This window comes from Cyprinodon tularosa, unplaced genomic scaffold (genome assembly GCF_016077235.1).
Source record: "Cyprinodon tularosa strain WSP-4 unplaced genomic scaffold, ASM1607723v1 ctg5, whole genome shotgun sequence".
Lineage (NCBI taxonomy): Eukaryota > Metazoa > Chordata > Actinopteri > Cyprinodontiformes > Cyprinodontidae > Cyprinodon > Cyprinodon tularosa.
In genome coordinates, this window is record NW_024039229.1 from 1881463 (window position 1) to 1953551 (window position 72089).

The following is a 72089-nucleotide window of genomic DNA, read 5'->3' on the forward strand; positions in this document are numbered from 1 at the left end:
CGGTGAACATCCGAAATGGATAATCTGGGCAGGTCTTGCAGACAGCGGGTATAGAACAGAGCCATTGTTGTTTACGTCGGACCGGAAACCGGCCACCCGCTTCATCAAACACGGAAGTGTCGTCACGACGTTATGTGCAAAGAGCGGATTGTTTTTGAGTTGCTACTACTGCCTCCAGCTCCTGAAGGACTTGCTTTTCCTCGCTCAGGGGAGAAAGATGAAGATGATGACCATGCTCTGAGGGTGGAAACCCCCTGGTTTGAAGAGGCTGACGTGGTTAAAGCAGCAGTGGTGCCATCGACAGGTGGAAAAGGTGTGGAAGTTGGAGGGGGCCGGGAGGAGCCGGCTGGGGATGTTTCGGCATTCAGCAGGGAAACATCCAGTGTGCTCTCCTCATTTTCACCTGCAGAGGACCGTGCTTCCTCTCTAGATGCCGGTGCCAATGCTTTTTGTGACCATGGATAGCTTGCAGCTGCAGCCATGAAGCAGCAGCTACTCTGTGTTGTTCCATCTCTGGCAATCTCGGGTCTGGCAGCTTCTGATAGCTCCTTCGGCGAACAGAGATTTGGGACCCCGTTGTTTGGCTGTTAGGTTTAGTTTAGCAGAGCTCGATTCGCTCTTCTCTGTCTGTGCTTCATTAAGCTTTAGGGAAACCTGCGTTCAACTTGGTTTAAATCACCGGAAGACTAGATGCACTGCATTCAGGCTCCTGAATCACAGGAAGAATAAAAGCACTGGATTCCGCTCCTTCTAAATCACAGGAAAACGGCAGTCTGACTCGGTCCAGTGACCGCAGACTTCTCCGGAGGTGTTTTGGATGCTACTTAGTGAAGCTTTCAGCAGTGTTGGGTAAGTTACTTTAAAAATGTAATCCATTACAGTTACAAGTTACCTTGTTTAAAATGTAATTGTAGTGTAACTTTTTCGATTACTTTTAAAAAGTAATGAAACTAATTACTTTTGATTACTGTTTGATTACTTTAAGGTTTTAATGAGTATTGACCCATGTTCAACATTTAATTTTTGAGAACTGAATGTGAACCTTAAAAAAGCACTAAGCTGAGAGGAAACTGCTGACAGGCAATCACAGGATGTCCACAAGAAGAGATGCCAGCACCAGGCATGTAAGATTTTCTCACACTCCTCTGATCTGGCCATAATCTTTTTTGTTTCTCCCCCAGGCTCTACCATTTACGCAGTTTGCAGACTAACACAAGCAGGCTCAGGTTGATAGCCAGCAAACACTTCTTGCACTGCACGGTTAAGGATGGATCATCAGAGTGGCAAATATGATAGAGACAAGGAGCCGTAGCGGGAAACTGCGTTACAGGGCGCGAAGCAATAAAAATATCATTACATATTTCGCGAAAGTTTTTCTTTATATTTTTTTTAAAATGTAACTAAATTTGTAATTCTTAATATTTTCGGAAGTAACTGTAACTGAATTACATATTTTCTCATTGTAACTGTAATGAATTACAGTTACTCTGTTTTTGTAATTAAATTACGTAACGTCGTTACATGTAATCCGTTACTCCCCAACACTGGCTTTCAGCTGGGAAGCGGTTTAGCATCTAGCTTTTGCAGCTATTTTTTGCTGGCAAATAGGAAGTTGAACAGGAAGGTACCCTCTTTAAAACCTCTGCCAGAGGGGTGTGTCTTCAGAGGGGAGTAGTTCCGGTTACATCAGTTACACTTGATCACAAAAATTTATGTCAGAAGTATTATGGGGTGTTGTTACAAGTCAGTAGTGGCAGGTATGTCCCTTTGTGCAGTGCATTTTTGTTTCATTTAAACAGTTTTAAAAGATGGTACAATGACTACCAGCTGTTGCATTGTAAACTTCCATAAATGTTACATTACTGGAGGTTAAACATTTCGCTAGTAGGGTGCATTTCTTTAATTTTTTTTTCTAGCATGAGATCATGGCAGTGAATCAGACTAAACTTAGCTGTCAAAGAGATGTTTGAAGGCAAGAATGAAAGACAAACAAACTTAACCTTTAGAAATAATTTCCTGTACATTTTAGTTCCCACCGAATTTCCACACAAGAAATGTTGTCCAATCGAATCTAATCCAACTTTAATTATATTGCACAAAAATACAATAAGGCCAAACGCAAACACCATATAAACATCACAAAGTGGACTAAGATTAATAACAATATAAAATAAATGAATATGTTAACAATCTATATAACAATTTAGAAAATAAAAGAATAAACACAAAATCAACCAACACCAACAGCCGTTTAACCATAAAAGACAAGAGAGAAAAGATGAGACTAAAAAAGATATTTAAGCACAGTTAAAGAGGAAGTCTGCCTGATATACATTGGCAAATCATTCCAGAGTTTTGGACCGGCTACAGAGAAGGCCCGGGCCCTTTGAGTTCACACCTCGTTATAGACAGGTACAGACAGGTAACTGATCTGCTGAACTAAACACTACATAAGGATCTGGGAGATCCGCAAATATCGTGGGGCAAGGCCAGTGAACTCAGAACTGGGGAGATATGCTCAAACTTATGTCTCCCATTTAAAGGTCGTGCAGCAGCATTTTGAACTGTCTACAGACATGCAATTCAAGATCTACTAAAACCAAAATAAAGTGCATTACAGTAATACAACTGGTGGGTCAGAAATGCATGGATCGCAGTCTTAGCGTGCTTTGTTCATCAGATTTGTTCAGCATGAATGTGTTTTTGGTCAGCTGCCAGAAGATTTGAAAAAGGTTTTTATGTGGCTGTCAAAGCTAAGATGGCTGTCTATTTTAAGATCTAAACTTATTGCCATCAGCTTCACAAAATGATCTAGATAGCACAGGTGTAAAGGTAGGCAGTCTGAGATACCTCGAAAAACAGTCAATTTTGTCTTCCTCTTATTAAAATTTAAAAAGTTAAAGAAACCATCAATGCTTTTACATAATCTAAACTAAGTGGGTCATAGATCTGACTATCCTACTGATTGTTCCAGTCCTTTATTCACATAGGGTGTAATCTCCTTTTTTTCAAAAAGGAAAAAAAGCATTTTAACGTTTAACAGAATTCATTCCAATTAAATATAACAGAACAATTGATAATAGGCAAATCAAACAGAGAAAAAACTCTTATACCTCAAGCTTGCTTCTCCTCCATCACCAGAAGGAAAGAGACCCCCTAAATTGCTTTTCATCCCTTATAGACTAAAACCACACCTGCTTAAGTTCCATCTGTCTACTCAAAGTCTATCACAGTAAATGTTACAGTGTTAAAGTAACACTCAAGAGTACATTGGTCCCACTCTGAATTATTGTGGGACCAAATGTATACTCAAAGTGTTACTTTAACACTGCAACATAGCATGTCCATAAAAAGAAACATAAACACACAGATCAGCATGCATCTAACACAGCTCACATTCCTTATCTGTCTCTAATAGTATGCATAAAAGGGAAAAGAGATCCCATGCTTCCTAAGGAACTCCAGAAAAAAGAGGAGCAATGGAAGACACAGAATTTCCCAGACTGACTCAAAATGTATCATCAGGTAGGACCTGAATCACTGAAGCGCTGTTCCCCCAGATCCCCACCAAATCCTCTAAATCAGGGGTCTTCAACGTTTTTCAGGACAAGGACCCACAAACTGATGGCGAGATGGAGCGGGGACTCCCGAATGATTTTTATTGTATGAAATTGTTATATCAAAATGGTTCTATAGTCACCCTGTTACATATGGAGTAATGTAACGAAAGTAATTTCACCCTGGGATTATTAAATTATTTCTGATTCAGATTCCTGGTTGATGGAACAGGTGCTTTGGATGAAACGGTACCCTGTGTTAAGGAAGAAAAATATTCTAAAATAGTTAACTTTGGAAAAGGTTGGCTTCTCTCTTCCTTTCCCAGGTTCATCTCGGCGAGCTGCATGTGGCCCCAAGGAAAACCAGCAATGCGTGTTGACATCACAGAATTACAGGGTTTAATTCAATATAAGACAATGCACAAACTTAGAAATAAGACAATGCATAAACTTACACCAGAAACTGCAGAACAAGGGAGACATACATTCAATTACCTGACATAAATGGAGAGAAGGAAAAAAGCAAAGACGTACAAAGACATCTTTGGAGAGTTGCAAGAGCAAATCTGATTTGTTACTTCTATGTAGAAAGCTTTATCCTCTTGTATTTAATTTATTCAAATAAGGCTGGCTTTTGCTCCTCCAACCAGGAGCTATCTTGGACACTCAGAAAAACTTAGAGCTTCCCCTAATTTACGGCAAACATCTGGCTGAAGAAAACATGAGATAAGACCTCACAGAATAGCTGTTGGAATGCGGGGGCCTCTTTCCTACCATAAATTCTCAGGAACAAACTTAAATTCAGTCCTTTGGTTCAAGGAAAGGTTATCTTCACAAGCTTGTTCAAAATTAAGAAATATGTTCAAAATGAGAGTGCTCAACATACCTTTTACACATGCCATAAGATTAACTGTATTAAAAACTAAAAATAATAATTTTTCTTCAACAGTCCCTCTTATGAGGTCTGAGACACACAGACCTCACAAATAAATTAAGCCTTCTAATAGAGGAACCAAAAAACTATTTAGCATACTAAAAAACTAAAACATTAGCCCAATTATATAACAGTCCCTGTTTTAACAGAACCTCCTAGCTCCACTGCCAGGTCAAGTGTCTGAAGCTGAACTCCATTATCTGAACTTATCAAACATGAAAAATCATACAACTCAGTTATGTCAATAGAAGAAAAAACACAATAGAAATATCAGCCTAAGTATAAAATTAGAAAACCAGAGAAAGATATCTTGAAATTACTAAAAAATGCCCAAGAAACTTAAAAGACAATACTCGCCACAAAAATTACAATTTGTCAATACAAAACAATAACATCAAAAAAAGAAAATACATCATAAACACATAAAAATTACAAAACCCCCCCTTTTTTTTTTTTTTTTCACAATTCAATAGTAAGAACTTAGAGTTCGTCTCTATGCTCCTTCGATAGTCCTCCAAAAATGAATATGAATTCTTTGTCAGGAAACGATCCAAAAATACGCGCAAAAAGAAACGAATGTTCTTTAAGAGCTCGCAAAAAACGAAAACACGCAATAAAGAGAAGATAAGTTAATGATGATCTTGTAGCCTGATTCTTCACGTGTTCCTCCTCAGTTGTAAACCTCAGGTTTCCACCTGAGTGTCCGTTGCTCACTGAAAATTGGAGTATTGTGCCATAATAACAGTGAGTTTAAGGAGAGGTTGCAATCTCCTTTTCTCAATGGAAGGACACCGGAACAGGATTATTGTGCCTGTCCGGGCCTTTTAAGCCTTGTAATTCAGGAAAATGAAGTGGTCTTGGCAGGAATCCGTGCTACACTTCTGCTGGAACTGCAGATCCTCCTCCGCGCTGGGATGTGCCTGCAGATGGGCCTGCAGGTTGAGACTGCAGATTCTCCTGTATGCCTTGTAGCGTGCGTTGTGGCTCCTCAGCTGCTATGCACTGACTCCAATGGAACCCGGTGTCTCCTTTTCCTTTGCAGACGGACAGCATGAGATGTCCTCTCCACGACTCGGTATGGTCCGGTGAAGCGAGGTTCAGACCATTTTCTTTTGATGACCTTCAGGCGCACCCAGTCGATTCCCGGAACTGCTCCCGAGCCTGGACGTTCCTGTGTCGTCTGGTATTTTGTAAATTCCGCTGCCAGGACCTGTAACTCATTGAAGAAATCTTTATGAGATAAATGTGCAAGCTCACCTTTCCATCCTGGAATGCGGGTAGCAGGTCCTGGAAACATCCATCCTGTCTGGAGCTCATATGGAGAGAACCCTGTTGATTGGTTAATGATTGATCCTACACTTTATGACAGCTTTGCTGTCTTCCTTTTGTATTATAAATCTGCTTCTTTCGAGCTGTATTTTATCAATCCTTTGACCCTCTTTTTATATAAGGCCTACATGAGAAATAAATGTTTCCTATCATGTTGAACCCAAAACTTAACTGTATTTTAGAAGCAGTTCCATAATTGTTAATTTGTAAATCTCCAATTTAGACCAATTTAATTTCAATCATCATATTTTCTATTTTTTTAAAACCTTAAAGAATGATCAGCCTGTTTTACATGAGTATAGATAATCTTGTCACTAAATATCAAAAATGACCTACTTTATTCCAATCATAGTTTTAAATCCCAAAAATTTCCACCATTTTTACCTTTGATCCATTTATTCTTTTGAAAACCTATTTATACAATATTTAATTGAATAATGTATTACCCTTTTTATATTGTTTATCAATTATCAATGCCTTTTCAGTTTTGGAGAGAGATTCGATACAGCTAAATTTATTAAATGATGTAAATCTTTAGTTTAGACCTTCCTGGATGTCTTAGTTAAACAACTTATTTTAAATCATCTAAATAGAGATGCAACAATCCAACAATTACCTTCCTTAGTTTAAGAAACACTGTTTTATGTAAATTTTTGATAGGCAATATTTAGTTTAGTATATTCAATTTATAAATTTTACTTATTTCATATCCAAATAGTTAGCTCATATTTAATGCTTCTAATACACCGTAAAAGATTTAATGTATTTTGATTTAACTTCAATAACCTCTTTTTCCGAAAAGTAAAGAGAGATCCAAACTAAAAATTTGCTTATTAGATCAATTCCATTTATGTCCCCCTGTTTCTATAACAGAACAAATGTTCTGTCATAGAATACAATAAAAATCCTATACAAGTCATTGAGATGAAATCCGCTATCACCACTAACTTTAGCCTCATGTAACACAGTTGGATGCAATTCAAACATGGCGTCCCAGATCCTGTTACAATCTGCACACCTCAAAGAATTTAATGTTTGATTAAATTTATGAAATCAACACAGAACTTTGTGTCATTAGCTCAGTAAGCTGCATAGACACCCATCAATTCACTTTAACACCTTAATGTTAAATTCCATTTAAATTTAAATTTAATTTTACTGAATAGTAGCCTCTGTACTATGTAAATAAAATTTCGATCATCTTCCTTAGTAGATGAAGCATAACACACAATGCAATTCAGCTATGGTTAAGAAAAAATATGTAATTGCAATAGTTACTCCCTGCCCATTCTTTTCAGGCAGGAAGGGAAAAAAGACACATTAGCAGTTTGTGAGACAAACAGAGTGAATCATGGAGGAAGTTAATGCATTTCCGAGGAATGCAGTGTCGTAACAGTTGGTGCACACCAACCCTCAAACTGCATTGTAAAACCTCTGACCCCAGGAGATGGGGTGTCCTCAAAACTTAGAATTACACTCCAGGAGTTCAGAACGTGAAGACAACAGGGCGCATCAGTGCTATAACTAAAGTAAGAAGAGAACACTGGCATCACACACTACAAAAATTTTAAAAGAACTTATTCACCACTACCAAGTTTTGTTGGCACCCATTTCGTCTCCAACCTGCAGACTGAAGGGAACCCCAGGAGTGGGCTTTGGCACCCAGGTCACATGATCAGAGGTGAGAATCCAGGATCAAACATGAGAACACACAACAGGACCACCGCTGAGCGACTTGCCATGCCGCATTCTTTATCTGCTGAATCAGAAGGTGTCCAGAGTAGCAGTCATTCCCGCAGTGCAGAAACATCTGGATACAGTCCCGCTTTGATGAACTTTAGTCAGCCTTTCATGGTTGACAGAGCAGGACGTAGAAACCAGCAGATCAGTCATCCACTGAAACCCCCGTCCGGGTTTGGACAAAAGGCTATGATCTTTGTGGTCCCGACTCACTGCTGATTCCCAGCCGTAGAAGACTCCCACAGATAACGCCTGAGTCCCTTTTGTTTTCAGCCAGGCATGAAAAGCAACACTCAAAGGAGACATCTGTTGCCAGGTCCTGTGAGCAGCACTCTGCCCTCACGTGACAGCAGGAGAACAGTTCGTCTTCGCTGACCTTCGTAATCGTTCAACAGCTTTTGGCTTACATACAGCAGTCCAGCAGAAGATGGGCACAGTTCAGCATCTTTGTTCAGCAACAACAGCGGCCTGATGCGGTAATCAAGAAGATCCCTTCAAATACATCGTCCCATGATCTCTGAGCTTAAAAGACCCTTTCCCCAAGATTGCCATCAAGTCAGAAGGAAGGAGAACTGCCAGAGAAAAAAATAATACAAAGTAATTAAAATCAAAACTTATATTTGCCACATTTTGTTACTTTCACTATTATAAATCAAATTTATCTTGTGATGCATCCTCCCGTGTGGCTCTAGATTCGTTGTTGTTATAGCACTAACGGCCAACCGCCCCAAATCCTGAACTGCAAAAAGAATAAACATAGAAATGTGTTAAAATAGTCCACGATCAGATGTGCCAGAATTAAGAAAATACTGACACTTACTGTTCAAAATCAATAAACGTCAATACCTCGATGACATTCACTCTGCTTGTGCCAAATATCAACTACAAATTTTAAAATCACAACCTCACAAACTCATTAAAGGATTAGAGCAAACTCTAGAATGTCCTGGTACTGACACTAATAAAGGTTGTGATGGAATTGCACTTTGTCAAATAATTATAAATCTCATATTGTTCTACTAAATACCAAACATCCTTATCATTGTCCCACGCTTCAAGACAAAGTCTTATTTTAAAATTTCAGAAATTATTTACATTTTATTTGAATTTCAAAGCAGTTTTAACCAAAATTTTCCTCAAAATTAACAATTTACACCCAACTGTATATAATCAAAGTCAGCAGTGATGCAGAAATCTAGTAACAATTTTAAATGTAAATAAACATGGCATAGATGTTATTTGAAACAGTTCAATTTTAGATGATCAAATCTAATTTAGTAGAAGCTTCTATATCACATACACCATATTTTAGTCAAACAGGAAGGCCATATGACTCTACATTAAAGAAATCCATAATTCACTATTGTTGAATCGAAAAAAATCAAAATTATTGATTAACTAATTTACAATTAACCATATCCAAAAATTTACCAGGAATTAGGGTCTACTTCTCCTTCTCCCCCTGTTGATATAATAACATTATCATTTTGAAAACAATTTGGAATCTATGTCACTGTTATATAATAATTAGCTGAAAAACCAAAATATTATAAGATGTTCCACCATTTCTCCAATCTTCCATCTAGTTTTCAAACTAGATGATGTAAATTTCAAAGTTCCATCTGCAATATCTTATCTTTATAACATCCCCCTGTGTTTTTCTATTTCCAAAAGAAAAATAATTTAGATGTGGAAAACAAAACTAGAAGAACTTTCCCCCATTATGCTAAAATTTCAGCATGTCCTATCAGTTACTCATATGAAATATAAACCAAGTTAATTTAGTTAGAATTTAGGTTAGTTTGTTAGTGTTGTTAGTCAAAGTGGATAACACAGTGTCCTAATAACTACATCTATCTGCTTTAAACCAAGGCTGAATTCTCGTTTCATATTAATTCCACTGCACAAGCAGATGATTCAGCTTTAACCAGATTGTGACACCAAAATATGTAATCGTCTTTACCTTAAAATTGTCCATATAGCAGTAATAAAAGTATATTTATGAAACAAAACCTTTACTGTCCCTAAATAGTTTAAAATAAGAAAAATATCACACCGCTACACACTAAAGTGACGTCATATTGACATAGAGCTTCCTAAAACCCATCAAAGGCCATCTGCCTACACATTCACTCTCATTCACACTCATCAACACCCCATTGTAAGAAAGATGCAGGATGTTACCCCAGATTTCAAACCAAAATTCGTCCTGTGAAAGTCTTAAACACAATTATTATAACACCATGGTTGAAAAAATAATTATCCAATAGTTCTAATATTGTTCAGTTTTGAGTCAACCTGTTTTAAAAACTCCATATTATACACACAACCGTATTTCATGATAGCCCACTGTTATTAAATGACTACCTAGACCCCCTGTAGGAAAACCCAAAAACCGTTCATGTGGTCATGTAATATGCAAAATGGGCTGCACACGAAGATCGTCCTACAAGAAACAAAGTCATTCATTAGTGTTTCAACATGTCCTACATTAACAGTGTAGAAAACACTGTCAAGCAGAAAAACATCCATATGTTCTCGTTTTTGTTCTCTTGTTCCACTCAGTGAGGGTGTTCCCTCCTGTGTCAGGAAACCTAGAAATTGAAGTGATTGTCAATGTCACAATATCATAAAAAAAACAATTGGATCATTCCAGTGCTCCAGCCTGGAACTGATGCCACACATTTCTCCCGCTGAGAAAGTAAAAACATCTGTAAATCTGTTATTTTGTACTTTTCATTTCAACACAAAACACATTCTAAAAGAAATTCACATCAAAATCCAAGAATCCTGAAAGAGTGAGCTGGAAATATCAGTGCTAACAGAACTGAAGCACTCCCAAAATGCAAATGGGGGGGGTCAATCAATCCCCCTGCTGTGAAACAAAACTTTTAACCAAAATGAAGAAACCTCTGTCCCACAAATGCACATTTTAACAGAAAGTTAGTAATACAACATCCAGCAAAAACATTTGACAATATTTCATAACACAATCTTGAAACACAAATCACTTCTGCACAATCTCAGCACAATTCAGAAACAGACAGACAAATAGACAGCAGCGCGTGGTGGAACATATAACGGGGGAAGACAGACACACAGCCATAGATCAACCCACAGCCAAGCACGCACACAAACACAAATAAACGTACAAAACACAGAAACACAGACAATGTCGTAGTTCAGTCAAGAAAAGACAGAAAAGAAAAGAAAATGTCAGGCGCCGGCTAAAAGAATGTATGACGCATCTTTTAATTTTCCAACTTCACTTTTACAAATCCCTTTTATTCTCATTTCAACTTCTCAGTCCGTTAAGGTGATTCAACCTGCTATCAGTCCTTTAAGGTGATTCATCCTGCTAAATTAATTATTCTCGGTCCTTCATACTACTAGCAACTCGATTCAGAATGCCAGAGAAAGGTGATCCGACCTATTAGTCCTTTTTCCATGAGTGATACAACTCGGTCCAATTAACCCAAACAATTAATTATAAGTCCACTGGAGATGAGCCATAATCTCCGGGCTGATACAAGCCCCTGCTAATCAATACACAGACACCCGAAATTCTTTTATTGAGGCACAGGCATGAATCCTCAGGGTAAAGAATATAATAAAAAACCCAGCTTAAAATCAGAGTTAACGTAAAGGCTCTGTTTGAACTAGCCAAAGTTCCCTGTAATGTGTATTTATTCAAATCCTAAAACAACCGACTCTTTTAGGAGGGATTCTATCTACCTCTGCAGCTTCTAAATTCTGTGAGGCCGCACACAGCAAGAGCAATCAGTCACGGTCCAACGAAACAGCGCTTCAGACAACTAAAAAATAAAAAATAATCAAATATTGTCTTACCACACCGAAGCGTCGGGCCGAAACGGATCAATCAGTGCCAAACAGCCGCCCACCGAGATTCCAGAACCGGCACGAGCCCCCAATTGTTAAGGAAGAAAAATATTCTAAAATAGTTAACTTTGGAAAAGGTTGGCTTCTCTCTTCCTTTCCCAGGTTCATCTCGGCGAGCTGCATGTGGCCCCAAGGAAAACCAGCAATGCGTGTTGACATCACAGAATTACAGGGTTTAATTCAATATAAGACAATGCACAAACTTAGAAATAAGACAATGCATAAACTTACACCAGAAACTGCAGAACAAGGGAGACATACATTCAATTACCTGACATAAATGGAGAGAAGGAAAAAAGCAAAGACGTACAAAGACATCTTTGGAGAGTTGCAAGAGCAAATCTGATTTGTTACTTCTATGTAGAAAGCTTTATCCTCTTGTATTTAATTTATTCAAATAAGGCTGGCTTTTGCTCCTCCAACCAGGAGCTATCTTGGACACTCAGAAAAACTTAGGGCTTCCCCTAATTTACGGCAAACATCTGGCTGAAGAAAACATGAGATAAGACCTCACAGAATAGCTGTTGGAATGCGGGGGCCTCTTTCCTACCATAAATTCTCAGGAACAAACTTAAATTCAGTCCTTTGGTTCAAGGAAAGGTTATCTTCACAAGCTTGTTCAAAATTAAGAAATATGTTCAAAATGAGAGTGCTCAACATACCTTTTACACATGCCATAAGATTAACTGTATTAAAAACTAAAAATAATAATTTTTCTTCAACACCTGCTTGAAAGAGCTCCTGTTTGTCACTGAATGTGTGCATTGATGACTGAAAGACATCTTCTGCCTCAATTTATCTATTTACTACAGTGTGTTGAATTCAATTAAATTCAATTAGTAGAAAAAATTGCAGGGGGTAATATATAAAAAAAGTCTAATCAACCAAAACTTTTGCGACCCCTATGCAGTATCTCCATTGAGCCCTAGGGGTCGCGGACCCCCTGTTGAAGACCTCCGCTCTAAATGATATTATCCATTGTATCAAAGGCTGCAGTTAAGCCTAATAGCAAGAGATCAACATGTCATGGTTTTGGTACTTTTTAAGTTTTCTTTTTGAGTTTTCATTTGTTTAATTTCAATTTTGATGTTGCTTTCTGATTGTATTTGAGTTTTGTGTCAGCCTCCTTCCCCTAGCTCTCTTCTAGATTCTTCAATCCGCACTTTCTCCTCGTCTGCTGATTAGCCCGGTATTTGTTCAGTCTCCCATTTATACCCCTATTGTGCACTTTTCCATTGCTGGTTTCATGTTGTTCTTTGCTCCTCATGTGTGTTTTACCCGACGTCTTCTGTTTTTTTGGGGGGGGTGTTTTCTGTATTTAGTTATTTTGGGATTTTTGCCTCAGGTGCCACCTTTTGGATTATTAGATCTACTAAAGACTGTTTCATCTAGGCCAGGTTTCTTGAGAAGACGTTGAGTTTTTTTAAAAACATCCTAGGACAATTGCTGAAGACAGACCCAACTGTTAGTATCAACTCTACAAAGAGTCTAGCAGGAATACAATCATGGGGAGAACCTAAAGGCTTCCTAAGTCTCCTGTAAAAAGAACGGTGATAAAGGCTTAAGGATGTGAAAAACAGCATGGCATAAAAAAGAAACTGAAGGATTGTGATCAGGGAACATGACAAGTGCCCGAGTGGATATTAGCTTCTCCACAAAGAAATGTGGCAAAGAAATAGCAGGTGTAGACTAAAAACATGAAAACTGTGGTTTTAACAAAAAAATCAATAGTTTAAAAAAGAACCTGACATTTGTTAGAGTTCGTTTCAATAGTGTTTGAAAAGGGCTTTCTCTTGGGTTGGTGCCAAAGCTCAGAACAAGAGACTTCGGCGTCAGGACCCGATAGGGTCCATTACGCTGAAGTCCTGGAGGTAGGTGAACAGGCAGGAAGTCAGAACCAAGCAGACAAAGGAAAACAGGATAATCCAGAGGGCAAAGCCAAAGCCGGTGTTGAGGATGTGCTCAGAATTAGAGCCAGGAGATCAATTCACTTTATTTATATAGCTCTAATTATCAACACATGTAATCTCAAGGGACTTTACAGTTTACCAGGCAATCTGACAGTTTAAAGTCAAATTGGACCAGGAGTTCAGAGACCAGGAGTGCAGAGATCCGAAGAGGTACCAAAGGGGAATGGTGTCAGGAATCAGTTCCTTGTTTGGTACACAGGCAAAAATCCACCAGGAGTCAGGCAAAACAGATCAGAATGGGGACAGGCAGGCTCAAAGGTCCAGAGGCAGAACAGGTCAGGATCAGGCAATCAGAAACATTCAGATACACTACAAAACGATCAACAAAGGCTTGAATAATCTGGCACTGATGGCTTGTAGAAGGCTGGTTAAAAAGAGGCTGCAGCAGGTGGATCAGATGAATGGTAATGAGAAACTGGGCGGATCTAAGCAGGGGAATGAAATGAGTAATCAGGCCAGTCATCAGCCCCAAGATCATGGCAGAAACCCGCCTAAACTAGAAGTTACAACGGGTTTGAACCGAGACACATGAAAATTAGGGTAAATTTTCATAGATGGAGGGAGCTGAAGGTGGACGGACAAAGGATTTAAGCACATTGGCAATAGGGAACGAGGTGCCAGCTTCCTGGTTTCCACCCTCAAGGGCAGGTCCTTGGTGGAGAGCCAAACCCTCGGACCCTCCCGGTATTCAAGTGCCAGAACTCTCCGGCGGAGAGAAGCACTGCTAATAGCTCTCCTAGCCTTGCTCCAGGCTCGCTGGCACCTCAAAGCAGTTAACCATGCCGACAGAACTCTACACTCAAAAAAAAAAACTTGTTCGTAATAAAACTTAATAAAACTGTTACTTAATTACCAGGTGTCAGTCCAACTAGATTAGTATAGGTAAATGTAACTCACTAAAGTAATTTTCTTAAGCCATTTAAACTTGTATGATAGGAATATTAGGTACATAATTTAATAGGGTAGTTACAACTACTTTTCAAAATAGTACAGTACATGAATTTATTGTGCTGAGCCAACAAAACAAAGTTAGGTAAGAGATTAACTTTATCATATGAAAATGAACATAAGTAATTATTCAGAAAAGAAATAATTTTTAACATATACATATTCAGCTATTTAAAATGTAAATGTCAGCCTATATACCCCCAGCTGGTGTCAAGTTTGGAAAAGAAAAACATGAACTAAATTGGATTTGTTGAAATCACTTTACTTTAAAACTGACTACGTTGTGAAAATACAACAAACAATACAGCCTGAAACAGTGTCCAACATCATGTCTGTAATAAAACAACAACAGATAGACAAACAAAAGTTGTAACTCCTGAGTTAGGAAATTGGAGCCCCCTGTCATTAGGTGTCTATATTTAGAGCTCCCAGCAAAGCCCTTTACAAAGTTATACGCAGAAAGTGGTCCTGTCAAATGAGTACAAAGAACAATATTTGAGAACAACCAAAATACAGCATTATGCATCCATATCAAAATAGTTTCTTTAGAAAATAACAATTTGTTTTAAAACCTTACCTTTGCTTAAAGAAATATTTCAAAACATTCTATTTTGTAAACCCAAAATAGCAACAGGATGTATTAAAACACAAACACAGCTTCCTTTTCAGTAAATACTCAAATGGCTTCAAATACCTTCCCATTACAGTAACTCCAAACCTGTAGTTTACTCTATTGAGGGTGTCTAACGAGTTTTCAGTGTTTGTTTTTTTTGAGAGTCTGTTTCCATCAAGCTCCATGATGATCTTCTGCAAAGCTTCAAAGGTGTATCTGAGCTCTTGCGGGTAGCTGAGGTTAAGCGCATATACATGCGCAAACAACATGACCACAGCAAGTGGCACGTTTCCCAGCCCATCCAGAACTTGTACACCCTCCAGAACTATACCTACATCTTCCGGTCCATCACCTGGCTCTGCACCTTCCTTGAGAATGACAAATATTCCAAATGTCGTCTCCATCATTACAGCTTCACTGCTCCCTCCATCTGTGTTCTTCACAGAAAAAAGGGGGAAATAGAGGATATACATGTAAAGATATGTTATACTGGTCCCGTTTTTTAAACACACACACACACTAAATTACATACCATGTATTCTTTCACAAGGTTCTCGGGCTCTTCATTCAGGTACACACACTGGGCTTTGATGATTCGCTCTCTTTTGACATCAATGGCATCAGTCTGAGTATGTAGGACAATAAATAAAAGATAACAAAACATTTTAATCAACTGGTAGAAGATTTCACAAACAAAACGTTGAAATATACATTCTTCGAAATGTAAAAATCATTGACAATTTTTATGATATATGAACTTACAATATCCATGGGTGCATTGGTTTTATGTCCCAGCAAGACATTTTATCATAGAAATATTTCAAATGTAAGCATGTGCTCCCAGGAAACAGTACCTACCATTGTAACATCAGCGGACATTGTCACATCTGCCCAAGGTTAATATTTTATCAGATCCGTCTTCATAAAAGTACATTACACCCCTCTCCATCTAGTTTTATTTCTCTCCATCCCTCTGAAACTTCCGCTTTAAATTTCAAGCATTAAGTTTAGAATATTGAAGCGGTACAGGTTTGACTATTTCTATTTTATTCTATTATCATACCTTGGTGATGGGTATGATGATGCTCCTTATCTTTCTTCCTTGAACGTCGCCTTTCTTGCCAAACACCCTCATCAAGTTTGAAGAATGAGCATCCAGCTGGGAGAAGAACTTTGACAGCAAACTGACGGTTGTAATCCTCTTAAATTCAGCAGTTAGCTTAAACAGAAAGGGTACACAAAAGTAAATTGAATTAATAATTCAAAGCATTGGTCATCTATCACCAAATCCTGAATCAGCTTACAAGTTATTTCCAAGGCTAGCCCACTTTTTGTTGGCTGATATAAATCACACTGTACATATTTGAATCAAGTGAATGAGTGCTGTGCATTTATTCAAGATGCAAATAGGATGATTGATTACTAATTTAATTTATGAGGCAAACAATGCAACCACATTCTTAAAATGAAAAAGCATTTCTGAAAATACTTTTTCATTTTCAAAATTTACATTTCAAATTTATTTTTGGTACTGTATGTATTTTCTGGGGTACATTTTCAAAAAATAAATCTCAAATGTATTTTTATTTTTTATTTTAATTAAGTAAAATGATGAGAAGCGTTAAAGAAGAAATTTAAAATGCAAACAGGATGATTGATTACTAATTTCATATATGAGTCAAACAGTGCAGCCACATTTTTAAAATGAAAAAGCATTTCTGAAAATGCTTTTTCATTTGAAATATGGTAACGATTTGCTTCCATAGCTGGGCTACAGCGCAACAGTACATTTATGGTAGTACACATTTGTTCCCCCGTCAACAAAGTGAATAAAATCTGACTGTGGAAAGCTCCATAGCGCGAAGAACTACTGTGTTGACATTACTAGCTGGATAAGCTAATGCTACGTGGAGTTGACAGAGAAACCCCGCCAAGGTGCCGGGATGCCGTGGTAGTTTCCAAACAAAGAGCTAATGACTGTTAAGTGCCGAGCTTTCTGCGGACTCCACGCGAAGCCAAGATGCGGATTGGGGGAATATTCATCACCACTATTATTCATGTAGCCTATGTGACTGGAGCCTTTTAGCTGCAGCTACATTCACCAAACGCAGCCATGCCTGCATTAGTTCTTAGCTCATTTTGTAAATGAATCCATGTGCGTTGTCAACCATGCTGTCGACCTCAGGATGCTAGCTTGTAAGCTTAGTTAGCTATGAGCATGGCGACAGTCTGATATATTAATGCACTCTAATAAAACGCCCAGTAACAAAAAAAGAATCCAAAATGCAAAAGAGGACAATAACTAACTGTCTACAACATGTCTGCTGCCGTATTGTTTTCTGTTCGATGGATGGTAAAAGATTAAACTTACCTTCTTCCACACATGACATTTCTTTTTAAAATGTCGACTCCTCATTGCCAGCCAGAGTCGGGGACTCACTCACCTTTGACCGTGGCCTTCAAGAGAGGGGGATGTGCTCATTACTGCCACCTACTGCTTTGGAGTGTTATTGATTTGCAATCTTAACCCATTAGAATTAGGTTGTTTTAACATAAATTATTCAAGTAAATTTTAAATTGTTGCATTTTATGCTTAATCTACATGATTTAGAACTGTTCAACCACAAAACATGATTTTATATAGTAGAAGCTACATGTTAGACTTAAGATAAGGTAACAGACACCCAGTTTGCTTTTTTTGAGTGTAGAATCCTTCTCCTGGATGGTGAACATAGGTGGCTGAAACCCAAAAGCAATATTAAGTGGAGAGAGCCTAGAGATGATAGAACGAGCAGAAATTAAAGCATGTTTGATCCAGGGAAGATGTCTGGATCACTGAGTGTGATATGACTCACACAAAATCATAGCTTAGTCTCTGTTTTGAGAGTTTACCAGAAGATTATGAATATATTAAATAACCAGAACTGGAAGTTATAGTTTATTAATAGGTCATTCAAATCAAGGATAAAACTAGTTAATTATTATCAGTTGAATGATTTTAACTGTAATTTGCTTACTGACCAGGGTTTTAGTCTCTTACATAAAAGGTTGTAATCCTGAATCCGGTTGTTAAAAATACAGTTGTCCTTCACCAATTCACCAGTGGGGCAACTGCTAGGAGAAGGTTGGTGAATGAGAGCTTGCCTGACCTCTTTCTCAATGTCAACCATAGTAATGGAGCATCTTACAGACTCTGGCAGCACAAACTCCTCAGCACCACCAGAACTCTCCTCATCCACCTCAAACACCCTGGACAGAGCATCAGGTTTAATGTTCTTGCTCCCGGGCCTGTAAGATAGAGAAAAGTTAAACCGGCCAAAAAAAAGTGCCCACCTCGCTGTCTAGGATTGAGTCTCTTAGCCGATTTAAGATACTCCAAGTTCTTATGGTCAGTCCAAACCAGAAAAGGAATCTTTGAACCCTCCAACCAGTGTCTCCATTCCTCTAAAGCCAGCTTCACTGCAAGCAGCTCTCTGTCCCCGACATCATAGTTCTGTTCTGCAGCAGAAAGCTTCTTTGAGAAAAAGGCACAGGGATGAATCTCTCCGTCCTTAGCCTCCTGGCTAAGAACCGCCCCTACCCCTGTACTGGAAGCATCCACCTCCACAATAAATTGTCTCTCCGGGTCAGGAGAAACCAGAATAGGTGCAGAGGTGAACAAAGACTTAAGCCTATGAAAAGACCGATCAGCCTGATCAGACCAACTGAACCTAACCTTGGAGGAGGTGAGAGCATGAAGGGGCGCAGCCACCTGACTGTAGTTCCTGATAAACCTGCGGTAAAAATTGGCGAACCCCAGGAATCTCTGAAGCTGCTTTCTATCCCCAGGAACCGGCCAGTCGGTAACCGCACGCACCTTCATGGGGTCCATGGAGATCTGATCAGGGGAAACAACAAAGCCCAGAAATGACATAGTGTTAACATGAAACTCACACTTTTCTGCTTTGACAAACAGTTGGTTCTGAAGCAGACGTAGCAGGACAGATCTGACATGTTTTCTATGGGACTCTAGATCCCGAGAATAAATAATAATGTCATCAAGGTAGACAAAAACAAAATGTCCAACCATGTCCCTGAGCACCTCGTTAACCAGATTTTGAAACACAGCCGGAGCGTTAGTGAGCCCAAAAGGCATCACCAAATACTCATAATGGCCATTGGGGGTATTGAAAGCGGTCTTCCATTCGTCGCCCTCCCGAATGCGGACCAGGTGGTAAGCGTTACGGAGATCAAGCTTGGAAAAAATCTTACCCCCCTGAATCTGGTCGAAAGCCGAGTTGATAAGAGGGATGGGGTAGCGATTTTTGATTGTGATGTCATTAAGACCCCTGTAGTCTATGCACGGCCTGAGGGAACTATCCTTCTTCCCCACAAAAAGAAGCCTGCACCAGCAGGAGAAGAAGAAGGACGGATAATGCCAGCTCTAAGTGACTCGGAGACATACTTCTCCATGGCGAAAGTCTCGGGAGCAGATAAATAAGAATAACCTACCCCTAGGGGGTGTGGTCCCTGGCAGCAAATCTATCCCACAATCATAAGGCCTATGTGGAGGTAGAGCAGTGGCCCTGCTTTTATTGAAAACCTCCCTGAGATCGTGATACTCCACAGGCACCTTAGAGAGGTCAGGGTAATAGTCATCCTCCTCACTCTTAATGGAGGCTTCTGACTTGGCTGAGCGTAGACAGGAACCAAGACAGGAAGTAGCCCAACCTAATACCTCCAACTTCTTCCAGTCGATATGTGGGTTGTGCTTGGTTAGCCAGGTTAAACCCAAAATGACTGGAACCTGAGGAGAATCAATGGTTAAAAACGAAATAGTCTCAGCATGATTTCCACCCACCACTAGCTCTACCGGCTCCTTCATTAGAGATGACCGGTTGAGTTCATGGCCATCTAAGGCTAGTACCTTGTGGGTGTCCTTAGAGGGAAGGAGCTTAATGCCGAGTTGTCTGGCCAGGTCCCCATCCATAAACTCGGTGTCAGCTCCAGAGTACACAAATGCAGAGAGACTATGACTGAGAGCACCGACAGAAACAGTTACAGGGAGCAGGAGTTCTGGGGAGGCAGATAGTCTAGCATGGCTCAGCAGGATCCTCCCTGCTCCTAGCTGAGCCGGTCCTTTTACTGGACAAAATCTCACCCAATGTCCCTCACCACCACAGTAGAAACAGAGGCCCAGCTTGAAGCGGCGATCCCTCTCCTCCTTGGAAAGACGCGTTCGTCCCAGCAGCACTGGCTCTGAACCAGAGGAACAAGGAGGTTCTGAAGTCGTCATGTGAGCCACCGGAGCAGAAGAGGAAGTGAAGCGATGATCAGCAGGTCCCCGCTCTCTGCGCCGCTCCTGCAGGCGAAGGTCGATCCGGGCCGCCAACTCCTCCAGCTGCTTCAGGGAACGAGGGTAATCCCGGGTGGGGAGCTCGTCCTTGATCCTCTCGCTGAGGCCAGTGAGGAACACATCCATGAGAGCATGCTCATTCCAGGGGCTTTCAGCAGCCAGCAGGTGGAAATCGATTATATAATCCGACACAGTCCGATCCCCCTGTCTCAAAGCCAGGAGGCCTCTGGATGCTTCTCTGCTGGGGAGAACTGGGCTGAAAACTCGGGTTAATTCCTTGGAAAATTTTTGATAAGAACTGCACAGGACTGAATTATTCCCCATAACTTGGCTTTGCCTGCTAACAGCGAGATAAGAAAAGCCACCTTGGCGCGATCGGAAGGAAAAGCAGAGGGCTGCAGTTGAAAGTGGATTTCACATTGGGTCAGAAAGGCTCGACATTGTTCGGGATCGCCCCTAAATAACTCTGGGGGAAGCAGGTGCGGCTCTTGGCCGGCCGATCTTGCCAGGGCAGGTGTCTGATCGGGGTCTGCAGTGAGAGAGGAATCAGAGGCAGGCAGAGCTCGATCGCGCAGCTGGGTGAAAATGTCCCGCACACCTGACTCTAATTGAATCATGCTGCGCTCAACGTCCTGCCGCCACTGTCTGTCTGCTGATGGGTCCATATTTGGCCAGATTATTCTGTCAGAAGCTCAGAGGTTTCGACCCAGAATTCAGACAAGACAGACAGTGAAGCTTTAAATGAGTTTATTAAACAAACTGCGCGCGGCTGCTCATCAGCTGACGCGGGTTCACTGGATTCGCTGCGGGGATATGGACTCAGAAAAATATCTCAGAAGCTCAATCGGGGAATTATAATGAGCTTAAAGTCACCAACCTGGCAAAGTTCAGTCTGAGCTCAGAAGGAGGATTAAGGTCTGGAGGAGCTGAGCTCCGCAGCGTGTAACTGAGCCTGAACCAGAGATCCAGAAGGAAAGAGGAGCAGCGACCAGCAGCAGCCAGAGCACACAGAGAAAACGAGGGATCCAGGAGGGATAATCCAAGCCGTGGTCAGAAGACGGGTCCAAGGTCGGCAACAGGTAGAATCCAGAGAAACAGAACAGGCAAACAGAGCAGAGCAGGGGCGGCCAAAACTCAGAAGTCCGTGGGCAGAAACAGGTCAATATCAGGCAGAACACACAGAGAAACGCTAGAACTAGACTTGCTGAAAGCTTGAATAATCTGGCACCATGGGCTGGGAACTGGTGGCATAAATAGGAGAAGAAACAGGTGGATCTGATAAGAGATAATTAGGCCGGTGAGGAGCAAAATAGGTAAGAGGAAAACCCAGCCTATGGTGCCAAGATCATGACACTTTCGTTGTTTTCACGCTGGTTCCGCCATGATAACTGCACAAAGATCGCCTCTGTGCTAGCAACGAGCATGCTTTTAACTGGGGGCGTGTAGCAGTTCTCGCCGTAAAACAAGACCGACTCTCGCGAGACTTCTGAGCCTGTGGATGCGGGCCGAGGGCTCCTGCAATTGCAAGTGTGGTATTTCCCCCACAGACCACCAGGGCGGCCGAGAATACTTTTGTTCAACCTGAAATGACTCATTTAATCATCCAAAACGTTATGGAACACATTAATTAACTGAAAAATGTTGCATAGTGTGCCTTTAAAGGGGGATTATTTGGTCACACTGAAAGCTCCTGATGTAGAGGGCTGCAAAGGCTTTCCTTCGGATTTACATATAGATATCACAGTTTTAAATTTCCTGCAACATACTGTTCTGTTTCTCTCACCATGGTAACTGAAAGATGTTCGGAGGGAAGAGTTTTTTGAGTAAATGAAAATGGCTCAGCTCCTATAGAGTTTGACACAAAATAGTTTCTTTAAAGAATTTCGTGTTCTGTCATGGAAATATTAAAATGTGAATTGATTTGCCAAGAGCTTCAAGTGACACCTGTGTTAATGCTTTATTTTCCGTTTTTGGTGCGACCCAGAATTGTTGAAAGACTTTAAACTGGTGTAAGAAAGTGACTCGAAATGCTATTTGAAATCCATTGAATTAAAGCTGATCTCCATAGTTTAGAGCACCTTTCCCACCAGAGTGGAGTTTTCTGCCAGATCTGAAGGCCAAACAAAGGCTTCACAAGCTAAATTCCTCCTGCAATTTCCACAGGCACAGAATCCCAAGTCTCAGTTTCTACAATAAATTGCAAACGGTTGTGGCATTTATTCAGTATTTTTTTCTTTCAGTAATTTATTACAAACTGCTCTGGAAAACTGTTTAAATAGAAATCATTATCTATTTTGCGAAAACTAGTTGGGATGTGCATACCCAGGTGAAGTAAATCAATAACAGGAGGCAAATTATTACAACAAATATAAAATTTAATAATCAAAAGAAAAAGATAGTCAAAATATATAGCAGAGATATTCATAGGACAGGACATTGTTCTTCATTTAGGTTACATATTAAGTCACTACATGATCAGGCATAGCAGCTTATTTTGAGGAAATCTTAAACTTAAAGTTATCAACAGAACTTAAAAATGATTCATTTTTTCTTATTATATGGATACTTTTATTTTGGTTAATACAGATGTTTAGACAAAATATTCAACCAACTCTTAATATTTTACATGATCTTTCCTATCTGATTAATTTCTCGCTAAAGGAGATGCCATTCTATTGTCAGGAGCATGGACACCCAAGCAGTCATACAGGGTTAGTTAAAGCAGTGTCTGTAAATCCAGGGCTGAAAACTTTTCTTTTGTTCTCCAGAACAAAATTTGGTCTCAAACTTAATGGAATTCAATGTTATCTTGAAAATTTTCTATAGTGCCTGTGAAGAAAGAAGAAACATTTAAGTGTAAATTAGTTCATGACATCCTCGAGCTTTGCTGTTTAGGATTTTAAAATCCATGGTCCAGAACTTTTATGATGTATCATTAAAAACATGAAATTAGTACAGTAGAACTCTGGAGTAGTTAAAAAAATGCTATGTGAATCTTTTACACAACAGCAGTTTTGTAATGGGCTATGTGTTTTCTCTGGTGATAAATCACTAAATCTGAAAGGATTTAGCAACAAAAAATATAAACCAATACAATCCATGTTTCTATAAATTAAAAAACAGGTCTATTAATTCATAAACATTTGCATCTCTGACTGCTGTTACTGTCAAAAACTACAGAAACATTCTTAGTAATATGTATGTACTTATGCATGTATTAAAGTGCTTACTTGGATAGCTAGGGTATGAAGGTTTGTCAGGAAAATATGAAGCTGGAAAGAAAAAAAGTTACTTTTATACGTATGCTACAATACTTTGGTTTGTAGGAAAATAGCTTAATACTTTGTGATCAGGTTCTACATTAAATTAATAATTGGAAGTATCTTAGGTGTCAAAATCTTGAAATACTAATAGGATTTCAAAATATAAATTATTGATATGTTTTTTCATTAATGTGTTTATTTCTAATTTTTGTAGGTAAAAAATATTGTAGGTAAATAAAAGTTTTAAGTCCATACCATTTTTAAAATTTTTCCACATAAAGATTCCACTGATACAGAAGCATAACAGAACCAATCCAACAACAAGTCCAATGGCCAAATCAACGGGAAACTTGTAGGGAGGCTCTGGAACTATAACAGAGGGTTCAGGCATTCTCTCTACACAAAGCTTTAAAGAATAAATATTTCATTTGTATCAATTGTGACGAGAGGCAGCTTACCCCAGTTGGTACGGATTGCTGCCTTTTCCAGTCTGGTTACTACAGTTTTTTTATTGTACTGAAACACACAGTCATATCTTCTCCAGTCTTCAGATGCAATTGATGAAACATTCAGGTAAACGCTCATCTGGTAAGTGTCATCATGGTTTAATAGGGTCTCACCTGGACCCACATTATTGGAAACTTGCTCACCATCTCTTCGCCAGAACATCACAGCTGTGTTTGGGTAAAAACCTGTGGCAAAACAACTGACTGAAGAGGAAGGAGTCTTTTGGAGAAGAGAGATAGAGGTAAGGTCTGTAGGGAGAAGTTGTGGCAAGAGAAAGGCAGAGGGTGAAGACAAGGAAAAAGAAAATATAAAGAGAATACAGGGAGAAATCAGAGGGACCATTATTTTGGGGTAGAAAATGGAAATAGAAAGAAAATACATGAATCTCCATATTTCCATTAAATACAACCCCCCAAATGAGCACAGTAAGTGCAAGTCAAGACTGGATTCTGATTAAGTGTTTATATATATATATATATATATATATATATATATATATATATATATATATATATATATATATATATATATATATATATATATATATATATATATATATATATATATATATATATATATATATATATATATATACTGGACCACAGTCCTTCTATGAAAAGCTTCTCTTGAGTGTTTTATAAAATTTAGGATGCATAAGAAAAGAGATGAAATCTTATCAGAATTTCCTACTTATTGTCCTTAATGAAATCGTAAAATTAAGTTGATTATTCATTGTATTTTATTTCTTCTCCAAGCAAGCAAATATTATTTACAACTTGGAATCAATGTTATATCATACCTTCTCCTTGCAGAGCACTAAGAGTCACATACTGACTCAGCATTTGAGGGCAAATCAGTGACAAAAAAAGCTTTGTAGAGTTTGATCCTTGCTGGTCAGAATCCCATTCTGGTTTAAAGCTTTCTGCTAAAGAATTTTGTGCAATCCAAGTCAAATTTTCAAAGTCCAGCTTTATAAAATCATCCCCATTGTAACCACATTGATGAAATGTGACAACTTCAAGTACATTTTGATCCACTTCACAGCCGCTCCTGCACTGTAGAACATGAACATCTGAGACAGAACAGATAATTAGACATGTTTATTATGAAACATTGTCTGATTAAGATTTACATTTATTAAGAACATGCACAGTACCTTCATCTGAGTTAAGGCTCTCCAGCCTGTTTAAGTATACTTTCAAAATTAACTCAAGAAAGAAAAGATGATCTTCAGTGAATGGGTTGGATGTATAGGAATCTGATATATTCTTCCAGAGAACTGAACTTTGCTTTCTTTGCCCATTGCTGTCAAAGTAATCAACTTGGATTTCATCAATTTGTGCTGTAAAGATGTTTGGAAGAGTTCTGATTCCAGATGATATAATTGCAGAAAAAGACAATGAGCCTTTCACTGTGGAAAGAAGATGTTAGACTATTCATGTATATGTGGAAATATCAGCCTATACAGCCCAGTTCATACATAATAGGTTAAAGCTAATATAGTAAACAGTTTAACTTTATTAGTCACATTAAAACTGTGTACATTACCTGATGATGAAGACTGACAAAGAAATAGCAGTATTGTTATGTTTTTATAAAAACTCATCTCTTCAGTAAATGTTGCTGCTTGGCCTTAAAAAAAAAAAAAAAAACTATCTTCCAAAATAAGGAGAGCACAAACCATGGATCAACGCAAAGTGACTGCAAATACTTGAAACAACAGAAGTCATCTCCTACATTAATTGCCCCACCCACTGTTTGAGGTGTGTGTTTTTAGATTTTATTTAGTTGTTTTGTTATCTGTATACTTTGGTCAAATTTATTATGCCATCAAGTCAATAGTTTTAATCAATAAACTAAATATGTACTAAACTCTGCTATCTGTTTCTGAATGAGTAACAGATACAATTTTAAATTGAAATTGCAAAGATAAAAGTGAATACAATCAGGACAACTGAAAAAGTAGTGTCTGTCTTCAAATATTGATTCATAAACAGATTTGTGCCTATTTATGTTTCACAGCAGGTTTTTTAAAGAGTCCATCAACAAAGCTTTTCAATAATATAATATATTCAGGTTCATATCTACCCAATTGGTAATCTATTGAAAATTAAGCTTTTTGGTTGAATAAGACACATACTGAATATATATCTCTATATAGATACATGTATCTATATATATATATATATATATAGATAGATAGAGATATATGCATATATACTTCACTTGTAAAAGTTGAACATATTTTAGTGCATATTAATATATAACATTTTAAGTTTTCAAGTGATTCACAGTGCAAGTGAGTTTTAGATTCAAAGTGGAAATTAATTCCATGTATAACAAAAACTGGATATTTTTATCAATTGAAGATGCTAAAAGTAATATAAAGAAGAACAACTTTTATTATAATAAAACATTTTATTAGTCATTTGGCGTTAGGTTTACTTAGTTACTTCTTGTTGTGTGCTGTTGATTAATTTGGACTTGTTCCTGTACCTTTCCCGTTAATCTTTCTGGTATCTTATAGATTTGATCTTGTCAAACAGGATTTGATGCCAAAAAAAGCCAGATGCCTGCTGTCTTTTCTTTATTGTTTCCTTTTGTCTTGGCTCACTCAACATTTTTTTATCTTATTAAATGAAAACAAAAGCTGTTCAACTAGGTTGTAATTTCATTTTATTTTTAGATGATTTGGACATTTTCTAAAAAGGAAATTGTGTTTTTCACATGTTGAATTGAATCATGAGTTTGATATATTGTAGTATGTTAAGTCATTTGGTGTTAAGTTTTTTTAAGATGTTTCTTACAGCTACTTCTTGTTGTGTGATGTTGGTGACTTGGACTTGTTCCTGGAACTTTCCAGTTAATCTCTCTCATTTTTTTAACATTTGATCTTGTCAGACAGAATTTGATGCCAAAAAAGGGTGTTTTTTTTTTTTCATTGCTTCCTTCTTTCTTGGCTTAGTCTAAATTTTCATCTAATCTAGTGAAAACAAAAACCTGTTCAATTAGAATGTGATTTTGGTTCCTGTTCTATTTTTAGATGGCTAGAACATTTTCTCAGAAGTATATCATCTTTTTAACACGCTGAATCGTAATCATGAGTTTGATATATTATTTGCATAAAAAGGCAAATAATTTAAGAAGTGCAGTAACTCATGACCCAAGTATCAGCCTAGTTTGATTTATTTTATGATTTTTCAGATCAAGGTACAGTTTGCACTGCAAAAAAATAAATCAATCTAAATAAGTCATTTTTTCTTAAAATATAAAATTTTTCTTGAATTGAGGAGGGAATCTGCTTTGACCTAAATGTGCAAGGGGTGGTTTACGGCAAAGTATGAAGTGGCTGAGAGGAGGGTGTTGTCCACGCTTTTACCCAGCATGGAAAACACCTCTCACTTCCTGCACCAGAACTCAATGAGATGGGAACCAACAGTTTACAGTTATAGTTAAACAACCAGAGATTAATATCTACAAAATACAGGACTTTCCAGTGCTGTGATTTTTTTGTACTACTATCACATTCTTCAATCTTCCCTGTCAGCAGTCATGCAATATGTAAATATCATGCCATCAAACTTTGTTTAGTTAGCAGGCCAAGGCTTACCTTGTGTAACGTAGGTGTAAACTTTAACTTACATCCCCTCATTCTCCAGCTTTTTATTCCCTGTCTCCTTCAGCTCTCAAAATTTTGCCATAGGTTTTCTTGCCAGACTGCTACACAGCTAATCGCTTTTCAGTATCAGGGTCACATGTACCACTGCAGCCTATCTGATAGGTATTTTAGTTGCAGTGGGGAAGTATGAAAGATTAGGACACGTTGAGAGAAGCAGAGCTGCAGCCAACTACTGTGAGCTGAGATGAGATGAAAATTCAGTTTGAATTAGATATAAACTGCAGAGTAGTCCAGGTTTTGATGGCGGGCTGAAGATCCAGGCCTAGAGCCTAAGAAAGATGCCACCTGTGATGTATGACGGCTTCTGATTTTCCTGCCAGACTGGTAGGAGGCTCCTTGCAGCCAACGAACAATTTACTCTCCATTTGATCTAATGTTTTGTCATCCCATGAACTGCACTGCACCAAGCACTTTATAAGTAACTTCATGTTCTTGTTCTCGGGGCCAATGGTGAGAGAGGTTTTTAGTAGTGTTCCTGATTTCTTGATCCTAATCTTCCTTTTATCCAATGAGTGTGCCGGTTCCTTTCTTGGATCAGTGAAGAGACCATTTTTTACCATTCTGTAGTGTTTCTGATTTCCTGATCCTGATCGCTCTCTCAACCACTGAGCTTGCTTGTTCCTATCTGAACGTTCTGCCTGAACTATCTGAGGACTCCTGGAACCCTGAACAAGCCTGTTCTGGTCTGTTTCCCTAACCTGGCAAGGACTCTTGCTTGCCCTCCGGGACTGCAGCATCGGAGGACACTCTGGCAGCCCTCAGTCTGCATCCTACCACGTTCTATGGAGATGGATTGAACTGATAAACCAGGTAAGTGACTCATATTGATAATCATCCTCCGTCAGATTATCATGGTGACTTTATGAAGGGAAGAAGAGCCCTGATTATTTTTTCTGCTGTTCTCCTGACTCTTCTCACCTTCTTCCAGTCTGTGGCACTCTAGTTTCCACAAAACACAGTGATACCGCTGGTCAGAACGCTCTCTTTGGTGCTCCTGTAGAATGTCGTGAGGATGGGTGGGGCCAGGTGGGCTGTCCACATCCTCCACAGGCAGTACGTCTCTTTCATGTCCTTTTGACCAGTGACATGGTGTTTACTGTCCAGGTGGGATTGGTCTGTTATGTGCAACCCCAGGAATTTGGTGCTGCAGGCCACCTCTACTGCTGAGCTGATGATGAGCAGTGGAACGTGGTTTGGCCAGTTCTTCCTGAAGTCAACGATTAACTCCTTCATTTGCTGCACGTTCAGGATCAGGTTGTTGTCTCTGCACCAGTCCACCAGCTGCCCCACCTCCTCTCTGTAGTTCTTGTCGTTGTCGTCACTGATGAGGCCCACCACCGTGGTGTCATCTGCAAACTTTGACGATGTGATTGGTGGTGAACCTTGGAACGCGGTCATGTGTCATCAGGGAGAACAGCAGGGGGCTCAGGATGCAGCCCCGAGGGGAGCCTGTGCTTAGGGTGATGACATCAGAGGTGTTCTGTCCAACTGACTGACTGAGGTCTGTTTGTGAGGAAGTCTAACAGCCAATTGCAGAGGGGTGTATTGAAGCCCAGCTGTTCCAGTTTCCTATCAGATGCTTTGGGATGATGGTGTTGAAAGCAGTTCTTCTACTCCCGGTGTGCTAGGCTCAGCTGAAGAGCAGAGGAGATGCCATCTTCAATGGAGCAGTTTCGTCGGAAGCCGAACTGGAACAGGTCGAATGTTGGATGGAAACTGGAGATGATGTGTTCTTTAATCAGCCTTACTCTGAAGAAAATTAAGCACTTCTGTTCCTTTCGAACGTCCTGCTCACTGACAGATGTTACAGACTTTCATTTTATTTTATTTATTTATCTTATTGGGACAGCGCATGTTTATGGACACACATGAAAAACACATGAATGTAAACATGCCACATTGTAGCCAAAGACTAATTTCCATCCATTGTCCCATGAACAGGGGTTAGAGGGGGTACACAGTTATGAAACAATAAGATTGATGAACCTTTATTTAATAAAAAAGAGGTCACTTATAGAATACATTCACACCACAACAAACTTTACTCTTTTCAGAGCAGTCATAATAAAACACAAGAAAAAATCTTAACATATATTTTCCAATCAATCAGCCAAAAAAAATGTTATTTTTATGCTATACTTTGTTAGTACAGCACCCAGACTTTTTAATTAACACTACACCTAAGATTTTAACACTGGCACTTTTTTCTGTGTATATAATAACACACTGTTAGGAACTGAGGGAATGCATATGCTATCTTGGTAATACAAAGGGTTTGTTGCACATTTGCAACAGTGGTTGTCAGGAAGTTAATATTACCACTTTCACATTTTAGTGAAAGAAACCAATAGAATTCAAATATAAAATGTAACAAGTGCAGGTATCACCTAGAGGAAGATAAGTGTGAGGGTGAGTTTAGAGATCAATTAAGCAAGAAGAATGTTTGTTAGTTCAATCTCTGAGTTTATGCTCTCTAAGCTTAACTTCATCTGGTCTGCTTCTATTTGGCTGTGAAACTATCCTGGAGAGAAATATCACCTCTACTGCGGCCATCAACACCTTTACTTATAGATGTTGGAGCTTGGCTTGTTTAACTGTGTAGTTCTGTTTCTCTTACTGCAATAAACTGTATGTGCTCTCTTTCATCCTCTAACATCGGAGCTGGCTCAGAACTCGTCTTTCCTTTGCCTTTGTCTTTCCTGGGCGGAGCCACCTGTGGAGCTGATTAACAGTTACCTCTGGTATTGCTGCTTATTTCTGTATGCCTGCTTCTGTCTCTTCAAACCCCAGTTGACGTCAGGAGATGGCCGCTCATACTGAGCCAGATTCTGCTGGAGGATTCTAAATGGTAAAAGGGAGTTTTTCTCTCCACTATTGCTACAGAAATGCTTGGTGTGAGGGATTGCTGTCGAGTCAATGAGCTGATGCAACCAGCTGGTTTTCCTTAGACATATGCTAAAGATAAAAATAAAGATAAAGATAGGCTTTGTGTATGCACCTTGATGCTCTATCTCTCCGGTTCTTTTCCCTGATAAGAGATCATTCAGGACAAACTCTTTAAATAACATTTCATAACTTATATGGATTAAACAACCAGGACACATGACAACATATTCTGATAGAAATTGTAATCTTACTCAGATCAGAGAAATTGCTTAGAATATACAGCAGGCAGCTACTCACCTCTGGGTTCACCATTAAGGAAGTGGCCCTGATTAACAGTTAAAAAGGCATTTTATACATCTCCACACTTTCACATAGTCATATTTTACATCATACACGTTAGCAGATGAGTAGACATCCGTGGCTCCAGCCTTATCAACATATTACACTTCGTTCTTAGCTGAAGGAAACTGCACTCATTTTATTTTCAAATCTTTGCCGCGTACAAAATTAAGATTATAACTGTATATCCAGACAGAGAAACTGTCCTAATTAGATTAAAACGTCAGTTCTGATGCGCAACAGGCAGCCCAAACCATAAACTCACACATCTTCAATGATAATTATCCTGATAGATAGAAAACTTTTAAAGCAATCGGACTGTAAGGTCTGGTTGATTTATTGCTGTAAAGTGTCTTGAGTTGCTATGTGTTGTGAATTGGCGGTATATAATTAAACTGAATCGCATTACCCGCATTACAGCAACAGTAACACTAAACCATCTATTTATCTCCAACTCCATTCTCCACTCAGGAACTCAGGAACAGGAACCCATGATACAGAAACTGCTCCACTAGAGGAAATAACTCTTCTCCAACCTCAGGGGGCAAGCCACCTTTTTCCAGGCAAGAACCATGGCCTAAGACTCAGAGGAGCTTGTAGTCTCACAATAGGCTGTAAACCATCTCAGTTCATGCTTTAGGTCTTGGATGGAGGGAGCCAGCAGAACCAAATCATCTGCAAAAAGCAGGGAACAGATCCCTGGTCCCTGAACCTGACTCCTTTGGTTCTTGGCTGTTCTTAGAAATCCTGTCCATAAAGGTAATAAGCAGGACTGGTGACAGAGGAAAGTCCTGTCAGAGTCCAACACGCACAGGGAACAGGTCTTTCTTAATGCCAACATGCGTATCAAACTGCTGCTCCACTTGTACATTGACCAGATGACAAAGGGCCCCTGACTCCATAATCCTGGTGCGCCCCCTTACCACCCAGTTGGGGATTGCTGCCATGACTGGGACCTTATGGCCACAGTTACAGATTGCTGCATTGACAAAGGAGGCAGAGAACATGGTTTACTCAGTCTCCATGTCCCCAGTCTCCCCCTTGAATCTGGAAGCTGCTCTCCTGGGGTTGTGTGTTCATTGAATACTTAAAGGGGACATAGAATTATTCTATACTGTAGGGTATTTGGTGCTGGTCCTTAAGGTCTCTGAATGGGGTGCATGGGCGTAGGTTTGCATAGGGACCTAAATTTTGAACCAACCTAATTGTCCCTACCAATAATTTGATGTGAACAACATGTTTATAATTTACTATACAGCTTTGCTGCAGCAGTGGCTTCTTTTCCTCTAGCAGCTTCGCTGACTGCGCGCTCAAACTGAAGGCACAAATATCTCTCCGTACAGCTGCAGCTCCGTCTGAGTGCCTGCCTGTCTCTACTGTCCCTTTAACGTAGCAGCGCACGTGACTGTGGTTCTGAGCAGCTACTGGTTGTTCTGCCTTAAGTTCCGCCTTCTCTCTTCCTGATTGGCTGTTTTCCAGTCCGCGTGCATGTGTGTGTGCTTGGAGCACAAAACTGAACATTTATTTCATTCTAGAATACAGCGGTTACTACAATTAATATTAGGCTATGAAACTAGTCCCAATTAAAAAACTGAATATCATGTACGCTAAAAAAAACAAACAACTTTTTTTCCTTGTATAAAACTAAGCCAGGAATTCTGAAGACTGCTGGAAAAATGGACAAATAAAGGCTGTAAACTATCAACATTTCTGATTCTTAGTCACAGCCAACTAAAAAGAAGAATGTGAGGGTTTCCTTTTTCTGATCTGCTGATATTAAGTTGCTGTTACTGTTTTCATTTTTTGATGACTCTTTGAGGGAGTTCAGGTATAATTATTAGCAGGTTTTTTAGTATAACAATAAGAGATGGCACCTAAACATCTGCTATTTTTTGTTTAAAAAGCATAATTAGGGTTCCACGTAATAATAGTTCTATTTTATTGACTATTTCTACTTCTAGAAAAAGGATAAAGACAAGGACAAAAAGAGGGACATTATTAACATTGATTTTATCTTGCATAGATTTCCACACAGTCTATAAGTAAATTAGTGCAAACATTAATGTCTGGTAAATAATGCTTAAATCTGGCTGTTTATTTTGGATATTATTACATTGCAGATAAGATAGTGTTATATTGTCTTTTATAATCATTAAATGTGATGTTATATTTGAATAAATTTTGGCAATTCTTAGTGTTGAGTTTGTAGATGATGCCACTAAAAAAGAAAATAGACATAAGGATCTATTTTAACAGTCAGTCAGTAAGTAACATACGATGATATAAAAGGTTGTTTCATTTAATCCTTTTATATTAAAAACACACTTTTATACATTATATGGTTATATAGTAAACACAGATATCCAGTTATAAGGATGCAGGGCAGCTTGAAGGTGAAGCAGCTGCCCTTCAGTGCTTCAGGTGATGTCTAAATGATTTTAATTACAAAATAAGGAGCAACTTTTTTATTTATATACAATATAAATATCAATTTGTATTTGATATGGCTGGATTTAGGGAACTTAAACAATGAGCAGTAATGTTTCAGCACAGCTTGAGAGAGAAGTGTTGGAACCTTCAGGGCTTCAGGTAAGGGTTTTTTTGGTTTTGTTTTCAGTAGGAGTAATTGGATTCTGTGATCGCTTTTGGAGCTCACAAATGTTGCCACATGGATTTTAATATAGTTTGGCTGATTAACATGTTTATTTCGTTGAATGTTATCTCCACTTCACATGTATTTAGTAAGAAATGTTATGTTAAATGCAATGTTACGATAAAATTAGGACAGCAACTAACAATTATTTAGCAAATCGATTAGTCTGTCGTTAATTCTTTCGATTAATTGGATAGCCAAAGGTTCTTTAAAGAAGATTATTAATGACATTAAACCAGGTGAAACTAAAATATTTCCTCTTGAAGAGTTCTGGATGGAAAGTATTGACAGACAAAAACATTTTATAATCTTATTTGCAAAATGTTTATAAATTTCTTTTACAGTTTTGGTATGATTACTGATCTAAGTGGGTTACTCTGTCGGGGAAAGACAGATTTTACATTTCTATTATGTTTTAGAGTCTCTATACTCCATTTAATGATGAATCACTCACTAAATTAGTTGACGAATATTCAAATAATCAATTAATATGATTCATTTTTTCAGCCCCAGATAAAATACATGAAATGGTCTACACAGAGTAACTACAGCCCAGATGTTCAACTTTTATAGTGAAGTTATTATTTTAATGAATGTATTATTTTGCTTGATACAGAGAGAGCATAGTAGGTAAAAATATAAGAGTGGGGTTTAACTCTGTGTTGGGATCTGGAGCTGTACCATCTTCCTCCAGCAGAGTGCGCCGTGGGTCCTCCTGAGCTGAGCCTCCAACACACCTGTGGCACATCTCATCATCAGAGGACCCACTCCTATATAAGCTGACTTCAGACCTTGCCTCAACGCCGCAGTGTTGATCTAGTTTGGAATCCTGTCTCTTCGTGAAGCTCTGGATGAGCTTAACCTGCCGAGCCTGCCCTCGTGAGCCAAACCTGAAGACTCTTCTCTGGATTCCCTTGCAGCTCTTGGCTAAGAGCTGGAAACCCAAATCAAAGTCTGCCCTCTAAGTCAGAAGTAAGACGCTGAAGCAGTTATTGGACTCTGCTGAACAAACAGTCTCTGGACCCAACAGTTTCCTCTCTCAAAGAGAAACCCGGACTCCTTCAAGGTATTCATCAGCAAACTCAAAGACTAATAACCCTTCAGTCCATGTGCTAACTGAACTGTCATCCCTGCAGACTCCAGTGAACCTACCCCAGGCCCGAACCAGTTCCTGTGCAATATTCATGTGCTTGTGTTGACAATAAACCTTGTTAAACTTTTCATCAGCCTCCGTGTGTGTTCTGCATATTGGGTTTACTCTGTAACCAATCATGACACTCTGCACAATTCTATATCTTCAAAAGAAAATACTGTATTTACCTTCTGTCTTACTTGTTCAAATGAAACCATTTACAAAGTGGAAAACAGTCCTAATTCCACATTCATCAGAGCCGGTGATACTTCAACATTGAAATACTGTGCATAACTTTTCGTACGATTTCATACGAACTGATAATGAGAATACGTTGGAGGTGTTGATGGGGTTTGAACTTCTTTGTACGTCCATTTCACCCACTGAACAATTGTTATTAATCTATGACAATGTAAACTCTTTTATGCATTCTATGACCCCTTTAACGAGTATTGATACACATCATGTGCACACAAGAAACACCAAATGAGGATCTTTTTTGCGCTGTATTTTTTATTTCAAAAATCATTGTGAATGTAAAAAAAAAAAAAGCAGGCTGCTGGTAACATATATATCTCACAGTATCCATACTTATCCAAATGGATGAAACCAGAGTGTGAATATAAAAAAAAGCACAGCACTTGAAAGCGTTAATGTAAGATAAATTGCTCCAATATCTACAAAAAAATAGACTTAATGACTAATTATTGTTTATGCTTTTTCCTCATGAGAAACAATAAATATACATGTAGAAAATAATTAGGTGAACAAAACACAATAAATACAGATATTAGTTGCTGAGTTTCTTATGGCTTTTATTGAATTAAATGACAGTTTTATTATTGTCATTGTATAAGATATATTATTCAATGGTTGAGTCTTGATTACAAGAACATGGAGGCAAACTTACTAAACATTATTAAACACACTGCAAAGAGCGTTCAGTGAACTGAAGACCTGCCCTGAACGCATTAAACACGCCCGACATAAAAAAGCAGGAAGCATTTTCAAACAAGTTAAACAACTCAAACTTTACCTCAAATCTCCATTTACAATTCACCTCTCCTGGCAAGATGAAGATAGTTGTGATCATTTTTATGTTCTTCCGTGTTACATCGTCAGGTAGGAAAAAGTGGGACATTGTTAACTGGTTTCAAATATATTTTTAATTTATTTAACAGGCCTGTCTATAATTGTGTATTTAAATATGCAATTGTGGTCTCATTTGATTGTTACATTTTTTTATTTTCTTAGCACCATTTACTTCCGATGCTCTACTTTCTTAAAAAAAAAAGAAAAACTCCCACAACATTGCAAAAGTGATAAAAGCCTGAGTTCTCTTAAGTCAGTTAAAATCCCATTCTTTTGGGACTGCCTTTGACTTTTAAAGTTAAACTGTTAACTGAAGTATCAGTTTAAGTTTGGTTATCCAACTCTTTAATTTTTTTTTACTACCTGCTTTTATCTTGTTTTTATCTTTACCTTTATACTTGCAAGTTACTATCCAACTTTAAGTAAAGTCTGGGATCTAAGGGTGTTTACTTTAAGGTGTTTAAAGGTACAATGTGTAATTTTTAACAAAATCGAATGGTCAGACTACAGCAACATGACCTGCTTCCTCCAGCTCTTCTCCCCTTAAATAAAATTGATTAAAAAATGGCTTCCGCAACGGCCGCTTTATCTATCTTGTCAAGTGAGGAAGAGGTGTACATTAGATCACAGTATCAAATCCTGAGTTACGTATGTAACTATGCCATTGCTTCAAGCACTTGCTGACCAGTCTTGTGCTTGTAAAGGTTGGGAATTAGTCATCTGCACTGATGGTTATCCGGGATTCATAGAACAGTTGCCTGGCTTCTCACACCTACTGTTGTGCCCCTCAGCTCCCCATCAATCTCTACAGTCACTAGTTTGTCAGCTCTGAGCTGCTGTTGTGCCAATATGTCTCTTCCACAAATGGGAGAACCACGTCCATTATAACATATGCAGCAATTTTTAATGCAGCACAAGATTGAAACTTTCAGTTTGTAGATAATAATAAACAACATACTTGAATAATATATATTTTATTTCTGTTAGTACGGGTTCCTGTAATTATTACACACTGTACCTTTAAGTAACTAAACAAGAAAGCCTTAAAACAAACATCAGCATATATTAAGGGGAAAAAAAGATTGATAATAGTGATTTTCTTTCTGCTTTAAATTTATTTTCACCCTTGTTTTTTATTTTCCATAATTCACCTGTCTGTGCATGCATTGGGAGTTTGAATGTTTCTTTGAAGTATCTTAGCAAAACTCTGGACCAGAGTATCAGAGGTTGTTCTCACAATCTGCTGCATTCACTCCACGGTATGTAGGGATAGGCCATAACAACTACAAATTTCTTCTTTAAGAACTTGGTATTTCTCAAGTTTCTCTTGTTACTTCTTATCAATGCTGATATTGCTTATGATCATTACTCCTTTCATTAGTACTCTTATTTTTACTTTATCCACGAGAATGTCTTGTTCATTAGCCATTAGATTTTTAAGAGGCTGGAATGAAGGAGGTTGGAGCTACATAGCAGTTTATGGGGGAAAGTAAGTGTCCACCCTGGACAGGCGCCAGTCCATCAAATGGCCAATTTGAGTAGATGTTTAAGATAATTTCATAATTTAAATTAAAAAAATAATTCATATGGTAGACTGTTGTTATTAATTGCCACATTTAGTTATTTTGTCACCTTTATGTCATCTCTAAGGAATCATTAAAAAGTGTTATAGATATTATTGATTATCATTAGCTTTATATAAAAATTCATACTTTCCTGTTTAATAGATATTTTAAATTAATGCCTTATTTGTTCCTAAGAAGTCCTATTCTATAGTTTATGTTTTTCATTAAAAAAAAACTGTATTTGTCTTAATGGCATACACTTTTAGCATGAAGCAATAATTTCTTTCTTTTACTTTTGCATTTGTCTTTATGGCACACACAATTAGCATTAAGCAATAATGTGCTTTTACTTTTTCACAATGTTAACATCTTGTATTTATCTATTTTTGGTTAAGAACTTGGGCGTTTTTTTTATAATATTGTAGTTGACTTTTCACACAGAGGGGTTAATGCACCTATTAGTGGTAATGCTTCTATGTAAACATAATACATTTTCTTCATGGTTCTAAAATCATCTAAAGGTAATCTCAAACTATATGTAAAAATGCACACACAATTGAGTTCATGTCACAATTTCTCAAATGAACACAAAGTTAAATTGCAGATAGCTTTCCTTTAATCAAGAATGCATGGGTAAATATATTTACACAATGAATGCAGTAAGAGAACAAGAAAAAATATTTTTTATTTATTCTCCCAACCAACTTTTATTTTCCATATAGCAAACCACATGCTGAAGATTTATATGACTGGATCCTCTGGACTCACAGAGATTCCTGCATACGAAGCAGTTGTAGAAGTTAATGACATCCAGGCAATGTACTGCAATGCAAAAGTAGTCGAAGAAAAACAGGACTGGGTGCAGCAAATATTTAATGAAGATCCAAATCTATTTGAGCTGTCTAAAAGTTCTTGTTATTTGGAGAGTCCTGTCTTCTTCAGAAACACCATTAATACACTTATGGGTCACTTCAATCAAAGTGAAGGTAAGTATTTAAATTATGTTTTTTTGCAGTTAACACAACTGCATGTAAATCTTAAGCTAGCTAAGCTAACAATAAGTAAATAACTCTTTACATTTATGCTTATCTTAAAATTGTTTCTAACTTTATGGTCATAAATGGAAAAATATTGTCCAATTATTTCCATTCTAAAGTGCTCGATTTATATACGTTTATTTTAAACTTGTTTATAGCATCTGCATGTTTGTTTTGGCAATGTTAAGGAAATGAGGAATAATTTCTGTCCCAGGTATCCATATTATCCAGTGTACAGGTGGCTGTGAACTAAACAAGGAGACTGGAGAGCTAACTGGTTTTGTGAAGTTCGGTTATGATGGAGAAGACCTTCTTGAATTTGATTTAAAAGGACAAAAATGGATTGCTCTGAGAGAAGATGCTCTCTTTCTAAAAGAGCTTTGGGATACAGATAAAGCAGAGATTATTTTTATCACTGAACTTACCACAAATGCATGCTATCAGTGGCTCAATGAATCCTTGATTTCTGGAAATAACACTCTTTTAAGAACAGGTACAGTCGTTTGACCAAAGCACTTTCAGTCTATCAATATTCAGTTAATAAGAGTTGGGTTTAAGTGGGTTCTTAAATTATTTTGAAAACAGTTCATTAAAAGATGTTTGCTAATTATTCTTAACTTGTTTGTATTGTAACAGATATTTGAAAAAAATGTTGACCAAGGTTTACTCTGAATACATCTTCAACCTTTTACCCCTTTGTCACTTTCCTTTTCTTTTCCAATCTCATGTTTAGATTACCCATCTGTGGCTCTCCTTCAAAAGACTGCGTCCTCTCCAGTTAGGTGCCATGCCACAGGTTTCTATCCAAAGACATTCTTAATGTTCTGGGCGAAAGACGAAGAGGAAATTCATGAGGGTGTTGAACATGGGGATGTCCTTCCCAATGATGATAATACGTTCAAGTATCATGTAGATCTTGATATCTTATCAATCCCACCTGAAGACTGGAAGAGGTACGAATGTGTATTTCAGTTTACTGGTGCTGAGGACAGAATCCTGACCAAGCTGGATGAAGCAGTGATTGAGACCAACAGAGGTAAGGATAAACACTTATATTTTGGCATTACAAATATCAGGTTTTTACACGACTAGATGTGTGTATCACGTGTCATCTAATCAAAGCAAAAATCTGGGAAATTATCAAATATACTCTACAAAGAAAGGATAATTACGAGTTTTAATAAACATTTTTGAAAAGAACCTGTTTGAATCTCTATTTGTGAAAATCCAACAAGCTCGCCTCCTCCCAATAAAAAAAAAAGAAAGAAGAAACAAAATAAGATTAAGGTGTTTTAATCCTTCCATATTTAAAAAAATATGGGGCCCATAAGTTGCTGACATACATGTGTTGAGAGACTGAACTTTCTAATCCATGATCCATTCAATTAAAATTATTCACCAGAACATCTAGTAAAAGATGACAATTCAGAAAACATATGTGGTTTCAACAATTTAACTATTGTTTATCTATTTATTTAATATGGACATTACATATACATTGGACAAACCAGATGCATTGCATAAGTGTGTAAGCACGTGCTAATTTTCAACACCAATCCATACGAGGCTTTTTAAAAAGTAAATAAATCAATTAATATTTGACAATACAGTAAAACTAGATTACATACAGTAGCAGACAATTTAAAATATGAACAAGTGTACAAATAATTATATTCATTAAATTCATTCTCTGTCCTAACTTCATGTATTAAAATTGGTCTGTAGGTTTAGGTCAGTTGGGAGAGAGTTCCACAGTTTTGGTTGTTTAGAAGAGTAACTTGACTGCCCAATATGTATTCTAAGCATTAGGACTGTACAGTCCCCACTGTCTGAGGCTCTAGTAGGTGGTCTAAGAGGGCCTTGACATCTGACCATAAGAGCAGAAATGAGTGGTGATACAAGATTGTTAACATATTTAAATCTAAATTCAGTGTACTAAACTTTACAACAGAGCCGCCAAGTTTTCCCTTACTAATAAAGCTGAAAACATATTCATAAATTGGTGCTGTTTAAATTAATGTATAGTTCTTCCTAATTAGTTGAGTAGTTGATCTTTATTCTTAATTACATATGATACTCTACCCCAAAAAACATGCATGAATTCTGTAGTGTCATCTTTAATTCTAGTATATTGTTGTAATTAATTAACCGCTATGTTTTTGTCTTTTTTTGGTTAATGTACTAACTTTAAATTTTCTTAAATTTGGACATTCTACATGACACGGTTGTCTCATATGAAATAACAGCATTTTCATTCTACAGCCTCATTCCCACCCCTTCTGCTTTTCCAGTTTTATTGTTTATTTGCACTGCTGCTCTCTGCTTTCTGCTTTTTTTTTGGCTGGGTGGCAAACAACTAATGATGCATTTATGCGGACAATTGGTATGGAGTATGGAACTAAATGTCAGAATTATATGTATTTTTCTTTACTCTTTTCTGTAAAAGTCTCTATAAGCTCTTTCTTCTTCCAGCTATCCTATGTCTCTCTGCTGCTTTGACAAATGGCAAAAAAAAAAAAACAAGGGGTTTGGGAGTGAGGGGACTCAAATCTCTTGTAGCTGGATGACATAAAATATGTAAATTAGGCGATCTAGCATCATTTAGGGCCTTTTGGGGTTGGGGCAGCCCATAGCGAGTTTTCTTGCTGAGCAGTCAGCTTTTGCTTTAGCTTTAGAGATGTAAAAAAAATTATTGCATCCATATTCAACAGAACCGAATGAAAGCAATTCAATTTATGTTTAACCTTTTTTTTATGTTATTAACTTGACTTTGAAAATTTAAATTTTATCAATAATGATATCAGAGTATTTATTTCACTTATTTCTGTGTCTTTAACATATACCTGATAGTTAACACCCTGACAATAGTTCTACAGGTCATTTATGTCCATTGTAAGTAATAGATATCTCAGGGCTGATCCTTGTGGCACTCCCATGTCATTAAACAGAGATTAGATTTAAATCTACCAACCTTAACATATTGCTGCCTTCCCTCCAAGTAAAACATAAGCCCCAACAGGGCCGTTTTCTGAATTGCTCTGTTGATTTTGTTTGTGTCTGTGCAGATTCTGAAGATTCACCTCAGATAAGGATCATCATCATTGTTGTAATTTCTGTTCTGATTGTCATCATCATCATTGCATTAGGATTTACTGCTTGCAAGAGGGAAAATGGTGAGTAAATCTGAGAGATGTGTTTGTCATTTATCTGAAAATTTTTTAAAAAGATTTATAGCATCCTGGAAGTTTCTTGTACACCAATGAAAAAAGTGTCAACTTTTCCTTTAAGAAAATCATTACTTCAATTTAAATTGCACAAATTGGTAAGGACACGTAAGCAAAACCATTAGCGGTCAGTATAATAAGTGCTTGCGATCCAGAAGGAGGTAGAAAGAGGAAGAGGGATGCATCTTACCAATAATTCATTCAGCATAGGGACCTTTCACAACAACATTTTCGCATTCTTGTCTTAAATTTCTCTTCTTTCTACTTTGGGTTCCTATGAGTACATCATAACTGGTTCAACAAATGTTCTTAACTTCAGGTAATGTCAGGCTCAGAACAAAACGACCCAGTATTAGAGGTAGAAAGAGAGTAAGATTCAACGACACGTTTATTTATCACTGAACTGCAGAGATCAGCGTTGGTGTCTAAGGCGGGAACCTCGGCAGGACAGAACACATATTTGTGACCAAGTCTATCTGTCGGAGGATGAGAATAAACGTGTAATTCACTAACCTGGTCGTATAATTCAGTCCGTGCCCAGAGTATGAGGTTGGAACCAGCCATTCAGCTGCCAATAAGACTTGGGTCTTGCGAGTCCAGGGAGCTGATGTTCTGGAGGTCGGACAACAAGCAGGAGATTAGAACCGAGTTAACGAAGGAAGGCAGGATAATCCAGAAGGTGAAGCTAAGGCAGGTGTCGAAGACGTGCTCGGGATTAGAGCCAGGAGATAAATCCAATTCAGTTTATTTATATAGTTCCAATTCAAAACACGTCATCTCAAGTCACTTTACAATTCAACCAGATCATACAGTGAAATTGATTCAAAGTTTTCTTTTAAAGGGAAATTAGGTGATTGCATCGACCCATTGACTCGATGGCAATCCCTCACACTAAGCATGCTTGTGGCAACAGTGGAGAGGAAAAACTCACTTTTAACAGGTAGAAACTTCCAGCAGAACCAGGCTCAGTGTGAGCGGCCATCTGCCGAGGCCGACTGGGGTTCAAGGAGACAAAAGCAGAGACACAAAAGGCAACTATAGAAGGTGGCCCCGTCCAGGAAACACACAGCCAGGCAGAAGAGCTCTGAGCCAGCTCTCATGTCAGAGGATTAAGTGAGCATATCCAGCCAGTCACAAGCAGAGAAACAGGACAACACTGAAAAACAAGCCGATGTCGAACATCTATAAAAAAAGGCGTTGATGGCAGTAGCACAGCTGATATTTCTCTCCAGAATGGTGTCACAGCCAAACAGGAAGAGATGAGGCACAGCTACTATGAAAAAAAGCAGAGAGAGCATATTGTTAGAGACTGAACTAACAGATTCTGCAGAATAGGAGAATAGAGATTGAATGAAAAAGAATGATGAAAAAGTGGTCTATGTCCTCCAGAAGTCTAAGCCTATAGCAGCATAACTATAGAGATAGCTCAGGATAACCTGAGCCACTCTAACTATAAGCTTTATCCAAAAGGAAAGTTTTAAGCCTAGCCTTAAAAGTAGACAGGGTGTCTGCCTCACGGACTAAAACTGGTAGTTGGTTCCACAGGAGAGGAGCCTGATAACTAAAAGATCTGCCTCCCATTCTACTCTTTCTTCAATTTCTCTTTTTTAGATATTTGAATACTAAATCCTAAATTATGTTTCACTTTCAGAGAGACCTCTCACCCCCGGTAAGTAGGCTTTGCACCTATCTGTTTCTCTTTTGTAGAGATTGATTTAACTGGTGTTGAACTGGTGAACTGTATAGTGATTTTAAGATTGGTTGATTAACATCATGTTTTTGATTCTTCAGATTCTGAAAATATCTTTCTGTGAGAATCATACTTCAGATCAAGAAATGCAGCATTCTGCCCTGGATTCACATCCATGCTCCCTATAACAACCAGCTAATGACCAAAAAAGTTTGTTCATTGACATACTGTATATATATATATATATATATATATATATATATATATATATATATATATATATATATATATATATATATATATATATATATATATATATATATATATATACACAGTTTGGAATTATTTTGTAGTTAAGCTTTCAAATAATTGGCACGCTTAAAATGAGAGTACATTTATGTAAAGTAGCAACATCCTTTTAATATTTTAACAAACTAAGTGTATACAATTTGACTGATGTCAGAAAAATGTATATTGATCTTATCTATATAATTAAATCAAAATCAGTTTATTTATATTGCTCAATTCACAACAGCTGTTATCTAAAGGCATTTTATAAAGACAATTCAGCCAGTCAGATTGGTTCAAAGTTTTCTATCTAATTGTGAAATCCCACATCATCCGTTACCGCCCCGCTGCACTTCAGACCACCTGCGCAAAGCCTATAGCCGCCGCGGTTCCTCCTGTCTTGCCCTGTTCCGACTTCCTCAGAGCTCGGGGAGAGCATGCGCTATATTATTATTAAATTCATAGGAGCAAAACATGCGGAAATTAACGCTTAATTTAACACGACCTATTAAAAAAATCCCCATCAGCATCTGGCATATGTGCAGTTTCTTCCCAAATATTTTCTGTTTGTTCTCTACTCTATGCTCTGACTATATTTCCCTAATGATCCATTGTGTCGATAGATCAGTCCCTTTTGATGGTCTGCAGGTCAAAGAGGAGGCTAATAGAAGAGGCCAGGTCACTGACTCCAAACCTGAAAAACTAAGTAAAAATGAATCTTTTTAAAAAACTAAATATTTAAGGAAGGTTCTATAAACACCACAAATTGACTCAAAATACTCAGTGTTCGATGAAGCAACTTGACCACAGATTTGTGGATGTTGTGTGAGGGCACATTGCTCTGTTTCCAGTTTATTTCGGTGTTGATCATAATGTATGAATAGCAGTTTGGCTGAAGCATTTTACCTCGTTAAGTTGTGAATATCCAGCATTTAAATTATTGCTCTGAAACTTTCTCTCTCGATCATCTACAGTAGGACCTTGTCATTCCGGGCATAGGTAGATAGTTATAAACAGGTAGTTTGATTTGATAATTTTGGAATTGTTTGTGTTGTATTTATTGAGTTTTTTTTTCAAGTCTTTATTAATAAACTCAAATAGTTATTGTATTGTACATTTAATTTGTTGTCTGTTTCCTGTCACTTTTCCATTAAATCTCTCAAAATCCATTTACAAAGTCTATCAATAAAGAAAGGTACTATCACCTTAAAAATATTGTAAAATGAATGTATTTCTGTTATTTCTTTTCTATCTTTTTATCTGCCAATTTTTGGTCATTTATACAATGTGTTATGTAATTTTATGATTCTATACTTTTTGAGGTATGAAGTAGCTTTTGGTTTTATATATATATTTATATATATACATTTCATTATATATTTTTTCACTTACATCTCCCAGCATACAGTGAGACCAAAGTTTCTGCTGTGACTCAAGCACTTTTTGAGAGAAACCAGTAGATCAAATCTGCGTTTAGTCTTAGGCATTTTTATCCATTTATTTTAATATAGCAGTTTGCATTTCACTGTGAAATAGGACCATGGTTTAGTTGGAAACACATTCTAACTCTCAAAGTGAAACAGATGATTCCTTCATCAACTGATTGTGAAATGAAGTACTTGGCAGACTATTTTAAATAGTGAAGTATTATAAGACTGGTTAATGTTTTTCTCATTTTTGTGAACATGTTTAATCATTGCTTTTATTTATCAGTGCCTTAGTGTATTGTGTATCAAATTTTTTTTGTCTTTAGAACCAGACAAAATATGCAGGAAAACATATTCAGACCTTTTTGATTAACAAACAAAATGTATTCGGTTCTTCAGTATTGCCCAATAAAGTTTATCTTGTGACATTGCTTGTTTCTTTTATTTCAGTTAACAGTTAAATAATGTTCAAAGTTCTGCAGGAAATAAAAGCAAAAGTGGTTAAAGTTTAACCACGAGTTAAAACAGTGCTACTGTATGTGGATCAAGATTTTGTGATTTTTTTTTGAAGGAGGAGTCAAAAATCTTTATTTTATGTGTTTGTAAATGATTACTGTGAGAAAGTCACAACCAGCCTTTGACGTCATTTGACCTCATGTTTTTCTTTGTTTACACAGCAATGGTTTTAAAAGGATATTATAAAGCTTAAACTAGGAGTCCTGCTGTATGGAAAATGAAGCACATTATGTTCTGTAGAATCATGGGGCCTATGCATAGTGCAGCACTATCAGAGTTAGGTCAGCTGTAATCGACTAAAACAGTATTTCTCAAGTATCCACATAGATGAAGGAGTCTGTGTGAATGAGGGCTCATTATGGCCTGCCTGTGTGCATCTTAGCACACTAATGTTGCAAACAGAAGGTGGGCTTAGAGTCCAAATAACGCATCCCAACAGTGTGCTTCCACAGTCAGATCTTCATGAAACCAGCTGCACTGTTGCAGTGCAGACCAACAAGCTTTAAAATCTCATAAAATTATGTAGAGGGAATTCTGAAAATTTAGACAAATTTAGACTGCTGCTGATTTAGACTAAATGCCAGCCACATGAAATACATGCCTAAATTATTCAAACAAATCCAAGAAACAACTTCAGTCAATAACCAATAAATCACTTATCTTAGTTAATCAGGTTAAACATACTGTAGCTTTAAGTAACCTAGCACAGGAAATTTTCCCTGCTGTTTGCCCCAATTGGCCAACTCTCTCTCATTTTCAATTCGCGAAGACGACCCGGTGAACCTGCTCACTCAATAAATGTCGTTAAATAGGAGCATATATTTGCTGGCCAGTTCTTCCAAGCTGTTCAACTGACCCTGGTGGACCCTGATTTTACCAAACAGTTCATGATACAGAAAGTTCAACACAACAGTCACCCCTTGGTCATTCAAAACATCATATTAAAAGCTCTAATGGTCCTGCAATGCTTTTGAGACATAAACCATAATATCAATTTTGGGCAACAAAAACCAATGTCCATGCTGATATTAATCTCAAACACTGATTTAGGTAGATGCAACAAAGCCATTAAGCCACCATCCATCCGTCCATCGCCCCCTCACTTATTCCATCAGGTTTGGGTGAGGCCAGGGCCTTTCTCTGGCAGTCTATGGGCAAGAGGCTGGGTACATACTAGACATGCCGTCAGTCTGTTGCAGGGCAACACAGAGACAACCATGCACACTAACACCTAGAGACAACACTAACACCTAGAGACAATTTAGAGATGCCAATTAACAGTCATGCTTTTAGACTCTGGAAGCCATAGAGAACCCACTCATGCGCAGGAAGTATCGAACAGGGAGAACATGCAAAAAGACCCAGAGCCAGGAATCAAGCCCGGAACCTTCTTGCTGCAAAATGGAGCACCATGCAGCCCTTCATTTTCTTCCTTTGCTAGTAATTTCTTCAGTTGTACACCAGGGGGAAGCCTAGGACAGACAGGATAGCTGATGTCACATGTTTGCAACTAACATGTAAATTTTATTATTATTTTTCTAGACATGTCCCCGGATTAAAGACTATACTCAACATATGAAGATACTTTGTCAAAAATAAATAAAACACCTGTGTAGATTCCACCTCAGGGAACTGAGTTTGTTTTTAAAATTTTTGATAAAAAAAACTACTACTGTAAGCTGATAATTTTAACAAAAAAAACACATCAGTCTTTTGTAAATCAGATATAAATACATTTCATAAGTCTTTTTGTTGCAAAATTCAGGATATTGAAGCAAAATTTCCAAGCATATTTTTGTGACTTGGTTGTTAAGTCTGCACCTTCTCTTTAGTCTTTATTAATAATTAAACACAGGTTGATATCTCAGCTTATGTAACAAGAATGAAGCAATATTTTTGTCCTTCTGATGCTCAACGTTTCAGAGGTGAAACAGTTTGATTCCATTGGTCTCTGGGCTACCATACCAGTATGTTTCATTCTCCTCTGATGTATCTCAAAACCTTTTTAAACATGATTTTTTCAAACCTCTTAAATAAAATAATCGAGACTGATCTTAAAAACAGACCCATACAGTATAAAACTTACATTCCTGTCCAGAGTTTCAAAGAAGGTTGTCCCTGAACAATTAACATCCTTTTTAGAGAACTGTTGATTTTTTAAAATATGTTTTAGTCTGGTTTCTGCAAGCATAACTTTACAGAAACTACAGTTTCTAGTGACATTTTATTATAGACATTCTAGTGTCTGTGAACTGACAGCATCAAACTCTATTTCAGCATATAATCATGGAAAAATAGATGTGTATTTAACAAATTGATACACAGCATTCTAAATTAGGCCTACATAAAAAGCCAGTTGAAAGATATATACATTTCTTGTTCCTACAACGAAAAGTGAAAGCACTCCGTCTGATCATTACTCCAAATATATTTCTTAAAACTGTGGTTAACAATTTAAAATTGATACCTACATTAACCTACAGTGTTAAAACTTTCTGGTTGAAACATTGCATTTTATATTCTGACCCTTAAAACTTTTAGCACATACCTCATTAATTTCTAGAGGCTCATTTTTCTTGTTAAGCATGTCCTTCAGATCAGAAAATGTTTTGTGCAAATCCAACCACAATGCTTACAATCACAGCCCTGCTAAAAACATTTAGTGGCTTCTGGCTGATGTTTCTTTAAAAATGGGTCTGTGAACCACTTGAGATAGGCTTGGCTTCCCTCCTAACAATAAGCCTACTGCAAGGAGCAGTAGCAGAGGTAGACTTACTGTTAGGAGGGATGCCAAGCCTATCTCAAGTGGTTCACAGACTGAGAACAAATTTATTTCTCACACAATCATTTGCAGGTAGAGTGTATATATATAGCACAAATGATATATGTATCAAAGTAAGTTAAAATTGATAAATAGTGAAAAAAATTTAATGGAAAAAATGCAGGTCAAAGAGGAGGCTAATAGAAGAGGCCATGTCACTGAAAAAAAAAGAATCTTTTTAAAAAACTAAATATTTAAGGAAGGTTCTATAAACACCACAAATTGACTCAAAATACTCAGTGTTCGATGAAGCAACTTGACCACAGATTTGTGGATGTTGTGTGATGGCACATTGCTCTGTTTCCAGTTTATTTCGGTGTTGATCATAATGTATGAATAGCAGTTTGGCTGAAGCATTTTACCTCGTTAAGTTGTGAATATCCAGCATTTAAATTATTGCTCTGAAACTTTCTCTCTCGATCATCTACAGTAGGACCTTGTCATTCCTTGCATAGGTAGATAGTTATAAACAGGTAGTTTGATTTGATAATTTTGGAATTGTTTGTGTTGTATTTATTGAGTTTTTTTTTTCAGTTGTTTTTTCAAGTCTTTATTAATAAACTCAAATAGTTATTGTATTGTACATTTAATTTGTTGTCTGTTTCCTGTCACTTTTCCATTAAATCTCTCAAAATCCATTTACAAAGTCTATCAATAAAGAAAGGTACTATCACCTTAAAAATATTGTAAAATGAATGTATTTCTGTTATTTCTTTTCTATCTTTTTATCTGCCAATTTTTGGTCATTTATACAATGTGTTATGTAATTTTATGATTCTATACTTTTTGAGGTATGAAGTAGCTTTTGGTTTTATATATATACATATATATCTATATATATCTATATATATATATATATATATATATATATATATATATAGATATATATAGATATATATACATTTCATTATATATTTTTTCACTTACATCTCCCAGCATACAGTGAGACCAAAGTTTCTGCTGTGACTCAAGCACTTCTTGAGAGAAACCAGTAGATCAAATCTGCGTTTAGTCTTAGACATTTTTATCCATTTATTTTAATATAGCAGTTTGCATTTCACTGTGAAATAGGACCATGGTTTAGTTGGAAACACATTCTAACTCTCAAAGTGAAACAGATGATTCCTTCATCAACTGATTTTGAAATGAAGTACTTGGCAGACTATTTTAAATAGTGAAGTATTATAAGACTGGTTAACGTTTTTCACATTTTTGTGAACATGTTTAATCATTGCTTTTATTTATCAGGTCCTTAGTGTATTGTGTATCAAATTATTTTTGTCTTTAGAACCAGACAAAATATGCAGGAAAACATATTCAGACCTTTTTGATGAACAAACAAAATGTATTCGGTTCTTCAGTATTGCCCAATAAAGTTTATCTTGTGACATTGCTTGTTTCTTTTATTTCAGTTAACAGTTAAATAATGTTCAAAGTTCTGCAGGAAATAAAAGCAAAAGTGGTTAAAGTTTAACCACAAGTTCAAACAGTGCTACTGTATGTGGATCAAGATTTTGTGATTTTTTTTGAAGGAGGAGTCAAAAATCTTTATTTTATGTGTTTGTAAATGATTACTGTGAGAAAGTTACAGCCAGCCTTTGACGTCATTTGACCTCATGTTTTTCTTTGTTTACACAGCAATGGTTTTAAAAGGATATTATAAAGCTTAAACTAGGAGTCCTGCTGTATGAAAATGAAGCACATTATGTTCTGTAGAATCATGGGGCCTATGCATAGTGCAGCACTATCAGAGTTAGGTCAGCTGTAATTGACTAAAACAGTATTTCTCAAGTATCCACATAGATGAAGGAGTCTGTGTGAATGAGGGCTCATTATGGCCTGCCTGTGTGCATCTTAGCACACTAATGTTGCAAACAGAAGGTGGGCTTAGAGTCCAAATAACGCATCCCAACAGTGTGCTTCCACAGTCAGATCTTCAGGAAACCAGCTGCACTGTTGCAGTGCAGACCAACAAGTATTAAAATCTCACATAATTATGTAGAGGGAATTCTGAAAATTTAGACAAATTTAGACTGCTGCTGATTTAGACTAAATGCCAGCCACATGAAATACATGCCTAAATTATTCAAACAAATCCAAGAAACAACTTCAGTCAATAACCAATAAATCACTTATCTTAGTTAATCAGGTTAAACATACTGTAGCTTTAAGCAACCTAGCACCAGAAATTTTCCCTGCTGTTTGCCCCAATTGGCCAACTCTCTCTCATTTTCAATTCGCAAAGACGACCCGGTGAACCTGCTCACTCAATAAATGTCGTTAAATAGGAGCATATATTTGCTGGCCAGTTCTTCCAAGCTGTTCAACTGACCCTGGTGGACCCTGATTTTACCAAACAGTTCATGATACAGAAAGTTAAACACAACAGTCACCCCTTGGTCATTCAAAACATCATATTAAAAGCTCTAATGGTCCTGCAATGCTTTGAGACATAAACCATAATATCAGTTTTGGGCAACAAAAACCAATGTCCATGCTGATATTAATCTCAAACACTGATTTAGGTAGATGCAACAAAGCCATTAAGCCACCATCCATCCGTCCATCGCCCCCTCACTTATTCCATCAGGTTTGGGTGAGGCCAGGGCCTTTCTCTGGCAGTCTATGGGCAAGAGGCTGGGTACATACTAGACATGCCGTCAGTCTGTTGCAGGGCAACACAGAGACAACCATGCACACTAACACCTAGAGACAACACTAACACCTAGAGACAATTTAGAGATGCCAATTAACAGTCATGCTTTTAGACTCTGGAAGCCATAGAGAACCCACTCATGCGCAGGAAGTACAATCGAACAGGGAGAACATGTAAAAAGACCCAGAGCCAGGAATCAAGCCCGGAACCTTTTTGCTGCAAAATGCAGCACCATGCAGCCCTTCATTTTCTTCCTTTGTTAGTAATTTCTTCAGTTGTACACCAGGGGGAAGCCTAGGACAGACAGGATAGCTGATGTCACATGTTTGCAACTAACATGGAAATTTTATTATTATTTTTCTAGACATGTCCCCGGATTAAAGACTATACTCAACATATGAAGATACTTTGTCAAAAATAAATAAAACACCTGTGTAGATTCCACCTCAGGGAACTGAGTTTGTTTTTAAAATTTTTGATAAAAAAAAACTCACTTTTAACAGGTAGAAACTTCCAGCAGAACCAGGCTCAGTGTGAGCGGCCATCTGCCGAGGCCGACTGGGGTTCAAGGAGACAAAAGCAGAGACACAAAAGGCAACTATAGAAGGTGGCCCCGTCCAGGAAACACACAGCCAGGCAGAAGAGCTCTGAGCCAGCTCTCATGTCAGAGGATTAAGTGAGCATATCCAGCCAGTCACAAGCAGAGAAACAGGACAACACTGAAAAACAAGCCGATGTCGAACATCTATAAAAAAAAGGCGTTGATGGCAGTAGCACAGCTGATATTTCTCTCCAGAATGGTGTCACAGCCAAACAGGAAGAGATGAGGCAAAGCTACTATGAAAAAAAGCAGAGAGAGCATAATGTTAGACTGAACTAACAGATTCTGCAGAATAGGAGAATAGAGATTGAATGAAAAAGAATGATGAAAAAGTGGTCTATGTCCTCCAGAAGTCTAAGCCTATAGCAGCATAACTATAGAGATAGCTCAGGATAACCTGAGCCACTCTAACTATAAGCTTTATCCAAAAGGAAAGTTTTAAGCCTAGCCTTAAAAGTAGACAGGGTGTCTGCCTCACGGACTAAAACTGGTAGTTGGTTCCACAGGAGAGGAGCCTGATAACTAAAAGATCTGCCTCCCATTCTATTTTTTCTTCAATTTCTCTTTTTTAGATATTTGAATACTAAATCCTAAATTATGTTTCACTTTCAGAGAGACCTCTCACCCCCGGTAAGTAGGCTTTGCACCTATCTGTTTCTCTTTTGTAGAGATTGATTTAACTGGTGTTGAACTGGTGAACTGTATAGTGATTTTAAGATTGGTTGATTAACATCATGTTTTTGATTCTTCAGATTCTGAAAACATCTCTCTGTGAGAATCATACTTCAGATCAAGAAATGCAGCATTCTGCCCTGGATTCACATCCATGCTCCCTATAACAACCAGCTAATGACCAAAAAAGTTTGTTCATTGACATATATATATATATATATATATATATATATATATATATATATATATATATATATATATATATATATATATATATATATATTTATATATAGGTAGTGATAAGAAAAGATTTAGAATGAATTAACACAGTTTGGAATTATTTTGTAGTTAAGCTTTCAAATAATTGGCAGGCTTAAGATGAGAGTACATTTATGTAAAGTAGCAACATCCTTTTAATATTTTAACAAACTAAGTGTATACAATTTGACTGATGTCAGAAAAATGTATATTGATCTTATCTATATAATTAAATCAAAATCAGTTTATTTATATTGCTCAATTCACAACAGCTGTTATCTAAAGGCATTTTATAAAGACAATTCAGCCAGTCAGATTGGTTCAAAGTTTTCTATCTAATTGTGAAATCCCACATCATCCGTTACCGCCCCGCTGCACTTCAGACCACCTGCGCAAAGCCTATAGCCGCCGCGGTTCCTCCTGTCTTGCCCTGTTCCGACTTCCTCAGAGCTCGGGGAGAGCATGCGCTATATTATTATTAAATTCATAGGAGCAAAACATGCGGAAATTAACGCTTAATTTAACACGACCTATTAAAAAAATCCCCATCAGCATCTGGCATATGTGCAGTTTCTTCCCAAATATTTTCTGTTTGTTCTCTACTTCCAAAATCAGCATCTCTTAATTCCATGCCTGCAATAAGAAGTTTGTTTTGAAGTCATGACAGGTGCTCTTGAAAGTTGTTCTGACTGGATTTGATGAAACTTTTAAGTGTCTCGGTTTTAAATTAATTTTTAGATTGAGATGGAAAATCTGCTTTCTGGTATGTTGAAGTACCAATAGTTTGTAACCAATTATTTAATTAAACGGTCTTAGTTATTGGGAATATATAGGAATTATGCTCAAAATTTGTAGTTACCGAGCTGTATATTTTAATTTGACAAAATATCTTCTCGCCGTTTTTTCTCCTGTTTGGTGCAATTGCAATTGCGGATCTTGACCTGGCTGGACCAGAAGCAGAGCAAAAAATAGCTCGGCTCTATATTTTGATGGTTACGTATGGAGAAGACGTACATGGATGGTGAAGAGCAGAGGTGTAGTGGTGGATGTGGAAAAGCTCCCATTGATAAACATGACAGACAAATAATCCACAAGGCGTACGTGAGCAGGGCAGAACAGATCGCTGACTGAGTATTTCTAATCTGGGGGGAAGGAAAACCAGCTGAATGCATCAACTCATTGACTTGAAAGCAATCCCACACACCGAATATGTTTGGAGCGACAGTGGAGAGCAAAGCTCAATTCTAACAGGAAGAAAATTTCAGCAGAACCAGACCTAATGCTGAGGCCGACTGGGGTTCAAGTAGACACACACAGACATACAAAAAGAAGCTGAGATACAAAAGGTAACTGTCAACCAGCCCCACAGGTGGCCCGATGGAGGAAAGACACAGCCAGGCAGACAAGGTCCAAGCCAGCTCCCATGTCAGAGGATGAATGTGAGCACATAGAGCCAGTCACAGTAAGAGAAACATGACTACACTGAAAAAAACAGGCCAAACTCCAAAATCTATAAACAAGGGTGTTGATGGCAGCAGCAAAGTTGATATTTCTCCCCAGGATGGTGTCCCAGCCAAACAGGAGAAGACCAGATGATCCTACTATGAGAAAAAGTAAAGAGATTAACTAAAAGATAAAAAAAATAAATAAATGAAAGAGATAGGTCAATAATATTAGAGATTGGACTAACAAATACTGCAGAGTTGGAGAATAGACATAGAATGAAGCAGAATGATGAAAATGGGTCTCTATGTCCTCCAGCAGTCTAAGCCTATAGCAGCTTAATTATAGAGGTAGCTCAGGAGAACCCAAGTCACTCTATTACCTTTATCACAAAGGAAAATTTTAGGTCTAGCCTTAAAAGAAGACAAGTGTCTGCTTCAAAGGCTAAAACTGGTAGTTGGCTTAATTGGAAAATAACCTGATAAGTATAATAATGTGGTTGATTACTAGCTGATTTTCCTTTTTTTGTATATTCGTGTGGGAAGGTGTACCTTTTTTAAAACTTAAAGCTGAAGTCTGTAAGTTTTTAAAAATCACTTTTTTGTCATATTGGCTAAAACTGTCCCTATGCCCAGACAGCAGTACATGTGATATGTAACCTGTGAAAAAAACTGCTTTAATTGGTCCCGCATACTGCCTGTATTTCAATCTGGAAAGAATAATTCGGGACGAGTCAAAACAACCAATCACAGCCAGAGGAGCGTCTGATGGAGTGTCAATCACAGCTCACACACGCTGAATCCCTGTGAACATTTGGATCTAAAGAGAAGCGTTATCTCCTGGTCCGACCCTGTAATTCAGTGAAAGGGGGCGGAATCACAGTAAAAGAAAATGCAAAAAAAAGAGAAGGCCAGTGGCTGAAAGTTGGATGGGATTTTGCTGGGACCTGCACGGAAGTGGGCTGCTATTAGTCTGGCGTTTGACTGGGAAGGGTCATTTTGAATCGCTGCTACTGTAGAGCCTTATTGCTCAGTTGGTGTAAGTGTATGATTGGTTCATTTTAATTTTAATTTTAATTTTAATTTTATCTGGAATATGCCTGAGTTAAATGCAAACTATGAGGTGAATTGTAAATGACCCTGAAGACGGCCACAGGCCGATGCATGTTGGTGTCAAATAAAGTGTGATGCTGCACTTCAAGTGTTGCTGAAGTTTTTATCTCAGAAATTTGTTGTCATTTATATTATTTCCACAGAGATCTTACCAGTGTTCTTTTGGTAGCCGTTTACATTCCACCTTCTGCTGTTGCCAGCACTTCATTTGATGCCAGGATCAGCGAAAACCAGAAAAGGTGCTGAAGTAAATAAGTTCTTGAGTTTCTGAAAGGCTTGGTCAGCCTGTTCATTCCAACAGAACTTGGAGCAAGGATCAGTCCCTCTGGTAAATGAGTTGTCATTTAGGGTAAAATAGATGTTCCAAATGCCATAACATACATAAATGAACATTATTAACAAATTTGTTATGATAACTTAAGCATGATATAAACTGAGGATTAAATTAAACTGGGCTGCAGAAAATCACCCTGGCTGCTTTACTTCACTTTTTTCATAAAATATCTTGGTAGCCAGGTAGTCATTAGTTCCTGTAGTGGTTAATAGAGAGTGGAATAATGGCAGCATCTGATGTTTATTTCATCACACAATATTCCATCTTTGATCTTGCAATCTGATTGGACGGCAGGAGAGCCATTTCAGTGTAAACCACCAAACTAGTCTGAAAACATGATAAAAAGCTGAGGAGGATCTTCTATTTTCAGGAGGTAGAGATGTAGGAGATCTGAGTTAGAGATAAAAAAGAACAAATGTACATACAGGTAAAGACCCCAATAAGTAAAATAAAAAATACAGCTGATCATTCAACTGGATGAGAAAATAGGAAAGCACTGAGTGCCCCATAAAAGATTTAAGGCAGTAAAATATACAAGTCTGTTAGGTGGACTATTGAAAACTGATGTAAAAGGTTACCAAGTGTCACTGTCCGCCAGCTCACCTTTTTTCCATTTAATCTTTTAATCTATAAAACTCAGATCAGCCCATATGTGATATTAGTGCCTCCTCAGGTTCTCTGTAGGAAGCAGAATAGAATCACATTATCTCATGACAGCATAAAGATATGGAAATTCTTGCTATAAGTCAGATCTATATCTAATCCAGGTACAGATATACTTTTATCTTATTGTAGGCTTTGTTTTAGCATCCCTGTTATGAGCTTCTCCAACTTTGCTTGTATTTGTGGTTCATTTCCTGCATTATGTAACATAGGACAAATTATCTGCTTTAAGTGGTCATACGGATTGTGTGACTTTTTGTGTGTGCTTTCACATTTACAATGTTAATAACCCATAACATACAGGCTTGTTTTGGTTTCACTTTAGTGTCTTTATATGAACAAAGATCAGTTTATCTTTGCCTCTGCATCATATTTTCCCCATGGTATAACATAAACCAAAACAACAAACAAAAAAATGTAAATGTTTATAACAATAGCTGTTGGAAAAAGTTTACAATACTATAACAGCATTTATTTTATCCGCTTCTGGGTCTTTATTGGATTGTTATAAAATACTTTTCTCATTTTTTCAACATTTTTGCTGCTATCTTTACTTGTCCATTTGTAAATTAGAGAAAGATAATGCTTGACTTTGTTATTCTCTCCAAGTATTTTCCAGTTTTCTTCATTTGCCGTGTATTTTTTTTCAAAAAATATTTTTAAAAAGTTTCTTGTGTTTCTCTTGTAGTTTCATGTGTTTTAAAGAGAATACTGTTTGTTTTTTTGTCAATCAGAACTAATAACTGATTGAGAAAACATATGTAAATTTCAGAATTATGTGAACTTTTAACATCAGAGACATTCTTAGATTTGAAATTTGGGATGACATGGAAATCCAACAGAGACAAAGCCCAGAGGGAAGCATGTTTTGGTTTATACACTTATCTAATAATGTAGGAAATAAATAGTTTGTCTATATTGGAGAGGGGGTTCTAGGTAACTAAGTGGTGCAAACATAACTAAGGCCCAGTTGGAAACAAACAACTAACATGTTTAGGACTGGAACACATATCTAAGGAAATGAATTAGTTCTGGGTAGTGTCCTTAGTGTTTTATTGTCACATGATCCTATGAGGAACTTCCACATTATTGTTTAACAAAGGGCTCATTGATTCTTACTCTAGCAAATATTTTGTTCTCTTTTAAACTCTTCCTCCACCTCATTTAAAGGAACTGCGTAGCATTACTCTTGAAAAAAAAAAAAAAAACAGTAGGAAAGTTCCTTTTGTTTAAATTTTGGTTTTTATTATTTTTTGTAAATATGTTGTTTTAATTTGGACCAGCAAAGTTTTCTATCCTATTCATTCTGTCTAGCATTTAAAATAAGGTCAATATTTATAAACTACTCTAAAATTTAGATTTTTGAAGTGAGATGTTACCAAGTACCTGAACTGTTGGTCAGTGTTTGATCTGAGATCACTTTTAAACTTTTATCTAAATGCATGTTTTAAAATAAATGACAGCTGAACATATTTATGTATGTAAACTTTTTAGTTGCATTAGACAAATATATATAGAACCATATACAAAAGAACTTATAAGTTCTTTCACAAATATACATTTTCTAGTAAATGCGGTTTGTGGTTTTTCTGATCATGAATTTCACAAACATAGCAAACCAGCTGCTTTTGCTGTCTCTATCATGTGCGGTCTGAACGTAGCATAAGAATGTGTCATTCTTGCATCCAAATAAAATCCAAAATTCACTCATTAAAATAAGACAGAAAAATAGGTTTGGAAAACCTCAGAGACCATGTCACATCAAATTTGAGGCCGACTGGGGTTAAAGGAACTAATCCTACTAACCTATACAGTGAGGAAAATAAGCATTTGAACACCCTGCTATTTTGTAACTTCTCCCACTTAGAAATCATGGAAGGTTCTGAAATTGTCATCATAGGTCCTTGTCCACTGTGAGAGGCATAATCTAAAAAGAAAAAATCTGCAAATAAGTATTTGAACATCTATCTATCAGATAGAATTCTGACCCTCAAAGACCTGTTAGTCTGCCTTCAGAATTTCCATCTCCCCTCCATTTTTATGGTTATCCTAAATTAGATGCACCTTTGAGGTTGTTAGCTGCATAAAGACCCCTGTCCACCCCATACAATTAGTAAGAATCCAACTACTAACATATGGCCAAAACCAAAGAGCTGTTCAATGACACTAGAGACTAAGTTGTACATCTCCACAAGGCTGGAAATTGCCAAGCAGCTTGGTAAAAAAAGTTCCAATGTTGGAGAAATCATTAGAAAATGGAAGAAGCTAAACATGACTGTCAATCTACCTCGGACTGGGGCTTCATGCAAGATCTCACCTCATGGGTTCTCAATGATCTTAAGAGAGGTGAGAAAGCAGCCCAGAAATCCATGTAGACCTGTTGTTTTTCAGCAACAGCCCAGAAACCTGACTGATCTAAAAAAAAAAGATCTGTGTGGAGGAACGGGCCAAAATCCCTCCTGCAGTGTGTGCAAACCTGTATAAAAACTACAGAAAACATTTTACTTCTGTAACTGCAAACAGCGGCTACTGTACCAGATAATACAAATATTTTTTCGAGATGTTTAAATAGTTATTTGCAGCTGAATCACACAAATAAGTAGTTACAAAAATCATACATTGTGATTTCTGGAATTTTGTTTTTTAAGATTATGTCTCTCACAGTAGACATGTACCTACGATGACAATTCCACATTGTCTACATTATTTCTCAGTGTGATATCTTGTAAAATAGCAGGGTGTTCAAATACTTATTTTGCTCACTCTAACTAAGGAAACTAAAAAAATGTAGCACTAGAAAGCCCAGAGATACAAGAATTTTCGTCAGCCTCTAGTCCCCCCAACAGTACTTCACAACTCATGAAACCCTTTTCAAGTGTAAATGCCCGATTAGCGCTGTCGTTGGAGAACCATTCCAACCCCTTCAGGTTTGGTTTTAGCTCAAGCCTCTCTGTTTGCAGTGATGAGAGTAACGGCATTGAAAGTAATGCCTTACTAACGCCTTTACTTTTTTTTTTGTAACAAGTAATCTAACTAACTACTTTGACTGTAACTATAACACAGTTACCATTGATGACCCGTTACTGCACGTTACTCAGGTCGCACAGTTAACCTTTTTTTAAACTTCATGATAACTCGTGGCTGATGTATAGTGAGATTACGTCTGTCAGTTGGGTAGGTGGGTGTTTCCGCTGGCGGGTGTTAACATACAGCACACACAGAGAGATGGAGAGTGAGGAGGACTCCAGCAGCAAAACAGCCTTTTCCAGATAGAAATACTGGCACTATTTCAAACTCATCAAAGTCATTGGTAAAAATGTGCACGTTGAGTGCACATTATGTTGCGGAAAAAAACATTTGTCCATGTCTTGTGTTAGCAACTGCAATTTAATGAGGCATCTGTGCACGGCTCATGCTTCAACCAAATTATTGGCCAAAGAATACACTGGTAGTAGGGGGCGAGTGTTGACAAAGGACCCGCTGACAAGGTGAGACCCTCCCCGAGCAAGTAACAAAAGCTGGACTTTACTGCCTCTGCTCCTTAGAAAATATCTCAGACAGAGCCATATGGCTTAATAGTGAGATACGTTGTGGAAAACATGTTTCCGATATCAACAGTAGACTCTTTTAGGGTGCTGATAGGCAAAATCCCAATAAAAGTTTGCGTCGGTTTGCCCTGTAGAAAGATATTTTCAAAATACATTGACACTGAATATGCAAAAATGAATGCTGAGCTAAAAAAAAAATTCTAGCAATTGGAATACTTGGCTACTACAGCAGATATATGAAAAGCACATGACAAAAGCTACCTAGGAGTAACAGCAAACTGGATGCATCAACCAGGATACTGATAAAACGCTTAGCTCCCGAGCCCTGTTGAAGCTAAGACAAGGACAAAAATCTGTAGCAGATTTTTCAATTGATTTCTGCCTTCAAGCTGCGTCTTCAGGATGGAACAGTGCTGCTCTTAAATGTGTGTATGCAAACGCCCTAAATGATAGCATCAAGGACCAATCAGTCACCTTAGATGAACCCGAACTTTGGAGGATCTAATAAAACTGTCTATCCGACTGGATAATCAAATTCAAGTCCGAGCAAAGGAAAGAAATAACAGAAATCCTCAACCCAAATCACACCCAGTCCCCAGCCACACAGTTCCAGCTGAATCCTCTCCGAGCCTTTCCAGCCCTGAACCCATGCAGGTTGGTCACACTAGGTTGACACCTGAGCAGAGACAGCAAAGAATGCGATCTAAGCTTTGTCTCTACTGTGGCGGTGAGGCTGGGCACTTTGTTTCCGTCTGTCCTGTGCTGTTAAAAGCCAGGGTCCACCAGTAAAAGCGAGGGCACTGGCGGACCAAAAAATTATCACAAGTTCACCTGGTTTAGATATATTTAGCGAGAGAAGCAAGGTGACTGAACAATGATCTGTTAGCGGAGCTGCTGAGATTTCACAGCTCGAAAAATATTATCTAACATATTATAAGGAATAAACCAGTAATCTAGCCTAGAGCTCTGGCCCTTTCCAGAAGGATTGAACCAGGTGTATTGTCTAGTATTGGGATTTCTAATCCTCCAGCAGTCTGTCAAATTTGTATTAAAGGTTAAGTTTTTTAAAAATATCATCGTACATATGGTGCTGCCCCCGGGATGGGAGACGATCAACTGATGCATCTGGAGTTATATTAAAAAAAAATGTATTTTCCAATGTTTTATCATCTCTCCGATGTCTGCAAAAAATGTACTATTCATCACTTTATTATTATATCCACACACACACATACCAGAATGATATTATTTCCATCAATCTCCACTATCACAGTTACTCAGTGGTCATTTCTATCACTGATATGCTCCAACAAAGAACCTGGGAATTTATGAAACATAATCATAACCCCAGCAGAATGCAAGGTACCATGACTGAAATAAATTTGTATAGTGTATAGGATTTCCTGAAAGCGCGCGCCTGCGAGTTCACGACGCTACGGAAGCCGGCAGACCAAACCAGATGAAAGTGCGCATTCAGCGCCTGCTCTGCCGATAATGCAAGCGTAGAGAAGAAATGTGCTGTTTACCTGTGCAAAGAAAGAAACAACGAAAGAAAAATGTCTGAGGACTTCAGTGTTGAGGAAGAGCATGAGTTCTTTGCCGAGCTGAATGCGCACTTTCATCTGGTTTGGTCTGCCGCGGTTTCCGTAGCGTCGTGAACTCGCAGGCGCGCGCTTTCAGGAAATCCTATACACTACTGTTTATGCTCTAAAAACATTCTAAATGACTTCATTTCGAGTAAATTCTGGATGCTACCCACTCAGGACGAGCAGTATGGAGGAATATTGACACGTTTTTTGTGGACTTTTATGGACCTTTCTGTCTCGGGCACCATAGACCTCCATTATTTGAATGTCAGCAGACAGCAAGAAGCCTCCCAGATCTCCAGGTGCATTTGAGATATCAAAAAAGTACTCCAGAGTGTTGTTCAGCATGGGGGTGAGTAGAAAATGAAGGCTAATCATGTTTTGGGTGTACTATTCCTTTAAAGAGACTGATGAGCTCCACCTGTATAGACTACCTAGGTTTTCCATAAAAGTCCTCTCTGGAAGAGATGCATAGCTCGCACACCCACAAACACACACACACACACACAGGAAACCCGATATTTAAGATAGCAAAAACAGTGAAACCCATTTTTTCTTAGCTAACTTGAGTGTGTTGTTCCTGACCATTCTGTTATCAAAAAAATACATTAATTTGATGACTTGGGGGAGTTACAGGGCTTTTTTAAACAAAATTGTAAATTCAAATTACTTTTACTTTAGTAATAATGGTGTAATTTTAATTAATTTTAATCAACATTCACTGAAATAATTTCTTAGAGTGCCTGCATACTTAAATTTCTCTAGCCTTGTCTAAGAGTCGTTGGTTGGCATAATTTTAATATACAGTTTTAATATTTCTTTTAATATTATATTTTAAAGAGAAAATGATGTAAATTTATGCCAATGTTGTTTTTTCAGAATATGCTGTTTGAGATTTTAAGTGCTCAAATCACCTTACATTTGTTGTGTTATCATCCTGCTTTAAAAGGATGATTGTATTAGAACAAAGCTTGAAAGACTGAAAGGTATTTACTTTTTGGGTTATATAAAACACATTGCACATCAACTGAAGTCAAATCCTCCTCTTATTGAGTTGCAAAAAAAAGAAACTGCAGTCATTAAAGAAATTTGTCAATCTGTGTTTCGTCCATATTATTTTCATTGCTGAGACACAGCAGTTCTGTTGCACAGATTGCTAAAGGGATAAATTTGAGTTCTGATAGAAAGCTAGAATATGTAGGGCTTCAGAGTTCAGTAGATGTTGGGTTCCATCTGGGTACAAAAAGGAAACTGATTTTTGTTATTTAACCCTTTAAAAAGAAACTTGAGCGTTCGATTTGTGCAGCTTTTTGCCGTCTGTATGTGTTTTTTTAAGGTGGTTGTGATGCCTTTGAAACTTAGATTTAATTAGTCTCTTAATTGATTTTCCGTAAAGTTTTTAAGAAAAAACTGCAGTTACCTAGAAAAAAAAGTAGTAATCATATATGAGAAGATCCCAGCTCAGATTATGCTGTTTCTTCTTAGAAAGTGGGCAAAGGAATATTGATAAAAAAAATATATATTTTTCTGTTATTTTTCCAACAGCAAGACACTCCCTAAAGTATTTCTTTACTTTTTCCAATGGAGACCCAAACTTTCCAGAGCTTGTGTTCTCAGGAGTGATCGATGACACTGAGTTTAGTTACTGCAACATCAGTAAAAGGATTGTTGAAGGAAAAGGAGACTGGTTTAAAGAATGGCTTCAAAATCAAGATAACTTGAAGAGCACCCAAGAGAGATGTTTTGCAGTAGCTCCAGCAATAGGCAAAATTGCCTTCAGTGATATTTTGCATGACCTCGATCTAAATGAAGGTAAAGTGTGACTATTTCTTTTCTCCTTCATTAATTTTTTTCTTCTGAAGAATTTGCATGATCAGCTGAATTAATTAAATATGCTACAGAAACACATAAGACAAACATAGTTTTTATGTAGGAGACTTTGGACAAAAACTAATCTGAATACATTTTAGAATATATAATTATGTGTTAAACTGTTGGTGGAAAATATACATATTTTTCATCCATTGATCCACATTATTGACTATGTGTCCTTTATGTTTATTTTATTAGACAAAAGTAGCAGGCAAAACCTTGTCTTGGTTAGAGCAGGGCAGAGTGATCAACAGAAGCTTTATCAACACAAGATTTCTCAAATGACTAAATAACTATGTTTTAAACGAGTTAGATTTTCCTCACCACACAAAAAAAGGAAGTATGTTTGTTAATCTGTTTGCCCCTCAGCATTTCCCTCTGCCAGATCCTATACAATATGTTGAAACACGATTAACATTAATTATTAACTAATCAATATCATAATCAATATTATATAAATTCTGCTCACATGTACAGTACTGGAAGAGTGTTTATCTTTTGAGTAAGTAAGGCAGCAAGTTGAAATATGAAGTTGAAGCATTTTGAAATATGATTGCTCTTGACCTCCAAAAGACAAAGCTGTTGGGATCTGGAGCTGTACCACCTTCCTCCAGCAGAGTGCGCCGTGAGTCTCCTGGAGCTGGAGCCTTCCAGCACACCTGAGACGCATCTACTCATCAGGAGACCTCCCCTTTATAACCAGCTGCCAGACCTTCCTTCGACGCCGCAGTGTTGACCTTAGTTTGGTTAGCAACCTGAGCCTTTGAAACTGAAAGAATCTTAGTTGTCTCTAGTGAGAGATCAGATTCTAACTCTCCTCTGTTTTTGCCTCACAGGAAACCTGTCTCTCGCCTGAAGCTCTGAGTGAGCTTAACCTGCCAATCTGCCCTGGTGAGCCAAACCTGAAAATTCCTATGTGGATTCCCCTGCTGCTCTCAGTGAAGAGCTGGAAACTCTGATCAAGGTCTGCCATTCTAAGTCAGAAGCTAGACGCTGCAGCTGCTCGTGTACTCTGCTGAACCAACAGTCTCTGGACCTAACGGTTCCCTCTCTCTCAAAGAGAAGCCCGGACCCAGTCAAGGTAGAATCTGAATTATCTAAGGACTCATTACTCATCTGCCTGCCTTGCTAATCAAATTATCATCTCTGCAGACTTCATTGAACCAGCCCGGACCTGTTCCCGATCCTGTACATTATCTTGTGTTTTCTGAACCTTCAATAAACTCTGTTAAACTTTTACCCAGCCTCCGTTGTGTTCTGCATGTGGGCTAAGAACCGGGTCAAAGCCGCAGCCTCAGGTTGGAACGAATGTGCACTTAAGAGTGCTTATTTTAAGGCCTTAAATGATAACATCAAGGATGAACTAGCCAAGATCGACGAACCAACTAGTTTGGGGGATTTAATCCGTTTAACTTTCAGACTGGATAACAGGCTCCGAACTAGAAATAACACGAGACAAAGAAGTCTAAATTTTTCTGTGTCAGCTCCAGCATTTAATAATGCTTCTGTTCTTTCTGGATCCGCAGAACCCAGTTCCAAGCCAAAGTCTAAAAACCAGACTCTTTCTGTGCCTGTCCGAGTCTCTCACTCAGCTGGAGCGGAGGTCGAACCCATGCAGATTGGACACACAAGGCTATCCCCTGAGGAAAGACAACAACGATTTAGGGGCAATCTGTGTCTATACTGTGGTGAGACTGGCCATTTCATAGCTTCATGTCCGGCTAAGTCAAAAGCCAGGGCCCGTCAGAGGAATTGAGGAGTCTGACGGGCCATTTGAAAACTGAAAAAGCTCCTCATCTGATGTTGCCTGCTACTCTTTTTTTTTCTCACCAGAACCTCACCTTGTCTGCTTTCATTGACTCTGGATGTGAAAGTAATCTCATTGATTCAAATCTGGTCCAACAATTACACATTGAAACCGTTCCTTTATCCAAACCTCTCAGAGTATCCGCTATTGATGGAAAGAAACTTCATCAAGTCACTCATCAAACACAACCTCTAGAACTTTTGATCTCTGGAAATCATCGTGAGACATTAACGTTTTTTGTTTTTCCTTCTGCATGCTCCCCCTTGGTGCTGAGATTCGAGTGGCTGGAACGTCATAACCCCCATTTCAACTGGGCTGAACGCCACATTGAGTCTTGGTCCACTTCCTGTCACGAGACATGTCTTCGTTCTGCAGCTCCTGCTATTCAGTCCCCTAGAGGTAGGGGGGAGATGGACTCTCCTGACCTTACTTCTGTTCCTCCCGAGTATCATGATCTGGCACCAGTCTTCAGTAAGGTCAGTGCAACGTCTCTTCCACCTCACAGACCATATGACTGCGCCATAGATTTACTACCAGGAGCCCCCCTTCCCAGCAGTAGACTTTACAACATCTCCAAACCTGAACGTGAGACCATGGAAAAATATATCAATGAGTCTCTAGCTGCTGGGATAATTCGTCCATCTTCTTCTCCTCTTGGTGCTGGTTTCTTTTTAGTGGGTAAAAAGGATGGTTCCCTACGACCCTGTATAGATTACAGAGGCCTAAATCAGATAGCCGTCAAGAATAAGTACCCCCTACCATTACTGGCATCAGCTTTTGAACCTGTTCAGGGTGCAACAGTTTTCACTAAACTCGATTTGAGAAACGCTTATCACCTTCTTAGGATAAGAGAAGGAGACGAATGGAAGACAGCCTTTAAGACCCCCTTAGGCCAATTTGAATATTTGGTCATGCCTTTTGGTCTCACAAACGCTCCTGCCTGTTTTCAAGCTCTAGTCAATGACGTCCTCAGAGATTTTTTGAATGTATTCGTTTTTGTGTACATTGATGATATTTTGATCTACTCCAAGAACCTATCAGAGCACAAGAAACATGTTCGTCTAGTTCTTCAGAGACTTTTGGAAAACAAGCTCTTTGTGAAGGCAGAAAAATGTGAATATCACCAACCATCTGTCACTTTTCTAGGGTTTGTGCTCGAGGGCGGGCAGGTTAAGCCATCCGAAGACAAGATAAAGGCAGTTCTGGACTGGCCGACACCTGAAAACCGCAAACAGCTTCAGAGATTCCTTGGGTTTGCAAACTTTTACAGACGCTTCATAAGAAATTACAGTCAAACCGCTCTACCTCTCACAACTCTGACTTCTGTAAAGAAGACTTTTCAATGGACACCTGAAGCCCAGAACGCTTTTGAAAAATTAAAGAACCTGTTTTCTAGAGCTCCCATCCTTATCCAGCCAGATCCTTCTAAGCAGTTTATCTTAGAGGTGGATGCATCAGACTCCGGTGTTGGAGCTGTTTTGTCTCAACAATCTGACTCAGACCAAAAGATTCACCCCTGTGCCTTTTTTTTCTCGTAGACTCTCACCTGCGGAGCAAAATTATGATGTTGGAGACCGAGAACTTCTTGCCATCAAACTCGCCTTGGAGGAATGGAGACACTGGCTCGAGGGGGCCGAGCATCCAGTTTTGGTCTGGACTGACCACAAAAACCTGGCCTATCTCCAATCAGCCAAACAATCCAATCGTCGTCACTCAAGATGGTCATTATTCTTCTCCCGATTCAATCTCATTATCTCTTACAGACCTGGTTCCAAGAACGTCAAGCCCGACTCTCTCTCTCGTCTGTACTCCGCTGATCAACCTGAGACACCCGAGCCTGTTCTTCCTGCCTCCTGTACTGTTGGAGTGGTTTCCTGGGAGATCACTGATCTCATCAACTCTGCCCTAGCCTCTGAACCTGACCCAGGTAACGGCCCTCCAAATAAAACCTATGTTCCATCTTCCGTCAGATCCCGACTGATCCAGTGGATGCATGCTGCTAAATTTTCCGCCCATCCTGGAGTGAGCAGAACTATTGCCCTGATTACAAGACGTTTCTGGTGGCCATCCTTACACAAAGACGTTAAGGAGTACGTTTTGGCATGTCCCATCTGCGCCAGAAACAAAACCTCTCACCAACCACCTTCTGGCCTGCTGCATCCTCTACCTGTTCCAACCAGTCCTTGGTCACATATTGCCGTAGATTTTGTCACTGGTCTCCCGATTTCCAGAGGTATGTCCACCATTTTAACCATCGTCGACCGTTTTTCCAAGGCCTGTCACTTAATTCCCCTCAGAAAACTTCCCATGGCTTTCCAGACGGCCCAGCTTCTCGTGAAGCATGTTTTCCGACTCCATGGCATCCCACAAGAAATCCTCTCCGACCGCGGTCCTCAGTTCATCTCACAGGTCTGGAAAGCCTTCTGTTCTGCGCTAAACTGTAAGTCCTCCCTCACCTCTGGTTATCACCCACAGTCTAACGGGCAGACGGAGAGAATGAATCAGCAACTAGAGTCCACTCTCCGCTGCCTGACCTCTAACAACCCTACTGACTGGAGTCAGTTTCTGACCTGGATCGAATATGCCCACAATTCATCAAGATCTGCTTCCACTGGTTTATCCCCATTCCAGGTTTCTATCGGTTATCAGCCTCCACTTTTCCCTGCAGACGAGAGAGAGATCTCAGTCCGATCAGTCCATCACCACATCCGCCGTTGTCAGAGAGTCTGGAAGGACACCATCGCCACCCTCAACCACTCATCAGCCTCCACTAAACGCTTCGCTGACTCCAAGAGACGCCCGGCCCCTGACTACTCCATAGGCCAAGAGGTATGGCTGTCAACACGAGACATTCCCCTCAAGGCAATGTCTAAGAAACTGTCACCCCGGTTCATCGGCCCATATAAAATAGCCCAGATCATCAATCCCTCTGCTGTCCGTCTGCACCTGCCTCCGAGTCTTCGCATCCATCCCAAGTTCCATGTCTCCCAAATTAAACCTGTTATTTTTAGCTCCCTGTGCCCACCGTCCGACTCCCCTCCACCCGCCCTGGACATCGATGCTCATCCAGCTTTCACTGTTCGCCGGATCGTGGACTCCCGTCAGCGAGGTCGCGGTTGGCAGTACCTCGTCGATTGGGAGGGCTACGGTCCGGAGGACCGCACATGGGTTCCTGGTTCATATATCCTCGATCCATCCCTAATCGAGGAATATGAGAGCTCCCTCCTGTCGACATCCTCTGGACCGCCAAGAGGCGGTCGTTGAGAGGGGGGTACTGTTGGGATCTGGAGCTGTACCACCTTCCTCCAGCAGAGTGCGCCGTGGGTCTCCTGGAGCTGGAGCCTTCCAGCACACCTGAGACGCATCTACTCATCAGGAGACCTCCCCTTTATAACCAGCTGCCAGACCTTCCTTCGACGCCGCAGTGTTGACCTTAGTTTGGTTAGTTACCTGAGCCTTGAAACTGAAAGAATCTTAGCTGTCTCTTGAGAGAGATCAGATTCTAACTCTCTTCTGTTTTTGCCTCACAGGAAACCTGTCTCTAGCCTGAAGCTCTGGATGAGCTTAACCTGCCTTCCAGCCCTGGAGAGCCAAACCTGAAGATTCCTATGTGGATTCCCCTGCTGCTCTCAGTGAAGAGCTAGAAACTCTGATCAAGGTCTGCCATTCTAAGTCAGAAGCTAGACGCTGCAGCTGCTCGTGTACTCTGCTGAACCAACAGTCTCTGGACCCAACGGTTCCCTCTCTCTCAAAGAGAAGCCCGGGCCCAGTCAAGGTAGAATCTGAATTATCTAAGGACTCATTACTCATCTCCCTGCCTTGCTAATCAAACTATCATCTCTGTAGACTTCAGTGAACCAGCCCGGACCTGTTCCAGATCCTGTACATTATCTTGTGTTTTCTGAACCTTCAATAAACTCTGTTAAACTTTTACCCAGCCTCCGTTGTGTTCTGCATGTGGGCTAAGAACCTTAAACCCATCATGACAAAAGCAAATTAAAACACTTTGGTTTCCCTTCTTGAAAAAAGTACAATAACAGGTTTTTGCACATTAATTGAAACAAAACCACTTTGGTAATTTTATAATTTATAGTCTGTAATGAAAAGCTTTCTCCTGCAACAACTTTTGTGCCTCTGCACGGCAATTGTCACATGTAATTTTAGGATTAATTTGCATAAATGTACTATACTCTTAAAGTAAAACTGTCCAGTAAAGTCATTGTGTTCTTTTTATTTATGATAACCAAAGTAAATCCTACGATTGTTTTATTGAAAACAACAGTCATATAAATTTGGCTGACATTGTATAAAATGTGTAAATAAGTAAAACCCCTAATAAATTGATAAAAGTGCTGTGAGATGCTATTTAATAAAGTTTATTTAAACCAATGGATAAAGCATAAATTGACATACAGTAACTTAAACCATTATGTTTACATTAATTGATCGTAATTCTCCAATCCTTCTTATTTCAATGTCTCCATCAACAGTTCACCCTACAGTGTCTCTCCTCCAGAAGACCCCCTCCTCTCCAGTGAGCTGTCATGCTACAGGTTTCTACCCAGAGAGCGCTGTGATGTTCTGGAGGAGGGTTGAAGAGCAGATTCATGAAGGTGTAGAACATGGAGAGATCCTCCCAAACCATGATGAAACATTCCAGATGGGAACTGTACTGGATGTCTCATTAATTCCATCTGAAGATTGGGGGAAATATGACTGTGTCTTTCAGCTGTATGGTGTCAGCAACGCCATCATAACCCCTCTGGATAAGACAATAATCAAGACCAATCAGAGTAAGTAGGAAATACAAAAAACTATATATGGTATGTTTTTGTTTTTGTTTTTTGTTGTTTCCTGCTTATGATTTAGCTCAATATCTGGGACATTTTTTTGTTTTTTGTCATACAAAATTTGTATTGCTGCAATCTTGTTTCTTTAGAAAGGAATTTGAGAACAAACCCGAACATATTTCAATACAAGTTACATTGTTACAAGTCACATTGTTAAAAGTAGACCAAAATATAAAGGAGAAAAAGTATGCTATTCCAGAAAAAAAAGGTTTTTATTAACTGTTCAGGAGATTCAGCAGAGAGACTGGAGTTGTTGTGTGCATGCTTTGCACATCTCTTGCTGTAGTTTTTTTTACCAAATCTTCGATCAATCTAATACAAAATTAAAAAGCTACTATAAGAGAAGCCTTTGTTTTTAAGGTTATTTAAATATTTGATTATTTAAATTTTAGCTAAAAATGTAATGTAATAAATTTAATAATCTTAGCCTCTTTTTCTTTTTTCTTTTTCCTATATATGCAATTTAAGCTCTAGCATTAACAGAAGAGTCCATTAACCCAGCTGCCCCTATCGCTGCTTCATTGGTGTTTGTTGTTGTCATAATCATAGCGGTCATTGCATACATCACTGTAATAAAGAAAAGGTAAGAAAGAACATTGGAAAATACAATTTTACAAGAGGAAAAACACAAGAACTTTAAAACTGAAGTGTAACTGTGGCTATTGTATTTTTTTATTTTCTTTGGTGAGATTCATTCTATTTTTTAACTAACTTCATTCTATTTTTACCTGTTGTCAAGAGTATCTTAAATTGTCTAAAAACTTGTTTTCCTGTGATAACCTCAGCATCGTATTTCTAATCCAACAGATGCTTACAACAGCAAGGACTGCTCTGATGGTTTGTCCCCAAAACTATTGATATCAAACGTTCTTAAGGAAAGATTGTAAGAGTATCAATGCTTTCTCTGAGCTGTCCCTTTAACCCTGTCATGTTTTCTTGTTCTGTTTAAGATTTATCTTTTTTTTTGTGTTATTCTAGTTATTTTTTATTGTATTTGACTTCTTAGGTATTTCTTGTTTGCCCTATGTTGCCCTCCTGTTTCAGCTCCTTTCTAGACTCCTCTGTTCACACCTGCTCCCTATCAGCTTAGCCTGGTCTTTGTTTATCTCTCCCATACATGCACCTCCTGCTCAGTCACTTTTTGCTGGTTTGTCATAATTTCTTCAGTTTTCTGGTTTTCTGTATTTTTGTGGATTCTGAGGATTTATGTTTTTTGGCTTGTTGCTTCTGCTGCCTTTTTTTATAATCAAATCTGCAAGAAACCACCTTCAGCTTCAGTCTCTGCAATTTGGTCCTTCAAACCTCAACTCCACTTGACAAATCCTTAATGAGTCAGTAAAGTATCTGGAAAGAATAAAGAAAAAAACAAGACCTCTGGATTGGAAAACCCTATTGTAAACAATAACATTTTACTGATATTAACTTATTGGGCTAAATAACTGGTATATGATACAATAAGTGTCACATTTGTGATGTGTGTGAGATAAAAAATAAATAAATTCTAGACTAACATTAGCCCCTTTTTTCACTTAAAGCCCCTGGATTCAAAGCCCCAGGATTTGCATTACCCAGATAATAGAAATGCTTAGTAATTTGTTAGCATGTTTAGATTACTTGAGAAAAAACTGACTGTGGACCTTTAGTTCATTGTGAGGAATTAAGGAGAACAACTGGTTCTCCCTTACCTTACAATGCTAAACAGCAAATGTAAGTAAATGCCTAAAAAGTGTAATTATTTGATTTGGTTTTAATCATTCTGCATCTGATTGCTTAATAGCTGCATGGCAAAAGTTGGACTAGCTACTAACGAACTCCTTTGGAACTAATTGGTAACTATCCATTACTCACTGGGGAAGACACAGCTCAGCCTCATTATGGGAATACATGTTAATGACATGAGACACAAAAAGGAATGAATCAGGAACAAATGGGTAGATATCAAGGTAACAAGAGAGGAATGAATCAGGAATTGATGAGTAGTTAACCAGTAGTTCCTGGTGAATACAGTGTCCAAATTTAGTAACAGTCCAGACTGGAAAAACCACACCCCAGTCATGTTATTCAGTACTTAATGGGGAGAAAACTGTAAAGCCTTATTAGAGGACTGATGATCATTTATCAGATAATTGACCAGACCAGATAATTGCTAGTTATCATGAAAACAACAGATGGAATAATCAGGAATTACAGAGTAGATAATCATTACTTACCAGGGAAACACACTGCTCAGCTTTATTAAGCT

The 72089-nt window shown here is 38.2% G+C and overlaps 1 protein-coding gene across 1 annotated transcript; it reads left to right on the forward strand.

The window, feature by feature from the left end:
• The first annotated feature begins 38071 nt into the window (after positions 1-38071).
• LOC119795102 (BOLA class I histocompatibility antigen, alpha chain BL3-7-like) lies at positions 38072-43612 on the forward strand. The gene is made up of 7 exons (XM_038302926.1): positions 38072-38075; positions 38165-38428; positions 38694-38972; positions 39213-39515; positions 41545-41652; positions 43355-43372; positions 43495-43612. Exons 1-7 carry the CDS (start codon positions 38072-38074, stop codon positions 43515-43517), a joined length of 999 nt encoding a protein of 332 aa, XP_038158854.1. The 3' UTR covers positions 43518-43612.
• The last annotated feature ends 28477 nt before the right edge of the window (positions 43613-72089 follow it).

Excerpts from the sequence above, each read along its gene's own strand:
- LOC119795102 (XM_038302926.1), top strand. Across the intron at positions 38,429-38,693 it reads TCACTTCAATCAAAGTGAAG|GTATCCATATTATCCAGTGT; the intron begins GTAAGTATTTAA and ends TTTCTGTCCCAG. Across the intron at positions 38,973-39,212 it reads TAACACTCTTTTAAGAACAG|ATTACCCATCTGTGGCTCTC; the intron begins GTACAGTCGTTT and ends TCTCATGTTTAG.